Source organism: Theropithecus gelada, chromosome 11 (assembly GCF_003255815.1).
Source record: "Theropithecus gelada isolate Dixy chromosome 11, Tgel_1.0, whole genome shotgun sequence".
Classification (NCBI taxonomy): Eukaryota; Metazoa; Chordata; class Mammalia; order Primates; family Cercopithecidae; genus Theropithecus; species Theropithecus gelada.
Genome location: NC_037679.1, coordinates 12,340,736 through 12,409,662, shown reverse-complemented (window position 1 = coordinate 12,409,662; position 68,927 = coordinate 12,340,736). Strand labels below are relative to the sequence as shown.

Below are 68,927 nucleotides of genomic sequence, written 5' to 3'. Positions count from 1 at the left end.
AGCTTGCAGTGAGCCGAGATCGCGCCACTGCACTCCAGCCTGGGTGACACAGCGCGAGACCCCGTCTCAAAAAAAAAAAAAAAAAAAGAAGGTTAAGCCACTTGCCAAGGCCATACACTAATGAATGAGGGAGCTTGGATTTAAAATAAGACTGGTGATACAGGCCTGTGCTTCATCACTGGCTTTCATGGCTTCTCAGCAGGCTCACAGGCCAAAGAAGGTGAAGGAGCTGTTTCTGGTTTAGTCCTTATTTATATGGGTCCCCCTAAATGCCCCACCTCATTACCTTTGCCACCAGCTGGTAGAGGGCTGCTAGGATCTGCAGTGAGGCTGCTGTCTGCTGGAGACACCGTACAGCTGGGGCCTGCCCCTTTGTAAGCAGCTTCTTCCACAGGGCCAGGGCTTGGTCCAGGCATTTGGACTGAGCTGTTAAGCCAGAAGAAAATGACTGCTGTCTCAGCATGGGCAATCTGGAGAGAACTTGCCTTCCTCCATAACATCCTCTGCCCTTTACATCAACCTCCCACTGCTTCCACAACCTCCTACCCTACAAGGTCAGGCTCTCCCTCACCAGGGGTCCGTGTTCCACTCTTAGGAAACCATGGAGATGCCCATACCATACTCCATTTACCCCTCACCAGCATCTGCAGCCAGGTTGAAGGCAATGTTACTGTATAGGAGACGATCTTCCTGGAGTTTATCTTCATAGTTCAGGTCATTGACTTCAAATTCCTCCAAGTTACCAGGAGCCTGGGCTCTCCGATCCCGCTCAATACCCTGGATGGGAAGATTGGAGTATAAAACAGGGCACAGTGGTGTGGGCCTATAGTCCTGGCTACTCGGCAGGCTGAGGTGGGAGGATTGAGCCCGGTTCAAGACCAGCCTGGGCAACAGAGAGACCCCATCTCTAAAAATAAACAAAAAAAAAGGGCTGATACCAACTTGTTGGGGGCCCAGGGACAATAATTCCTACACCCAGTTCTACTGAGCCCCACAGCAGCCACACTCACTTCCTGCATTTTGGCTTCCAGAGTACAGATGTAAAGCCACAGCAAGGCCTGTGCTTTATCATCCAGAAGCTGATCTCTGGCCTGGGCCTCAGGTCTCACAGACTCCAGAAGCTGCAGGGCTTCCCGGACAGCATCCAGAGCAGAGCTGCAGGGAGAAGATGTACTTAAGCTGGGCCTACTATGAGTACCTGCCACAGTGCCCTGGGAAGGGCTGGCTGCATAACAGCTGGCCTCACCCTTTGCATGTGCTCCCATGGCCACAAGATGAAGGGAGCACTCAGGGATATGGAGAGGGAAACTGGTTCTGAAGAGTGTGAGAGGACCTAGGGCAAGGAGCAAGAGTGGCCTCCGCAGCTACTACTCCTTACCAGTTGGTCTGCTGGGCAAAGTCGTGGTAGCAGAGCACCTGAGCCAGTTCTACCAGGTGGGTGGCTCGTGCCCAGGCCCCGGCTGGTGTCTCCTCGGGGCTCAGCTCCAGGAGGTCACAGATGATGTTGAAGCGTTCCTGTCCAGTGTCAGCCCGCACTGACTTGTAGGCCTGCAGCTCCTCCCTCAGCAGGAAGGCCAGGGTCTCCGGGTCCCAGCCACTTAGGCTGTCTCGCAGAGTCCTGAGAGAGGGCATGCTCAGCACCAGGGTGGAGCCCAGAAGGCATATAGCCTCTGCTCCCATGCTGAGGAGCCCCAGCCTTGGCTTGCTGAAAGCTCAGTAAGTTTCCAGTCATGGCTTTAAAAATCTAAATCAGATTGCATTGCTCCTCTGTTTAACAAACAGCAGTGGGCTCCCACTAGGAATCATTTCCAAAGCCCTGACCATGGCCTATAAGGCCCTGTGTGACCTGGCCTCTTCCCACCTTGACCACCTCCATTCCATATGGCTCTCCATCCTATACCCCTATTCTACTACCCCCAGCATGCTGGCTTTCTCAAGCATGGTCCCAAGTTTGTTCCCACCTTGCAACCTTTGTATTTACTACTCTCTCTGCAAGGAATTCTCTTCCCTGAGTTTTTTTTTTTTTCCAGACAGTCTCACTCTATTGTCCAGGCTGGAGTGCAATAGCGTGATCATGGTTCACTGCAGCCTTGATCTTCCAGGCTTACGTGATCCTCCCACTTCAGTCTCCTAATTAAGTGTAAATAGAATATAGGTTCATGCCACCACATTCGGCTAATTTTTTTTAAGTAGGGACAAGGTCTCGCTATGTTGCCCAGGCTCCCTGAGATCTTTATAGAGTAGATTCCTTCACATCCTCAGGTCTCATCTGTCACTTCTTCAAAAAGGGCTTTCCTAAATAACCTACCTAAAGTTGCTCCCTCTTTTGGCAAATCACTGTTTAGTTGTCTTCATAGAGCATACATGAAGGCTGGGTGCGTTGGCTCATGCCTGTAATCCTAGCACTTTGAGAGGCCAAGGTGGGAGGATCACTTGAGCCTGGGAGTTCAAGACCAGCCTAGACAACATAGTGAGACCCTGTCTCTATTTAAAAAAAAAAAAAAAAAAAAAAGAACAGACACAAAATGTCCTTTTTAAAAATATCTCCCCAACTAGAATATAAGCTCCATGAAAGTAAGACCACTGTCACCACTATACCCGCAAGTACCTAGCACAGTGGCTAGCATATAGTAGGCACTCAATGAATAACTAATGAATGAAGGAATTACTGTCTTTTTCAGACATAAACATGAAAGGACATGACCATGAGTACCAAAAGCCACCCTATCCATGGGAGAAACATGGTTGACCCCCTTCCGAACTCACTTTTTTTTTGAGGCGGAGTCTCCCTCTGTCACCCAGGCTGGAGTGCAGTGGTGCGAGCTCGGCTCACTGCAACCTCCACCTCAGGGGTTTGAGCGATTCTCCTGCGTCAGCCTCCTGAGTAGCTGGGATTACAGGCACCTGCCACCACGCCCAGCTAATTTTTTTTTTTTTTTTTTGAGACAGAGTCTTGCTCTGTCGCCCAGGCCACAGTGCAGTGGCACGATCTCGGCTCACTGCAACCTCCGCCTCCTGCGTTCACGCCATTCTCCTGCCTCAGTCCCCCAAGTAGCTGGGATTATAGGCGCCTGCCACCACACCTGGCTAATTTTTTGTATTTTTAGTAGAGACGGGGTTTCACCGTGTTAGCCAGGATGGTCTCGATCTCCTGACCTCGTGATCTGCCCGCCTCGGCCTCCCAAAGTGCTGGGATTACAAGCATGAGCCACCGCATCTGGCCCCCAACTCACTTTAGCTGTAGCTCCTTGTCTCCAGCCCTGGACGCATCCATCTTGACCCGAACCCAGAAAGTGACTGGCTCAGCCATGTGTTCAGGGCTACAGGGTTGCAGGGCTGCCAGCCATAAAGTCACCATCTTGCAGCCCTGGGCTTGTTTACCCAGTTTCTTCAAACTCTCTACTTGTAGCCGGAAGCACCTGTGCAACTGACCAGAGAAAGGGAACAGACCAAACTGGAGAGGAACCAGTGAGTGTGTATGGTGGAAGGGGACGTACATGCATAGGTATATACACCACATGGTGGGGTGGGGTTGGCAGGTGGGCCTCCTGAGCCACCCCCATCCAAGACAGGAGACACCTAAGAATGAAATACTCTGAGTGCCTTCAACTCAGAGGCTCCAATCCACACCCTTGAAAACCTGCTTCTCCTCCTGTAATCCTTCTCAGCAAATGGCACTGCCTTCTCCTGAGTCAGAAATGTGCGGCCATCTCTGATGTTCCCTTCTCTCACTCTCCCTCCTACCAGTCACCTACTAGGTTAATCCTTGGCTTCTTGCACCCATCCACTGCATTCCATCCCTTGTGCAGCTGTTTCAGTTCAGCCCACCCCTCCCTGCCTAGGTTACTATAGCAGCCTGATTACCCAGTCTTTTCTCCTGCACTCCGTTCATCACAGCGAAGTCAGGGAAATCCAAAATGCCTGTCTGCTGTCATGCCTTCACTTAAATCCTTTAGAGGCTTATCACCTCAGTCAAGATGAAACCCAAGCCCCTCTATGACCTATCTTGCTTGCTAATCCCACCAATGCATCAGTTCACAGGTATTCTTGCTTAAGAACACTGGTTCTTGCCCAGTGTGGTCGCTTGAGCCTGTAATCCCAGCGCTTTGGGAGGCCCAGGCAGGCAGATCACCTGAGGTCAGGAGTTCGAGACCAGCCTGGCCAACCAACATGGTGAAATCCCCATCTCTACAAAAAATACAAAAATTAGCTGGGCGTGGTGGTGGGCACCTGTAATCCCAGATATTCGGGAAGCTAAGGCAAGAGAATTGCTTGAACCCGGGAGGCAAAGGTTGCAGTGAGCCGAGATGGCGCCACTGTACTCCAGCCTGGGCGACAGAGCAAGCAAGACTCATCTCAAAAAAAAAAAAGTGAGTCAATCTAAAGAAAAACACTAAGTTACAGTACAGTGAGGTTTGGGAAACACTGCTCCAAATACTGGTGCCAACATGCTGCTACTAACCCCCTACTCGAAGGGAGGGTGCTGGCTAGGCCCTTTCTTGCTCCCCCCACTCCCCAACCACATAAGCTCCCTTCCTGCACCTCTCATTTCCTTGTACCTTCTCAGGAGGCACCTCAGGATAAGTGCCTGGCTTCACCAAACCCAGGTGCTGACAGAGTGGCTCAGAGATGGCACAGGCCTCGGCATAGAGCTTGTGACTATAGAAGCTGTAGGCCAAGTTACTGGTGTAAGAAGCTGCAGGGGAGAAAAGGCACAATTGACCGCAGGAATGGCTCCCACCACCCTCTCCTCCTGGAGAGGCAGCAGAGATTAGCTCAATCTATGGTCAGCTCAGCAGCTTCCAGATCAGACACGAACCCCTACTGCTAGGAATGAGGAAGGGGTGGCTCTCCCCTTCCTGCTCCAAATAGGCCCATGCCCTTCATTCTAGTACGGTGAACCCACACCACTCAGCCCATCTGCACTTGTTTTACAAACCAGACCCCCTCCTGCCTCAGCACTGGCTGTTTCTTCTGCCAGGGATGTTCTTTTCCAGGAACCCACATGGCTAACTCCCTCACATCACCTTCTCAATGAGGTCTACCCTGACCACCTGATTTAAGGTGGTAACGTGCCCCCGGTCATGCACCTTAGACTCCCAATTCCCTTTCTTATCCTGCTCTACTTTTCCTTTTCCCTCACATTTCTTACCACTTTCTAATATGTTGATAATTCACTTATTTACTGAATCTGTTTATCTTTTCCCCCAAACTAGAATGTGGCTCCATGAGGGAAGGAATCTTTGTTTTGTTTACTGACACATCCAAGTACTCAAAATAGTGCATCACACACAGTGAATACTCAACAAATATTTGCTGAATGAATAAATGATAATAACTTATTTATGCAGCTTCTTGGCCATCAACATAGATGACTGGGAAAAAATAAAGTCAGTCTTCAGTACTCTGTGGGAAGAATTTTCCTTTTTTTTTGAGATGGAGTTTCGCTCTTGTTGCCCAGGCTCGAGTGCCCTGTTGCCCAGGCTGAAGTGTAATGGCGCAATCTCAGCTCACTGCAATCTCCACCTTGCAGGTTCAAGTGACTCTCCTGCCTCAGCCTCCCAAGTAGCTGGGATTACAGGCATGCACCACCCTGCCTGGCTAATTTTGTATTTTTAGTAGAGACAGGGTTTCAGGGAGGCCAAGGCAGGCAGATCACTTGAGTCCAGGAGTTCGAGACCAGTCTGGACAACATGGTGAGACCTCATCTCTACAAAAAATACAGAAATCAGCCAGGCGTAGTGGTGCATGCCTGCAGTCCCAGCTACTTGGGAGGCTGAGGCAGGTGAGTCGCTTGAACTTGCAAGGTGAGCTTGGGGGGCTGAGGTGGGAGGATTGCTTGAGCCCAGGAGGTTGAGACTGTGTTGTGCCAGTGCATTCCAGCCTAGGCGACAGAGCAAGACCTTGTCTAAAAAAAAAAAAAAAAAAAAAAAAAAAACAAAAACAAAAAAAACCAACCACTTAAATATACAGAAAGGTCATTTGTAATGATTTCTGGATTCTGATAAGTGAAGAAAAAGAAAAAAAAGAAAACATCGGCCAGGCACAGTGGCTCACACCTGTAATTCCAGCACTTTGGGAGGCCGAAGTGAGTGGATCACAAGGTCAGGAGACCGAGACCATCCTGGCCAACACAGTGAAACCCCATCTCTACTAAAAATACAAAAATTAGCTGGGTGTGGTGGCACGTGCCTGTAATCCCAGCTACTCAGGAGGCTAAGGCAGGAGAATCGCTTGAACTCAGGAGGTGGAGGTTGCAGTGAGCCGAGATCGCACCACTGTGCTCCAGTCTGGTGACAGAACTAGACTCAAGAAAGAAGGAGAGAAAGAGAAAGGAAGAAAAGAAATAAAGAAAGAAAGGAAGGAAGGAAGGAAGGGAGGAAGGGAAGAAAGAAAGAAAACATTAAAAAAATAGAAATAAAAAATATATTGAAAGGTCATAAGGTTGCATATTAGGTACAACTGTTAATGCCAAGTTAGATTCCAGTCAAGGAAATAGTGTCTGCTGCTATAAGTTAGCCTCATCACTTCTCTACTGGTGTTAAACATAGAGTAGCTGGTACTTATAAACATTTCTTTCACTGCCTCCTTGAACCATGAGGAACCCTCACAGTGGTCAGAACCATGCAGCAAGTACTATTCACCTGCCTGATGGGTGATGACCCTCCCACACTCTGTGCCTGGGACCCAGGGCACTAACCGGTCATCCCCATGTAGTCCGTCAGCTCTTGGCCCGACAGGCCCTCTAAGGCCTCCAGCATCCAGACAACGGTAGATTTGCAACTCTCCACTAGTTGGGCCAGGTCAGTCAAATCAACTATCTGAAGGGACAAGAAGGGTTTGAGGGTGAGGAGTCATGCTGGGTCCAAGATGACCTCCACTCCACTCCACACCCAAAGCCAAGCAATCCCAAAGCTGTTTGAGGGCAGTGGAGCAACCCCAAACCCTATGAGCCTAGTCCAGGTTCCCTGATTCCCAGACAGTACCTGACAGCCTTGGGCAAAGTCATAAACCACCACAGTGTAGAGGTGAAGTCCCTGAAAGTACATCTGAAGAAAAGACTGCTGTTGCTTGGAGGAGCCCCCACACACCTGAGGAACAAAGCAGAAGGTTGGTATGAGGAGCAGAGATAAAGAGGGCTCCAAGCTGAAGACTGACCCAGTGTCCTGGAGAGCTGACAGAGCCCAGGGAGCACGAGGAAGGATATCCAGAAGGGCCACTGCCCTCTGAGGATACACTAGGCTGCTTCCTAGCTCACTAGGCACAGTCCAGAGAGCAGCTTAACAAGGAGGGAGCCAGGACTTCCAGATCTTGCCAAATACCCTAGGCTGGTAGTGAGTCCACAGACCATGTCCCCACCCTACCTCCAGGTCCTTAACTCACACCATCATCCCGCAGCTGCTGCAGAAGAGAGCAGTACCCTCCAAGAAAAGCAAAGAGGCTCAGAATGGCATCAAGTCTATAGCACCTCTTGGTGCCTCGTTCCAGGCCTGAAAGGAAGAACTGGCAGCTCTCATACAATGCCCGAAGCGGGGGTGATGGTGCCTCCATACTCTTGCTCAGGACAGCTGATGCCTTGATCAGAAGCTTGGCCACTGCCTGAGGTCCTTCCCCCTCAGCCTGCAGCAGCTTAACCCCCAGCTGACAGAGCTGAAGGCTAGGGGCTAGATTGGTGTTCCTTAGGTAACTATGAGCCTTTGCCACTGCGCTGATGGCTTTGTCATGGTGGCAGCTCCAGCATAAGCGACGGCAGTGTTCCAAGGTGAGCTCCAAGAGGCAGAGGGCCCTCTGGGGAGAAAGCAGCCCAGAAGAGCTCCCTCTCTCACCCACCAAGGCTCTGATCACGTGCCTGGAAAGCAGGTCATCTAGGAAATCAGCATCTGCTTCATTTAGACCAATGCCACTGGCATCGAATAGCTGATGCGCAGCTACCACTCGACAGGCTGTTGGAGAGGCAAAGTGAGGAACCTCACAAGGGGTACTTTCATCCTCCAAAAGTACTAGGAAGCTCAAGGCCTTCAGCCGAGCTGTGAATGCAGCTCGCCGTTCCAACAGGGCTTCCGCCCCCTTCCAAAGCAGAGAAAAGCTGCCCCGAGCCACGGCCTCATAGTCCTGGGGAGCAGCCTGGCGACAGCACTGCACCAAGCAGGCATGGAGGGGCTGAGCAAGGCGGAGTGTGGCCTCTGGGCTTCCTTGTGCAGCAGCATTCCGCAATAAGACGAAGAGAATTCGTTCCAGGTAGAGGGGAGGACGCTGGGGGGTAGACACCAAGTAGCCATCACAGGCCAGCTCTGCCAGCTCCAGCAGGCTCCCCAGATGCCTAGGGCAAGCTAGCTTAGCAGTCAGCTGCTGGTTGCAAGCCCTCAGGATGGCATCACAAGCTTGTCTCCTCTCAGCATCAGATCGGCTGCTGGGAAAACCAGCTGGAGGGTTGGACAGGAACTCCTAGAAGAAGAGAAAGATATGAATGGGGCTAGCAAAGGCAGGAAAGAGGTAGAGAAAGAAATAGGGTTGCTCAGAGAGGGTCCCCAACTTATCCATCTCTTCAAAAGGCAAACACAAAACAGCTCAGTTTGGAAAGCCAGGTGTACCCCGGGCCAGGCAGCACCCCCACCTTCAAGTCAGGCAGCAACTCTTCAGCCTCCTTCTGGCTGCTTAGCAGAGTCCCAAAGTTGACTCCTTTGAAGTTCCTCATGACACCGGAGAGCTAGGGAAAAAGAGACCAATTAGAGAAGATCGTTAATGAAGCTAACTGGAGGAAGGGAAGAGGGCTGAAGGTCGTGGAAGGAGGCAAAGAATCACACCAGAAATTTCATCGGGGAGAAAACCCACGCCAGGACGCCGTGCTCCCGTTATAAACGGACGATTCCGCTCTTCCTTCCTCCGGGCAGATCCCCGACCGCACTACCACACCACTCGCCGCGCTACGCCAGAGGCCTCGGCCCAGCCCTTCAGCGCCCCGGGGCCGTCCCAAGGCCTCCCGACACTCCCTCCAGGAGCCACCCCCGCCTCTCCTCGCGTCAGCGCTGGGGATCCCCTTCACTTCGGCACGTACCCACGCTCACGAGTCCCTTCCGGCCTTACCGCTCCAGAGGTCGCCCTCTTTCCTAAGTACAGGACTTACCCGCCTGACCAGTACTCCGCGAGGATCCAAAATGTAACCTTCGTTTTCCGCGCCAGCCCCTCCTTTCAAATATCCGCGACTGCCAATCAGCGGGCGCGGCGTAACGCCGGGCGCGCGGCACGCTGGGAGTTGTAGTTTACCCGCCGCGCTGCGCGCTCCCGCGGCGCCCCGGAGTGTCTTGCTGCTTTGTGCGTAAAGGCTGCTTGGGAGTGCGGGTTTCCCCGTTTTTTCCAGTCAGGGCTCAGTTTCTCAGCTACCCGTCGCTTTGTCGCTATCGACTTTTCCTCCTTTATCTTCAGAGCTCAGGCAAGAGTTTAAGTTTCAAGAGAAGAGAAATAACAAAAAGAACTTAGTTGGGAACTCACGCGGTTTGGGTTACTAGAAGAAAAGGGCTTAGACTTCTATGCTTTTTTCTATGCTTTTTTTTTTTTTGACAGGGTCTTGCTCTGACACACAGGCTGGAGTGCAGTGGCGCGATCACAGCTCACTGCAGCCTCGAACTCCTGGGCTTAAGTGATCCTCCCGCCTTGGCCTGCCAAAGTGCTGAGTCTACGGGCGTGCACCGCCACGCCCAACTTCCTACGAAATTATTTTAAAGATGGTTTTCTAGGGGAACTAAAATTAGTACCCGTAGCGACCTCCAGCTCTCTCTCTGCCTTCCAGCCTTACTCCTTCTATCGGTTGTATGAGAAAGACAAGATCTGGTGCTCTTTGACTGGGGAGAGAGGGTAGTGGGGTGGGGTGGGAGTTGTGAGTGGCAGGAAGAACTCTGGAAATTCATTTCCTGGGATATTTCACAGTCTTTAATGGCTTATGTTTCGTAAGTACTAACCACTTCCCCAAACACAGATTCAGCTGTCTCTTTCCTTCCTCTACAAAGGATTAAGCTCAAAAGTGGTTATCAGCTTGTCGCTGATGAACTCTACTGGATAATTCATCTTTCTGCATCATCATAGAGCTCTTTTATGAGTTGAGAATATAGCAGGGAAGATTATTTTTGTAAAAAGAAAGAAAAGAAGGCCGGGCGCGGTGGCTCACGCCTGTAATCCCAACACTTTGGGAGGCCGAGGCGGGTGGATCACGTCAGGTCAGGAGTTCGAGACCAGCCTGGCCAACATGGCGAAACCCTGTCTCTACTGAAAATACAAAAATTAGCCAGTGTAGTGTTGGGGGCCTGTAGTCCCAGCTACTTGAGAGGATCTCTTGAACCTGGGAAGCGAAGGTTACAGTGAGCTGAGATCCTGCCACTGCACTGCAGCCTGGTTGACAGAGCAAGACTCTGTCTCAAAAAAAAAAAAAAAAAAAAAAAAAATTATTCGTCACAGTACTCAATTCCTCTTACTTACACCTTAGCTATCAGTGTTCATTTACCTGTTGTTTAGCAAGCATTCTAGGACTTTTTCCCAATGTATTTTATTATACCTACAATTTTTTTTTTTTTTTTTAAGATAGAAACGAGGTCTCACTATGATGCCCAGGTTGGTCTCGAACTCCTGAGCTCAAGTGATCCTCCCTGGCCTTAGCCCCCCAATGTGCTACAATTACAGGCATGAGCCACTATACCCAGCATGTTTTTTTTTTTTTTTTTTGAGACGGAATTTCGCTGTTGTCACCCAGGCTAGAGTACAATGGCATGATCTCAGCTCACTGCAACCTCTCCCTCCTGGGTTCAAGTGATTCTCCTGCCTCAGCCTCCCAAGTAGCTGGGATTACAGGGGCCCACCACCACGCCCAGCTAATGTTTTGTGTTTTTAGTAGGGATGGGGTTTCACCATGTTGGCCAGGCTGGTCTTGAACTCCTGACCTCAAGTGATCCACCTGCCTCAGCCTCCCAAAGTGCTGGGATTACAGGCATGAGCCACCATGCCTGGCTATGCCCAGCCTATTATACCTACTTAATTCTAAACTCTTCAAGGGCAGAGAGCTTATTCTTTTTTACTTATTTATTTATTTATTTATTTTTGGTTGTTTTTTGTTTTTCTTATTTCTTTTTTCTTCTTCTGTTTTCTTTTTTATTTCTTTTCTACTTCTTACAAGAAATACTTTAAGTATCAACAGATCAATAAAGGCTGACTAATATGAACTTGAGTCACATTATTTCCTCATGTGAATCACAAACTTATAGAGGCAGCACAGGATGGTTGAAAGAGCTTTGAAAATGAGACAGGACAGAAGAGCCAGATTCTAGTGCCAGTTCTAATTTGTTCCTTCTCAGTGAAATGGGAACAGTAATATCAAGCCTCACTACCTCCAGGAGTTCTGTTAGCCTCAAATAGGAGAAGGCTCAGATAGCCTTGAAGACCCTAACGATGCATGGCAGTCATTAAAAAACATGTTTTGGGCCAGGCGCAGTGGCTAACGTCTTTAATCCTAGCACTTTGAGAGGCCGAGGCAGGTGGATCATGAGGTCAGGAGATGGAGACCATCTCCTAACTAACACGGTGAAACCCCGTCTCTACTAAAAATACAAAAAATTAGCCGGGCGCAGTGGTGGGCACCTGTAGTCCCAGCTACTCGGGAGGCTGAGGCAGGAGAATGGCATGAACCCGAGAGGCAGAGGTTGCAGTGAACCGAGATTGCACCACTGCACTCCAGCCTGGGCGATAGAGTGAGACTCCGTCTAAAAAAACAAAACAAAACATGTTTTGGCCAGGAGCAGTGGCTTACACCTATAATCCCAACACTTTGGGAGGCCGAGGTGAGAGATCCCTTGAGCCCAGAGTTTGAGACCAGCCTGGGCAACATAGTGAGACTCTGTCTCTACCCCAAAAAATAAATAAATAAATAATGGCCGGGTGTGATGGTGCATGCCTAACATCCCAGCTACTCAGGAGGCTGAGGCTGGGAGGAGGCTGAGGCAGGAGGATTGCTTTAGCCCAGGACTTCAAGGATATGGTGAGCTATGATCTCACTTGAGAATAGCCACTGCACTCCAGGCTGGCCAACATAGCAAGAGCCCGGCTCAAAAAAAAAATAAAGCATGAGGCTGGGCGCGGTGGCTCACGCCTGTAATCCCAGCACTTTGGAAGGTCGAGGTGGGCACATCACCTGAGGTCAGAAGTTTGAGACCAACCTGGTCAACATGGTGAAACCCCGTCTCTACTAAAAATACAAAAATTAGCCAGGCGTGGTGGTGGGCGCCCGTAATCCCAGCTACTTGGGAGGTTGAGGCAGGAGAATGGCTTGAACCCAGAGGTGGAGGTTGCAGTGAGCTGAGATTGCACCATTGCACTCTAGCCTGTGTGACAAGAGCGAGACTCCATCTCAAAAAAAAAAAAAAAAAAATTGGCTGGGCACAGTGGCTCACACCTGTAATCCCAGCACTTTAGGAGGCCAAGGTGGGTGGACGGATCATGAGGTCAGGAGATTGAGACCATCCTGGCTAACATGGTGAAACCCCATCTCTACTGAAAATACAAAAAATTAGCCGGGCATAGTGGTGGGTAGCTGTAGTCCCAGCTACTCGGGAGGCTGAGGCAGGAGAATGGCGTGAACCCGGGAGGCGGAACTTGCAGTGAGCCAAGATTGCGCCACTGCACTCCAGCCTGGGCAACAGAGCAAGACTCCATCTCAAAAAAAATATATATATAGACTAATGATAATAGCACATATACACCATGGACTACCATGCAGCCATAAAAAAGGGTGAGTCCTTTGTAGGGACATTGATGAAACTGGAAATGATCATTCTCAGCAAACTATCACAAGAACAGAAAACCAAACACTGCATGTTCTCACTCATAGTGGGAGTTGAACAATGAACACATGGACACAGGGAGGAGAGCATCACACACGGGGTCCTATTGAGGGGTGGGGGGCTAGGGGAGGGATAGCATTAGGAGAAATACCTAATGCAGATGACGGGTTGATGGGTGCAGCAAACCACCGTGTTATGTGTATACCTATGTAACCTGCACATTCTGCACATGTATCCCAGAACTTAAAGTATAATAAAATAATAATAATAAAATAAAAAAGCATGTCCTATATCAAGCATATTATCATATAAAGATGTCAGAGATGCATGAATGACTGTTACAGTCTTCCTGTGGACTTTTAAGGAAAGAAAAAAAAGATATATAGAAACAAGTTGCAGAAAAGTATGAATGGTATGATCCAATTTTTGTTAAAAAAAAAAAAAAAAGAAAGAAAGAAAAGAAAAAAGACTGGCCAGGCGTAGTGGCTCACGCCTGTAATCTCAGGACTTTGGGAGGCCAAGGCAGGGGGATCACTTGAAGACAGGAGTTCAAGACCAGCCTGCTCATCATGGCAAAACCCTGTCTCTACTAAAAATACAAAAATGAACTGGGTGTGGTGGCTTATGCCTGTAATCCCAGCTACTTGGGAGGCCGAGGCGCAAGAATTGCTTCAATCCGCGAGGCAGAGGGTGCAGTGAGCTAAGAACACACCACTACACTCCAGCCTGAGTGACAGAGTGAGCAGAGTGAGACTGTCTAAAAAAAAAATTTGATATTAAATCTGCTGCTGGTCTAGACCCAAAACATTTAACAGTAGTAATCTCTGATGAGCAGGATTTTTTATTTTTTTTATTTTTATTTTTTGAGACGGAGTCTGGCTCTGTCGCCTAGGCTGGAGTGCAGTGGCCGGATCTCAGCTCACTGCAAGCTCGCCTCCTGGGTTTACGCCATTCTCCTGCCTCAGCCTCCCGAGTAGCTGGGACTACAGGCGCCCGCCACCTCGCCCGGCTAGTTTTTTGTATTTAGTAGAGACGGAGTTTCACTGGGTTAGCCAGGATGGTCTTGATCTCCTGACCTCGTGATCTGCCTGTCTAGGCCTCCCAAAGTGCTGGGATTACAGGCTTGAGCCACCGCGCCCGGCCTGATGAGCAGGATTAAGGGAGCCTGTCATTTTTTACCTTTTATATTTCTACATGCATATATGTATATTTATAGTACAGTTGACTCTTGAACAATATGGGCTTGAACTGCACAGGTGAACTTATGTGAGGATTTTCTTCCACTTCTGCCACTGCTGAGATATTAAGACCAACCCTTCCTCTTCCTCCTACTCATTCTACTCAATATGAAGACAATGAAGATGATGATCTGCTTCCACTTAATGAGTAATAAATATATTTTCCTTATGATAAGAGTCCTTATGATTTTCTTTTTCTTTTTTGAGACAGAGTCTCACTCTTTTTTCCAGGCTTGAGGGCAGTGGCACACTATAACTTTGCCTCCTGGGATCAAGCAATTCGGCTGCCTCAGCCTCCCAAGTAGTTGGGATTACAGGCATCAGCCACCATGCCCAGCTAATTTTTTTGGTATTTTTTGTAGAGACACAGTTTTGTCATGTTGGCCAGTCGCGAACTCCTGGCCTTGAGTGATCCACTCACCTTGGCCTCCCAAAGAGCTGGGATTACAGGCGTGAGCCACCTTGCCTGGCATATGATTTTCTTTTTTTTTTCTTTTTTTTTGAGATGGAATCTCACTCTGTCGCCCAGGCTGGAGTGCAGTGGCGGGATCTTGGCTCACTGCAAGCTCCGCCTCCCAGGTTCACACCATTCTCCTGCCTCAGCCTCCTGAGTAGCTGGGACTACAGGCGCCTGCCACCACGCCCCGCTAATTTTTTTGTATTTTTAGTAGAGACGGGGTTTCACCGTGTTAGCTAGGATGATCTCGATCTCCTGACCTTGTGATCCGCCTGCCTTGGCCTCCCAAAGTGCTGGGATTACAGGCGTGAGCCACCGCACCTGGCCATGATTTTCTTTTTTTTTTTTTTTTTTTTTTTTTTTTTTTTGAGACGGAGTCTCGCTCTGTCACCCAGGCTGGAGTGCAGTGGCCGGATCTCAGCTCACTGCAAGCTCCGCCTCCCGGGTTCACGCCATTCTCCAGCCTCAGCCTCCCGAGTAGCTGGGACTACAGGCGCCCGCCACCTCGCCCGGCTAGTTTTTTGTATTTCTTAATAGAGACGGGGTTTCACCGTGTTAGCCAGGATGGTCTCGATCTCCTGACCTCGTGATCCGCCCGTCTCGGCCTCCCAAAGTGCTGGGATTACAGGCTTGAGCCACCGCGCCCGGCCCATGATTTTCTTAATAACATGTTCTTGACCAGGCATAGTGGCTCACGCCTGTAATCCCAGCACTTTGGGAGGCCGAGGTGGATGGATCACGAGGTCAGGAGTTCGAGACCAGCCTAGCCAACATGGTGAAACCCATCTCTACTAAAAATACAAAAATTAGCCGGGTGTGGTGGTGGGTGCCTGTAATCCCAGCTACTTGGGAGGCTGAGGCAGGAGAATTGCTTGAACCTGGGAGTTGGAGGTTACAGTGAGCTGAGATCATGCTACCGCACTCCAGCCTGGGTGACAGAGCAAGACTCCGTCCTGAAAAAATATATATATATGCGTATATATGTTCTTTTCTCTAGTTTACTTTATTGTAAGGATATAGAATATCATACATATTATGGAATATGTATTAATTGGCTGTTTATATTATTCATTGGTAAGGCTTCAGGTCAACAGTAGGCTATTAGTAGCTAGGTTTTTGCGGAGTCAAAAGTTATACGTGGTCAGGCGCATGGTGGCTCACGCCTGTAATCCCAGCACTTTGGAGGCCAAGGTGGGCAGATCACCTGAGGTCAGGAGTTCATGACTAGCCTGGCCAACATGCTGAAACCCTGTCTCTACTAAAAATACAAAAATAGCCAGGTGTGGTGGCGCATGCCTATAATCCCAGCTACTCAGTAGGCTGAGGCAGGAGAATCACTTGAACCCAGGAGGCAGAGGTTGTGGTGAGCCAAGATTGTGCCACTGCGCTACAGCCTGGATGACAGAGCGAAATTCCCTCTCAAAAAAAAAAGGTCAGACATGGTGGCTCACGCCTGTAATCCCAGCTCTTTGGGAGACTGAGGCAGGTAGATCACTTGGCCAACTTGCCAAAACCCCATCTCTACTAAAAATACAAAAATTAGCTGGGCATGGTGGTGCACACCTGTAATCCCAGCTACTCGGGAGGCTGAGGCAGGAGAATTGCTTGAACCTGGGAGGCAGAGGCTGCAGTGAGTCAGGATCACCACCGTTGCACTTCAGCCTGGGCAACAGAGAGAGACTCTGTCTCAGAAAAAAAAAAAGTTATACACAATCACTGGGCATGGCAGCTCATATCTATAATCCCCGCTACTTGGGAGGCAGAGGCAGGAGGATCACTTGAGGCCAGGAGTTTGAGACCAACCTAGGCATCATAGCAAGACTCCATCTCTATAAAAAATTGAAAAATTAGCCAGGCATGGTTGCTCCAATGCCTGTAGTCATAGCTACTCAAGAGGCTGAGGTGGGAGGATTGCTTGAGCCCAGGAGTTTAAGACTCCCATGAGCTATGATCTTGCCACTGCACTCCAGTCTGGGCAACAAAATGAGATTCCATGTCTAAAAAAATTAAAGTGGCTGGGCGTGGTGGCTCACACCTGTAATCCCAGCACTTTGAGAGGCCAAGGCAGGTAGATCACCTGAGGTCAGGAGCTCAAGACCAGCCTGACCAACATGGTGAAACCCCATCTCTACTAAAAATACAAAAATGGCCGGGCGCCGTGGCTCACGCCTGTAATCCCAGCACTTTGGGAGGCCGAGACGGGCGGATCACGAGGTCAGGAGATCGAGACCATCCTGGCTAACACGATGAAACCCCGTCTCTACTAAAAAAATACAAAAATTAGCCGGGCGAGGTGGCGGGCGCCTGTAGTCCCAGCTATACTGAAGGCTGAGGCAGGAGAATGGCTTGAACCCGGGAGGCGGAGCTTGCAGTGAGTGGAGATCGCGCCACTGCACTCCAGCCTGGGCGACAGGGCGAGACTCCATCTCAAAAAAAAAAAAAAAAACAAAAATTTTGCTGGGCATGGTGGCATGTACCTGTAGTCCCAACTACTCAGGAGGATGAGACAGAAGAATTGCTGAACCCAGGAGGCGAAGGTTACAGTGAGCTGAGATCATGCCATTGCACTCCAGCCAGGGTGACAGGGTGAGACTCTGTCTCAAAAAATAAATAAATAAAAATTTTTTTTAAATGTAAAAATTAGCCTGTAATCCCAGCACTTTGGGAGGCTGAGGCGGGCGAATCACGAGGTCAGGAGATCGAGACCATCCTGGCTAACACGATGAAAGCCCGTCTCTACTAAAAATATAAAAAATTGGCCGGGCATGGTGGCGGGCGCATGTAGTCCCAGCCACTCTACTCAGGAGGCTGAGGCAGGAGAATGGCATGAACCCGGGAGGCGGAGATTGCAGTGAGCCGAGATCGTGCCACTGTACTGCAGCCTGGGTGACAGAGCGAGACTCCCTCTCAAAAAAAAAAAAAAAAAAAAAAAAGTAAAAATTAAAGTAACTTTAAAGAATTATCTTCAGGCCAGTCACAGTGGCTCACACCTGTAATCCCAACACTTCGGGAGGCTGAGGTGGGAGGACTGCTCGAGCTTAAGGGTTTGAGACTAACCTGGGCCACATAGTGAGACCGTCTTCTCTACAAAAAATTAAACAAAATTAGCTGAGTGTGGTGGTGTGCACCTGTAGTCCCAACTACTCAGAGGTGGGAGGACTGCTTGAGCCCAGGAGGTCGAGGCTGCAGTGAACTGTTATCATGCCACTGCACTCTAGCTTGGGCGACATAAGACCTTGTCTTAAAAAGAAAAAGAAAAAAAATGAATTATTTTCAGAGGCAGCAACAGAAGGCAAAATTTTAAAAAAAAGCCAAGCATGGTGGTGTTCGAGTAGTTCGAGTAGTCCCAGCTAGTCTGGAGGCTGAGGTGGAGGTGGGAGGATCACTTGAGCTCAGGAGCTGGAGACCAGCCTGGGTGACACAGCAAGATTCAGTCTCAAGAAAAAGCCGGGCATGGTGGCTCACTCCTGTAACTGCAGCACTTTGGGAGGCCAAGGTGGATGGATCACTTGAGGTCAGGAGTTTGAGACAGCCTGGCCAGCATGATGAAACCCCATCTCTACTAAAAATGCAAAAATTAGTCAGGCATGGCGGCACACACCTTGCAGTCCCAGCTACTGGGGAGGCACACGTAGGAGAATTGCTTGAATCCAGGAGGCTAAGGCTGCAGTGAGTCAAAATCGTGCCACTGCACTCCAGCCTGGGTGAAAGAGGGAGGCCCTGTCTCAAAAAAAAAAAAGGAAAGAAAGGAAGGAAGGAAAGAAGGAAGGAAGGAAGGAAGGAAGGGCCATACGCAGGTTTTGAACTGCGCCATGGGTCAGTGGCTTGCTGTTGTTCAAATGTTAACTGTATATTTCTATAGCAATACAAATATATGTATTTTAATATACTACTATAACATAATTAGCACATACTGATATTCACATATGTGTATTAAATATGCATTTCTGTTTTTGCATTTGACCATTTTACAATGAGACCCTATAACTTTATGGAAAAAACAGTTAAAGTAAATGTGAGGTATTTTTATAACTTCAGATCTGATTCCAAGCATGACATTCGTTTGTGTTACATTTCCAATCTGTGGTTCTATGGGGAGGCAGAAAATAATAAAAAGGACAGGGAAAACCACAGGATCGGGGTTAGGGGAATAGCAATGAGGAGAGTACCTAGACTCAGCTGACCATTAGCTGGGAACAGCCCCTCCCCTCCCAGGGCAGGGACTGAATTTCCAGGAAGAGGTCATCCTCCAGGCCTTAGAATCCTGTACTGTCTTCCTGCCCCAGTCCTCCTGCCTCCTCATCCATTGGCTCCTGGGTCCTTGGGATGTTTCTCTTCTCTCCTCAGGATCGCTTAAAAGCTCCAGATCAAATAATCATGTTTCCAGCTGGATGGAAATTCAGAAAATCAGGAGCCTCTTAGTGAAAGATGGTGGTTGTATCCAGTCTAACCCCAAGCTGACCTTCCCACTAGAGGAAGAGGAAATGGGTTCAAGTGGAACACACTGACACCCAGCTCAGATGCTCACATACCCCAGAGTAGAAGCCTTTTCAAATAGCTCGATAATTCCATCTGGACCAGTACTGAGGATAAACGCTGCTGGGAATCCCCCAATCACTGAGACGCATTGGAAAGTTCTGCACCCCATTACAGTCCTGTCCACTCATTCCTACACTTAAATCCAGATAGGCTCAACTGGATTGGAGAAGTTAAGAAATAAAATATAAAAGCAAACACTTATGTAGTGCTTATACTGTGGGCCAAATACTGTTCTAAGCACTTAAGTACAATGATGCATTTAATCCTCACAGGAACCCTTAGGGGTTGAAACTATGCTATCCTCCCCATTTCACAGATGAGGAAACTGAGGCACAGAGTTGTTGAGCCAGATTCAAATCAGGCAGTTGGGCTCTTTTTTTTTTTTGAGATGGAGTTTCACTCTTGTTGCTTGTTGCCCAGGCTGGAGTGCAATGTCATGATGGCATGATTTCAGCTCACTGCAACCTCTGCCTCCCAGGTTCAAGTGATTCTCCTGCCTCAGCCTCCTGAGTAGCTGGGATTACAGGCGCCCACCACTATGCCTGGCTAATTTTTGTATTATCATAGAGATGGGGTTTCACCATGTTGGCCAGGCTGGTATCGACTCCTGACCTCTGGTGATCCACCTGCCTTGGCCTCCCAAAGTGCTGGGATTACAGGAGTGAGCCACTGTGCCGGGCCAGATCCACATTGTTTTCTGTTTTTTCAGACGGAGTCTCCCACTGTTGCCAAGTCTGGGCTCCGCCTCCTGGGTTCATGCCATTCTTCTGCCTCAGCCTCCCAAGTAGCTGGGACTACAGGCGCCTGCCACCACACCCGGCTAATTTTTTGTATTTTTAATAGAGACAGGGTTTCACCATCTTAGCCAGGATGGTCTTGATCTCCTGACGTTGTGATCCACCTGCCTCGGCCTCCCAAAGTGCTGGGATTACAGGCATGAGCTACCGCACCCGGCCCTCAGATCCAAATTTTTTTTTTTTTTTTTTTTTGAGACGGAGTCTCACTCTGTTGCCCAGGCTGGAGTGCAGTGGCGCATCTCAGCTCACTGCAAGCTCTGCCTCCCGGGTTCACGCAATTCTCCTGCCTCAGCCTACCGAGTAGCTGGGACTACAGGCTCCCGCCACCTCGCTCCGCTAATTTTTTTTGTATTTTTAGTAGAGATGGGGTTTCACCATGTTAGCCAGGATGGTCTCGATCTCCTGACCTCGTGATCCGCCCACCTCGGCCTCCCAAAGTGCTGGGATTACAGGCATGAGCTGCCACACCCAGCCTCAGATCCACATTTTTAATCACTTCCCTTATGGGGCCTCTTAGTGGAGCATCATGAGCAGCATTTTGCAGGGAATATGCACCTGGTGAACCAATCCCTCATTTGAATAATCTGGACAGATACCCCTAAGTGGATCAGATAGCCAAATGCTCCTACTCTCTTGCTGTTCTCCAGGGACAGAGCTTCAGATGGGGAAGCAGGGATGGAGGCTAAAAGACAGGTAAGTGAAGGCCCATGGGACAGAGGCAGCATGTGTCATAGAGGGGGCACTGGGTTGGCAACCTGAGGCAAGGTTTAGTCTTAGTTTCATCACTCACTTACTACATGCCCTTAGGCAAGTTATTTGCTTTCTTTAAGTGGATTTTCCTCTTGGGTAAATAAATAAATAAGTCCAGGTGCGGTGGCTCACGAGTGTAATCCCCGTAATCCCAGCACCTTGGGAGGCTGAGGTGGGCGGATCACGAAGTCAAGAGATTGAGACCATTCTGGCCAACATGGTGAAATCTGGTCTCTACTAAAAATACAAAAATTAGCTGGGTGTGGTGGGGCACGCCTGTAGTCCCAGCTACTCGGGAGGCTGAGGCAGGAGAATCACTTGAACATGGGAGCCAAGATCATGCCACTGCACTCCAGCCTGGCAACAGAGTGAGACTCCATCTCAAAAAAAAAAAAAAAAAAAATATATATATATATATATATCTATATATATATCTCACCGGTATCTAGCAGTAAAACACATGGCATAGTAGGTGCTCAATAAAAAATGTTTAAGGCCAAATGGATAATCTCTAAGATGCCTTCCAGCTCTTAACACGCTGTGAGTCTGACAGGAAAGAACCCTCTCCACTCTATTTGCCACCAGCCCCTTTGAAGCAAGCTCAGCAGGGACAAAGCTAAAGGAATCTCATTAATCTCCCCTAGCTCTCTGTTTCCATATCACTTAGGAAGGTGAGGGCCCCTAAATAATTACCGTCAGGCCAGGTGTGGTGGCTCACACCTGTAATCCTAGCACTTTGGGAGCCTGAGAAGGGAGGATGGCTTGAACCCAGAAGTTTCAGATGAGCCTGGGCAACATAGTGAGACCTTTGTCTCTACACAAAAATTTTAAAAATTAGCTAGGTGTGGTGGTGCTGCCTGTAGTCCCTACTACTCGGGAGGCTAAGGTGGGAAGATCGCTTGAGCCCAAGAGGTCGAGGCTGTAGTAAGCCGTGATCCTGCCATTACACTCTGGCCTAGGCGACAGAGCAAGACCCTGTCTCAAAAACAAAATAAAACAAAAAACAATAATAATGATAATTATTGTCATCCAAAACAACAAATTATCAAGTGTCTCCTGAAAAGCCAGGTGTGAGCTAGCCTGTCTCCTCTCCGGATATGTACTGAGCACAGCCATGAGGAAAGCATCCACTTGTGTGTATATATGCAGGAGATAAAGGTAGTAAGACTGTTTCCTCGTCCCCTCAAGATCATAGCATGATAGAAAGAGACGCAATGTCTACAAATAACTAACTATAAAGTATATCCAGGTCTAGCCCAACAGGGCAGAAAGAGGAAGTGGAGTTATTGCAAGACTCTGTCTTTAGTCTTGAGATGATGAGTGGCAGGAGTAGGGGTGTAGTAGAAAAGATACCTTTTCTTTTTTTTGTTTGTTGAGACAGAGTCTCACTCTGTTGCCCAGGCTGGAGTGCAGTGGCATGGCTCAATCATCACTCACTGCAGCCTCGATCTCCCAGGTTCAATTGATCCTCCCACCTCAGCCTCCCAAGTAGCTCAGACTATGGGCACATGCCACTATGCACAACTAATTTGTCTATTTTTTGTAGAGATGGGGTTTTGCCACGTTGCCCAGGCTGGTCTCAAACTCCTGGGCTCAAACTCCTGCCTGCCTTGGTCTCCCAAAGTGCTGGGATTACAGGTGTAAGTCACCACACCTGGCTGATACATTTTTTCTTACTTAATCTCAACCTCTATTCCCCGAAGCTTGGGTGGGGCAACATGTTTTTTTCTGGTCTGAGAAGGGAACTGAGACCACCACCCATTCCTCCCCTTGGCCTCACTCTGCAGAAGCCCTTCCACCCTGCATTCCACCAGCACCTGCTGATGCTACCTTTCCACACAGGTTGGGACCTGCAGTTCTTGGAACATCCTGCATCTTTCTGTCTGAGAAGTAGTCTGGGACCCAAGGAAAGGTCATCAACCCCTTTCCAGAAGGGATAGGTGTCCCCCATGCCCATCCCAAGCACATTCCAGGACACATCCTTGAGCCTACCCTCCTTCCCTTCCTACCCTTCTTAAAGCTGGCTGTGCTTCCCCTGAGAAGCCCAGGTTTTGGTGGGAGGAGGAAAGGCAGATACAATCAGAGGTGAGGCAGGGAGGGACCCACAGAACTGGCTCACTAGTACTGTTTCCTGCCCTGATGGCTCCCTCACCCTCATTCAGGCTGGGTGGGGGAGAGTCAGGTATAGACAAGATATCCTAGTCCCTCAGCAATGCACCACTCTCTCCCCTTGGCAGCCTTTCACTTCAGTTTCATGCAGGGATAAAGGATCTGGTAGACCCTGATAATGCTGGACAAATGGTGCTTTCATAGCCACAGAGGCAAAAGGCAGGCAGCAGGCCTGTGCTGAGCTGCAAGCTTACTTTGGTAGGAAGGGCCCTGGCTTTGCTGAAGAGGTGGTCACAGCAGCAGCCCAAGCCCCTGGAATCTTTGCTCAGTGGCCTGGCATACTGGGCATCTACCCCATGTGCTACAGAGATCATCTTACCCTGGATGTAAGCAAGGGTTCTGCTTGACAACTGGGGGCAGTGCCTGTCCAGCAACAGAGGCATGTGGAGGACCTAGGAGCCTCAGGCCCTTCCCACACAGCTCTGCTGAGAACAGTTCCATAGTTCTCAGTCTGAACTGGAGACAGCCTTGGAGAGGTTAGAAATAGAAAACTTCTGCTGATAATCCCACCTCAAAACCTCTAGCTGGGCCTGGCGTGGTGGTTCATGCCTGTAATCCCAACATTTTGGGATGCCGAGGTGGGTGGATCACCTGAAGTCAGGAGTTCAAGATCAGCCTGGTCAACACGGTGAAACCCCATCTCTACTAAAAAAAAAAAAAAAAAAAAATTAGCTGGGCATGGTAGCAGGCACATGTAATCCCAGCTACTTGGGAGGCTGAAGCAGGAAAATCACTTGAACCTGGGAGGCGGAGGTTGCAGTGAGCCAAGATTGCACCACTGCACTCCAGCCTGGGCGACAGAGCAAGACTCCGTCTCAAAAAATAAAAAAATGAAAAAACAAAAAACATAAAACCTCTAGCTGCCCACTCGCCAGAAACTACTGAGAAGGCTACAGGTAAGGATGAGTAAATCAAATCAATGATCATTTAAAAGTGTTTATTTTCTAAATGGGAGTAACACAGAGGGAACTTTTGGCACCTTCTTTCCAGTCCATCACCCCCATCATGTCCTCCCAAACACAAAGCAGTGGCAGGAGAAACCACAGGACAGAGTCACGAAGTCAGTCACAGAGAGATCTGTACAATCCTGGATAGCTGGAATTCAAGAGTCTGTCCCAGCTATCCTGTCCTGGCATGGGGTTACAGCTCAGGGGCATAGGGCTCCTCAGTAGGTGAGGGTACCCGCAGCTCAGCATCATGCCTTACCACGGTGAAGAGTCCCACCACCGCCAGCAGAGCCATCACCATGACAGCAGAGCAAATGCTGAACATGTTCCGAGTACCTGTTTTTCGATCACTGTCATGGAGGACAAGGAGCCCTAGGCAAGCCAGTAAGTGCAGAGGTACCCGGAACCAGTTGAGTACACCAGCCTGCTCTGTCTCAGGGATCACCTTTCTCCGTAGGAAGCTCATGCTGGGAAAGTATAGTCCACAAGCCAACTCAATAAGTAGAAAGGCTATGAAGGACTCCACTGGACTCTCCTGGCCTGGACTGGTAGAGAAAGTCAACATGAAGAGAGAGAAGACGACGATGAGCACAGCAAGGGAGAGCAGGTGCATGGGCTGAAGGTGGTACCTCTTGGAGGTGGCAATACGGTACAGGGAAGAGCCAAGCAGGCTGGCTGCCATGAAGCTGGAGAAGACAATGCCCAGAGGGGCGCCATGTGGGTCCAGCACAGGTGTCCAGAGGAAGACAAAGATGAAGATGACACTCTCAAATAGAGCTTGTATGGTGCCCAACAGCAGCACACGGCGGTCCGAAAGGAGGCAGCGCAGGCCTCCAGCACAGGTCCTTGAGAAGGCACGCTGCCGGTCATAGTTCTCCCCCCAGTTTCGAAGGGCCAAGGCCCCTGCCAGAGCCAGGAGAGGGATGGCAGCCACAAAGGGCGCTACAGGCCCCAGCCCTATCCAGCTTGCTACAGCCTCAGCTGTCACACCTGCCACTACAGCCAGCACATGGTTCCAGAAGGCAGCTCGAGCAAAGGTAGCTGGGATCCACTCGGCAGGGAAGTCATGCCGTTCCACGTGCTCATGGATGTACCAGGCCTCGAAGGCTGAGAAGAGCAGGGCTGTAGACAGCCCACCAAGTGCTCGGCCCACTAGCAGCACAAAGTAGTCTTGAGAGAGTTTGGTTAAGCAGCATAGTGAGTAAGTGAGAGAGAAGAGCACACAAGAATTCTTGCGACCCAGCCAATCCACAAGGGAGGAGGCCACCAGGCCAAAGAGGACTGTAGAGGCAAGGCCACAGACATAGAGGATGGCAATTTGACCTTCCAGGAAGTAGTAATGCTGGTAGAGTTTATAGAGGTAGGGGGCCTGGAGCCAGTCAGCTGCCAGGGCCAGGAAGTAGACTTGATAGAAGTCCAGTTGAAACCGAAGGAAGGAGGGATTGCTGCAGGCCCTTCCAGGGGGCTTAGCCCGGCATCTTGACAGTTCCAGCCCCAGGCAGGAGGCCAGGAGGCCTACAAAAGCAAGGTAGGCAGTCACCAGCATGGTGGGCCCCCGATGACCTGGGAAGAGAGGTGGGGGTCAGAGTCATATCCATCCTTCGGGCAGCACAGTCAAGGGGCCAACTGTCTTAAGCAGAAGGCAGCTCCACCCAACCCCGTCAACTCCACTCCCCAAGATCTCAGACCTGAGGGACCAGTTGGGTGGGTGGGAGGAGTGGCCCCGCCAGAGCTGTCTCCTAGGACACTGTGGGGCAGGGAGGGGTAAGAGGACAGGGGAGAGGACTGAGCACTCACCCCATCCTTGCCTGTAAAGAGGGAGTCCCTTCCAATAATCCCGGTCCCCCAAATTCTACTGCCCTTTCCCACAGCACCTCCCGCACACGTCCTTCTATTACTTCCCATCCTCGCTGGGGAGCCCCTTTTTGCCCTCAGTGTCTCATCCTCTGTCCTGGGCATCCCTCCCACCCGCGCAGGCCTCTCGAGTTGCTTCAGGGTCATGCGTGTGCATCTCAGATGCCCACTCCTCCAGGTCACTGGCGCCCCACTGCGCCCCCTAGCCCCTGCCCAGCGATGCCACATCCGCTTGCACCTCGCCCAGACTCCGTCTCACCTGCTGTCCCGGTCTGCGGGGACACCCCGGACACGTCGGGCTCCAGGCCGCCCGGCCACCCTCCCCGCTGTGGCTCCGGCTCCAGCTCGGGTTCCAGCAGCGCTCCCGCCCCTCACAGCCTGCTTCCGGGAGCCGGGCAGGCCTCTGGCCGCCGCCATGATGGCTTCGTCACGTGACGGGGGCGCGGCGCCAAAACCCCGCCCCGTCCGCCCTCCTTCCCCTACCCGGGCGCGGAACTCCGGACACCGGTGGGGGGGGGGGTCAGGAAGGGGCAACCGTGGGCGGCTGCGGTTGCTCCTCCTGGCCTGGCCTTGCTCGCGGCTCTCCCGTGACACCTGCTCCTCTGGCTCTTGGATGCCTGCTGGGCCACCCCGAAATAAAGGCCAATTTTCTTTTCTTCCGTGCCTTGCTCGGGAAAGATGCCCGCAGTCCGGTAGAGCCAAGGGCTGGAGCTTCCTAAGGAACAGCACCGCCGCCCGAAGCCGAGACGGTCTCCTCGGTTTGCCTCCTCTCCCACTTCAGTGACCTCCATGCAAGAGAAGCCAGTATGGTCCAGACACCTGAGGGAGGCGGTGTGGTGTAAAGAACTTGGAGTCGGGCTGCAGACAGACTAAGGCGCAATCCTGCCCCTCTCACTTACCAGCTGTGTGGCCTTAGGCAAGCCGCATAACTTCCCAGTGTCCCAGTTTCTTTGAAGTCACAGGAGAGCAATGCCCAAATGCAGCATAGGGTTAAGAACTTCAGCCTTGGCGCTTAACTCCCTACCTTCTGCCACTCAAGCTGTTTTACCTTGGAAAAAGCTATTTAACCTCTCTACAGCTTCCGTATTATCTTCTCAAGAGCCTCCAATGACTTCCCATCTCACTAAGGGTAAAAGCCGAAATCTTTATAATGGTCTACAAGACCCTCTGTCCTCTGACCTTCTGCCACTCCTCTGACTTCATCCCCTGCTACTCTCCCTCCTACTCCATCTATATTGGTTACCACCAGGGCCTTTGCACACTGTTCCCTGTACAATTCTTCTCCAAGATATCCACGTGGTTCCCCCATCACCTCCTCCAGTTCTCTGTTCAAATGTCACCTGATCTTGGCTGGGCCTGGTGGCTCATACCTGTAATCCCAGCAGTTTAGGAGGCCGAGGCAGGTCGATCACTTGAGGTCAGGAGTTCAAGATCAGCCTGGCCAATGTGGTGAAACCCTGTCTTTACTAAAAAAATAGAAAAATTAGCCAGGCATGGTGGTGGACACCTGTAATCCCACCTACTCAGGAGGCTGAAGCAGGAGAATCGCTTGAACCGGGGAGGCAAAGGTTGCAGTGAGCCAAGTTCACGACACTGCACACCAGCCTGGGTGACAGAGCGAGACTCTGTCTCACAAAAAAACATAAAATAAAACAAATTTTTAAAAAATGTCACCTGATCAGAGAGGCCTTCCGTGGCCCTCCTGTTTAAAATAGCAACAACACCACCTCCAGCACAGTAATCTACCTATTTTCCTTTCAATTCTCTATTCTCTCTGCTGCTTTTACTCCACAGTACACTATGTATTTTCCTTGTTTATTTATTTACTATCTCGGCCAGGTGTGGTGGCTCACACCTGTAATCTCAGCACTTTGAGAGGCCAAGATGGGTGAATCACTTGAGGCCAGGAATTTAAGACCAGCCTGGCCAACATGGCGAAACCCCATCTCTACTAAAAATACAAAAATTTGCTGGGTGCGGTGGCTCACACCTGTAATTCCAGCACTTTGAGAGGCCGAGTGGGGCGGATCATGAGGTCAGGAGTTCAAGATCAGTCTGGCCAACATGGTGAAACCCCATCTCTACTAAAAATACAAAAAAATTTGCTGGGTGTGGTGGTGTGCACCTGTAATCCCAGCGACTTGGGAGGCTGAAGCAGGAGAATCGCTTGAACCTGGGAGGCAGAGGTTTCGGTAAGCTGAGATTGCACCACTGCACTCCAGCCCAGGGCAACAGAGCAAGACTCTGTCTCAAACAAACAAACAAAAAGATTAGATGGGCCTGGTGGTGCGCGCTTGTAATCCCACCTACTCAGGAGGCTGAGGGACGAGAGGAGGCGGAGGTTGCAGTGAGCCAAGATTGCACCACTGCACTCCAGCCTGGGTGACAGAGCAAGACTTTGTCTCTAAGTAAATAAATAAGTAAATATTTACTATCTCTTCTCCCTACAGATTTTTATCTGTTTTGTTCACCTGTATTCCTAATACTTAAAACAGTCATTGATATGTATTAATCATAAATATTTCATAAATATTCTATGACTAAATGAGTAACTTATGTAAATTAATATCGAAAGTACTGGCCCATATTAACTGTTAACACGTATCAGTTATGATGTACCTAAGGAGTTTTAAGAAGGTTTAGTCCAGGCCGGGCACGGTGGCTCATGCCTGTAATCCCAGCACTTTGGGAGGCCGAGGCGGGGGGATCACGAGGTCAGGAGATCAAGACCATCCTGGCTAACACGGTGAAATGCTGTCTTTACTAAAAAAAAATACAAAAAATTAGCTGGGTGTGGTGACGGGTGCCTGTAGTCCCAGCTACTCGGGAGGCTGAGGCAGGAGAATGGTGTGAACCTGGGAGGCAGAGCTTGCAGTGAGCCGAGATCGCACCACTGCACTCCAGCCTGGGTGACACAGTGAGACTCCATCTCAAAAAATAAAAATAAGGCTGGGTGCGGTGGCTCACGCCTGTAATCCCAGCACTTTGGGAGGCCGAGGCGGGCGGATCACGAGGTCAGGAGATCGAGACCATCCTGGCTAACATGGTGAAACCCCGTCTCTACTAAAAATACAAAAAATTAGCCAGGCGTGGTGGTGCGTGCCTGTAGTCCCAGCTACTCAGAGGCTGAGACAGGAGAATGGCGTGAACCCGGGAGGCGGAGCTTGCAGTGAGCTGAGATCGCGCCATTGCACTCCAGCCTGGGCAACAAAGCGAGACTCCGTCTCTAAATAAATAAATAAATAAATAAATAAATAAAGAAGGTTTAGTCCAACTGCTGTAGGTGACTTATCTCATCTTATTGTCACAACAATCCATATAGTAGGTACTAACCAGAGTTGGAAAGGTTAAGTAACATGTTTAGAGTTACATAGTAAAAGACAGAGTCAGAACTGGGACCCCAATCTTTCCAGTTCCAAGCTCACATAGTTTCTGCAGTTACACTAGTTCACCTACCTGCACAGCAGATCAGTACATGTTTTTCTTTTTTTCTTTTTTTTTTTTTTTTTGAGACAGAATTTCGCTCTTGCTTCTGGTTGCCTAGGCTGGAGTGCAATGGCATGATCTCAGTTCACTGCAACCTCTGGCTCCCGGGTTCAAGTGATTCTCCTGCCTCAGTCTCCCAAGTAGCTGGGATTACAGGCATGCTCCACCACCCCTGGCTAATATTGAATTTTTGTGGAGACAGGATTTCTCCATGTTGGTCAGGTTAGTCTCGAACTCACGACCTCAGGTGATCCGCGCCCAGCCTGTTGGTTTTTTTTTTTATATATATACTAAAGTTTAGAGATAGGGTAGGAGGGTTTGGGATTACATCTGGAGAAATATTTTCTTTTGGCCAGGCATGGTGGCTCACGCCCGTAATCCCAGCACTTTGGGAGATCAAGGTGGGTGGATTATTTGAAGTCAGGAGTTCCAGACCACCCTGGCCAACATGGTGGAACCCCATCTCTACTAAAAATACAAAAATTAGCTGGGCGGTAGCGGCACACACCTGTAATCCCAGCTACTTGGGAGGCTGAGGCAGGAGAATGGCTTGAACTCGGGAGGTAGAGGTTGTGGTGAGCCGAGATCACGCCACTGCATTACACCCTGGGCAGCAGAATGAGACCCTGTTCCAAAACAGTCTTGAACTTCTGGACACAAGGGATCCACCCACCTTGGCCTCCCAAAGTGCTGGGATTACAGGTGTGAGCCACCACGTCCAGCCTGAGAAATACTTTCTTATGATAAAACAGCTGGTTTATATCCTACAAGTTCCAAAGCGCTTTCATCCCTAGCTGGCAAACTAGTGAAGAGTAGAAAGGGGTGATGGTTCCCATGCTTTCATCTAGAAACACTAAGACAGAAAATCGTGATTTCTGACTGGGCGTGGTGGCTTGCGCCTGTAATCCCAGCACTTTGGGAGGCCAAGGTGGGCGGATCTCTTGAAGCCAGGAGTTCAAGACCAGCCTGGCCAACATGGCGAAACCCCATCCTACGAAAAATACAAAAAAAATAGCTGGGTCCTGGTGGTGCATGCCTATAATCCCAGCTACTCAGGTGGCTGAAGCAGGAGAATCATTTGAACTCTGGAGGTGGAGGTTGCAGTGAGCCAAGATTGCACAACTGCACTCCAACTTGGGCAACAGAGTGAGACTCTGTCTCAAAAATAAATAAATAAATAAATAAAAATTTAAAAAATCATGCTTTCTGCCAGGCTTGGTGGTTCATACCTGTAATCCTAGCACTTTAAGAAGTTGAGGTGGGAGGATCTCTTGAGGCCAGGAGTTTGAGGCCAGCCTGGGCAACTAGGGAAACCCCTGTCTGGGCATGGTGGTGGGTGCCTGTAACCCCAGCTGTTCCTGAGGCTTAGGCAGGAGGATTGCTTGAGCCCAGGAGTTGGAGACTGCAGTGAGCTCTGATGGTATCGCTGCACTCCAGCCTGGGTGACAGAACAAGCCCTGTCTTTAAAAAAGGAAAAAGCCGTGTGCGGTGGCTTACACCTGTAATCCCAACACTTTGGGAGGCCCATGTGGGTGGATCACCTGAGGTCGGGAGTTCAAGATCAGCCTGACTAACACGGAGAAACCCCATCTCTACTAAAAATACAAAATTAGCTGGGCATGATGGCGCATGCCTGTGGTCTCAGCTACTCGGGAGACTGAGGCAGGAGAATCGCTTGAACCTAGGAGGCAGAGGTTGTGGTGAGCTGAGATTGCGCCATTGCACTCCAGCCTGGGCAACAAAAGCGAAACTCTGTCTCAAAAACAACAACAACAGCCGGGCGCGGTGGCTCAAGCCTGTAATCCCAGCACTTTGGGAGGCCGAGACGGGCGGATCACGAGGTCAGGAGATCGAGACCATCCTGGCTAACACGGTGAAACCCCGTCTCTACTAAAAAATACAAAAAACTAGCTGGGCGAGGTGGCGGGCGCCTGTAGTCCCAGCTACTCGGGAGGCTGAGGCAGGAGAATGGCGGGAACCCGGGAGGCGGAGCTTGCAGTGAGCTGAGATCCGGCCACTGCACTCCAGCCTGGGCGACAGAGCGAGACTCCGTCTCAAAAAAAAAAAAAAAAAAAAAAAAAACAACAACCAAAAAAAAAAAAAAAGGAAAAGAAAAAGAAAAAAAAATCATGATTTTCCCAGGGTTACTCAGTAAGTGCCCTCCATCCCAGTCCTGGGCTTCAGCCTCTTGAACTCATGACAGTGAGTCTCTGAATTCTTTTTCTTGAGACGGAGTCTTGCTCTGTTGCCCAGGCTGGAGTGCAATGATGCGATCTCAACTCATTGCAACCTCCGCCTCCCAGGTTCAAGCGATTCTCCTGCCTCAGCCTCCCGAGTAGCTGAGACTACAGGTGCATGCCACCACGCCTGGCTAATTTTTGTATTTTAGTAGAGACGGGGTTTCACTGTGTTAGCCAGGATGGTCTTGATCTCCTGACCTTGTGATCCTCCTGCCTTGGTGTCCCAAATTGCCGGGATTACAGGTGTGAGCCACTGCACCCGGCCTGAGTCTCTGAATTCTTAGTGGTATTTCCTTTGGGGTGCAGATCATCCTGGATGAAGGCAGTGGATGAGACAGGATGACTTTACATCCCTTGCCTTCTATTTCACAGGATGGAGGCCAGTTTTCTACCATTATTGCATTGTATTTTGCTCAGAAGCACCTAATAGGGACCAAAAGCAATATTATATTATTTTGGTTTATTTTTGTTTATTGTAGGACCTATTCAAAATATGTATACTCCTTAAGGTCTCTCTGGCCCCTCAGACCTGTGAAGCACAGCTGGGAAAGGTCCTAAATGTGGGGACTGTGCTAGCAGAGAACTACTAGCTCTCTGGGGATAAAGGGTGGCCTGGGTGGAGGGGAGAAAGGGCTGGGATCTGTGCATGGGGAGCCAAAGGGTAAGTCCTGGCTTTCAGAGCAAGTGGGAAGGATGCTCTGGGAGTTACTGGAAACCATGCTTACCAGAGGAACATCATTTAAAACTCTTTTATTATGGAAATGTTCAAACATACACAAAGGTAGAGAGCATAGTTCTATGAACTTCCATTTTTTTTTTTTTTTGAGATGGAGTCTTGCTCTGTCACCCAGGCTGGAGTGCAGTGGCCAGATCTCAGCTCACTGCAACCTCCACCTCCCAGGTTCAAGCGATTTTCCTACCTCAGCCTCCCGAGTAGCTGGGATTACAGGCGCCTGCCACCACACCTGGCTAATTTTTTGTAATTTTTGTAGAGATGGGGTTTTACCATGTTGGCCAGGCTGGTCTCAATCTCCTGTACTCAGGTGATCCACCCATCTCGGACTCCCAAAGTGTTGGGATTATAGGTGTGAGCCTCCGAACCAGGCCAGAACTTACATATTCTTTTTTTTTTTTTTTTTTTGAGACAGTCTCACCCTGTTGTCCAGGCTGGAGTGCAATAGCGCGATCTCGGCTCACTGCAACCTCCGCCTCCCGGGTTCAAGCGATTCTTTTGCCTTAGCCTCCTAAGTAGCTGAGATTACAGGCGTGCGCCTCCACGCCCAGCTAATTTTTGTATTTTTAGTAGAGACGGGATTTCACCATGTTGGCCAGGCTGGTCTCGATCTCCTGACCTTGTGATCCTCTTGCATCGGCCTCTCAAAGTGCTGGGATTACAGATGTGAGCCACCACGCCCAGCCCCTTTCTGTCCTTTTTTCTCTGCTGAAATATTTAAAATTAAATAGGTCACTTCACTCCATACTTCAGCATACATCTCTAGGAAATAACAACCTTCTCTTCTATAACCCAAGAGCCATTTTTATATCTAACAAAATTAGCACTGCTTCCTTGTTATCATAAATACCCAGTCCATAATTACATGTCCCCAACTGTCTTTACAGTTGAGTTGTCCAAATTAGGAACCAAACAAGGTCCTTGTGTTCCATGTAATGGTTGTCTTCTTAAGTCCCTTCTCATTTTTTTTGCCCAGCCATTCACTAGTTGAAGAAATGGGGTCAGATTTCCTTTAGAATGTCACACATTCTAGGGGCGTTTACCTACTTCCTTATTGTGTCATTTTATTTGTTCCTTCATTCCCTGTATTTCCTGTTAAATGGAAGTCAGCACTAGAGGTTTGATTAGGTTTATGTTCAATTTTGTTTGTTTGTTTGTTTCTTTGGCAAGATTCCTTCATAGGTGGTGGTAAGTGCTTCAGATTATGTCACATCAGGAGGTACACAGTGCCTGGTTGTGTCACTTTTAGTGAAGCTAAGATTCATCCGTGGGGTTAGGTTGTGGCAGCTCAATTTCCATTGTAAAGTTCTCCATCACCCATCATCTTTGGTTTCATCCATTAGGTGAGTCTTGCTTTGATCGGTTACTTCATTAGGAGTTACAAAATGGTGATTTTTCTAATTCCATATTCCTTCCACATTAGCTGGAAGTATTCTGTAAATAAGAAGTTGTCTTCACCAATTAGAGCTATTTGGCTATCCTGAAATATAGTTTATACATGCAGGCAGCATAAGTGCTTAATTCTTTTTTTTTTTTTTTTGAGACAGAGTCTCGCTCTGTCACCCAGGCTGGAGTGCAGTGGCATGATCTCAGCTCACTGCAAGCTCCGCCTCCTGGGTTCACGCCATTCTCCTGCCTCAGCCTCCCGAGTAGCTGGGACCACAGGTGCCTGCCACCACGTCCGGCTAATAACTGCTTAATTCTTTTGCTTAATTCTTTTTTTTTTTCTTGATACGGAGTCTCACTCTGTTGCTCAGGCTGGAGTGCAGTGGCGTGATCTCAGCTCACTGCAGCTTCTGTCTCCTGGGTTCAAGTGATTCTCCTGCCTCAGCCTCCCAAGTAGCTGGAATTACAGCCACATGCCACAACGCCCCACTAATTTGTGTATTTTTAATAGAGATGGGGTTTCACCATGTTGGCCAGGCTGGTCTCGAACTCCTGACCTCAAGTGATCCACCCACCTCAGTTTCCCAAAGTGCTGGGATTATAGGCATGAGCCATTGCACCCAGCCATTTCTTTTTATTTTTTAATTGCCAACTTCCAGAATAAGAATTTGGGAGAAGTATCATTAAAAAAGAAAGACAAAAAAGAAAGAAAAGAGGCTTGGGCTTAAAGCTGAGCAGGAATGAATGGCCTGGATAGTGAGTGGGGAAAGGAAGGGCTATTCTGGTAGACATGTCTACCCCTGGCTCACTCCAGGGCATGGACTGTGTGTCCATGACAGACACTGGTGGAGAGCTCAGTGCTCTGGCCCTTGGGCAGCAATGACAAAGACATGAGACAGGCATGGTGTGCTCTGTTGTGTAGGACCCAGGGAGATAGGGAGATGGGGGGATGGGGCAGTACAAGAGCAAACTAGATATGGGGAGACAGAAAGAGAGATAGGAAGTGAAAAAGCAGCTAGATGGAGAAGACATAAAGAGAGACAAAGAAAGGGAAATAGAAATAGAAGGGATCAAGAATGAAATGTGGCCAGGTGCAGTGGCTCACACCTGTGGTCCTACCACTTTGGGAGGCTGAGGTGGGAGGTTTGCTTGAGGCCAGAGGTTTGAGACCAGCCTGGGCAACATAGTGAGAACCTGTCTCCAAAATAATTTTAAAAAATTGTCCAGGAGTGGTGGTGCATGCCTGTAGTCCCAGCTGCTTGGGAGGCTGAGATGGATCACTTGAGCCCGGGAGTTAGAAACTGCAATGAGTTCTGATTGCACCACTGCATTCCAGCCTAGGTGATAGAGCCAGCCCTGTCTCAAAAAAACAAACAAACAACAACAAAAAACTAACAACAAAAAACAAAAAGAATGAAATGCACCCAGAAGCAGAACAGGACAGAAAAGCAGAGAGATATGAGGGAAAAGGAAAGACCAAGGAAGAAAATAAGCATGAAGACAAGGATTGAGACAGACAAGGGGGAAGAAAAACACATATGCTAATTTTTTTAACCTTTCCTAGAGTGCTGAAGACATATGTTAAATTGATTTCAAATTAGATAGAGCAATAGAGGGATACAGAGTGGGGAAAACAGATGTAGTGATACAATTAGGTGAAGGCAAAATGTCCCAGTGACAGAGAGTGAGGAGGAAACAGAAATGGAGACAGTGAAGTAGAAAGACAGAAGGAAAAATAAACAGCTAGAAAGACAAGAATGAAAGGAGTCCTAGAGAAGGCAGCTAAGAAAAAGAAGCTTGAGGCCGGGCGCGGTGGCTCAAGCTTGTAATCCCAGCACTTTGGGAGGCCGAGACGGGCGGATCACGAGGTCGGGAGATCGAGACCATCCTGGCTAACACGGTGAAACCCCGTCTCTACTAAAAAATACAAAAACTAGCCGGGCGAGGTGGCGGGCTCCTGTAGTCCCAGCTACTCCGGAGGCTGAGGCAGGAGAATGGCGTAAACCTGGGAGGCGGAGCTTGCAGTGAGCTGAGATCCGGCCACAGCACTCCAGCCTGGGCGACAGAGCCAGACTCCGCCTCAAAAAAAAAAAAAAAAAAAAAAAAAAGAAAAAGAAGCTTGAAACAGATTAGTGCAGGAGCCAGAAAACTGGAGAGACATGGAGTGGTGCTGAGGGGCTCTCAGCCTAGGAGCTCGTCCCAGGCAGGTACCAGAGTCTCCCACTTCCACTTCCAGCTATCTCTCTTTTTTTTTTTTTTGAGACAAAGTTTCACTCTTGTTGCCCAAGCTGGAGTGCAATGGCGTGGTCTTGGCTCACTGCAACCTCCGCCTCCCGGGCTCAAGCGATTTTCCCGCCTCAGCCTCCCTAGTAGCTGGAATTACAGATGCGCGCCACCATGCCCAGTTAATTGTTTTGTATTTTTAGTAGAGATGGGGTTTCACTATGTTGGCCAGGCTGGTCTCGAATTCCTGACCTCAGGTGATCCACTCGCCTCAGCCTCCCAAAGTGCTGGGATTACAGGCATGACCCACCGAGCCTGGTTCTCAGCTATCTCTGGGTGGCTTGTCTCATCTCCCAGTCCCACCCCTGGGGACAGGAGACTTACAGCTAGCTATGTGTGGATGCCATCCTTAGGAGCCTGAGTCAAGGGTTCCCAGCTTCCCTCATCCCCGTGCCAGATGAGCCTGTATGTCACAGATGTCCCATCACTGCTGCAAGATTGAGGTCATGAGGCTGAGTGAACTCTCAGAGATTTGAAAGACAAGACATCCAGGCAGAGGGTTCCTGGCTAGAAACAAAAGACCACAAAGGATGCCAAGGATTTCCAAGTGGAGGGAGGAACCAAATATCTTCCACTCAGCCTCTTCTTCTGGTCCAAAAGCCACTGACCCTTTCTGCCTGACTCAAGGTGAGAGGCCAGGGATTCAGAGATTCTTGGGTCAATCTTGGGTGTAGGTCAGAGGGAGAAGAAGTGGCCTCTGGACCAGGATCCTCCAGCTCCTCTAGAGGAAGAGTCCATTTATTCATGTGAACTGCAGAGGAGACTCCAATGGAGGCTCAATGGAGGGGAAGAAATGACGAACTTGCTCACCTTCAGGGGCCGTGGGGGAGGCCCTGAGAAGAACACTTTCCATTCCAGAGGTTGCAGAGGAAGAGGTTCTGGAACCAGCAGGAGCACACCCAGAAACTAACTTCAAAGCAGATTCCCACTGCCACCTCCCCAGGACTGGGGGAAGCCAGCTGCCTCTACCTGCTTGAGGGAGGGGTCCAGCTGATCCTTCTCCCACTTCACCCAGCTCCTGCCTCCTTGCCAGGGCAGCAGTGCGGAAGTGCTCCAGGAGACTGGCAGTCTCCTGGTGGGCAACAGTCCACCTAAATTATCAGACAGCGCCCCTGAGAACTGCGTTGTTGTCCCCTGAAGCAGCAGCTACAGCAGCCAAGGGAGCCTGGAGGCCCCCAGGCAGCCCCTCGGCCACAGCTACAGCTGTCACCGCAGCCTAGATGGGAGCTCAAACAGGCAGCTCGGCTCACGGAGCAAGGGTAAACCGGGCAGGGTGAGGGGTGGCAGCAGGTCAAGGGTGGACCGGAGCATGAGACACAGGAGTTATGGGGACAAGTCAAGGGAGGACAGGCAGGGCAGCGGGGGCAAGAGCAGGTGCAGGATGGGCCCAGGAGGCTAGGACAAGTTGGGCAGGGAGTTGCACTAGAGGGACAGGCAGTACAGGAACAGGGGGGTGGGGGACAGCCAGGGCAGGGGAAGGCACAGGCAGAGGGGGGACAGGAGAGACAAGGAGAGGCAGCAGGTGGACCATGCCTGGAGCGGGCAGGAGGCTCTTGGTGGGCAGGCTTCTTATTCCGAGGCCCCAAGCGTAGGCCCAGAGAGAAGTCCATTCAGCTGCAGTTGTGGTCAGGCTGGGGGCTGGGTGAAGGGGAGGACAGGGTTGGAGTAGGAGGGGTGGACGGTTGGGGGGAGGATTAAACCTAAGACATGCTGAGCCTTGCTGATCCTGCAGGGAGCTCAGCCCTCCACATCCAGCCCTCCTCTTCCAGCCCTCCCCTTCCAGGCCGGCAAAGTTCTCCTACAACCCCCCTCCCCTGAAAATCCTCCAACAGCACCAGATCAGAACACGTTCTTCAAATATGACGTGTACTCCCAGGCCTCCAGTCCTTTGTTCACACTGGTCCTTCTGCTCTGAGTACCCCTGCTCTCTTCTTCACCTGGCGAGGCCCTGTCATCTCTGAAGTCTTCTCTTTTACTCAATCAAAAAGCATTTCTTGGCCAGGCATGGTGGTTCATGTTTGTAATCCCAGCACTTTGGGAGGCTAAGGTGGGCAGATCACCCGAGGTCAGGAGATCGAGATCAGCCTGACCAACATGGAGAAACCCCGTCTCTACTAAAACTACAAAATTGGCTGGGCGTGGTGGCACGTGCCTGTAATTCCAGCTACTCGGGAGGCTGAGGCAGGAGAATCACTTGAACCCAGGAGGTGGAGGTTGTGGTGAGCTGAGATCACGCCATTGCACTCCAGCCTAGGCAACAAGAGCGAAACTTGGTCTCAAAAGACCCCAAAAAAACAAAAAAACAAAAAAATTTATTGAGCTCTAGGCTCCTGATGCCTGAGTCTCTCCAACACCAACCTCCAGAGCTGCTGTTTCAGGGCCCCCAAACAGCTCCCATAAGGGACAGGGAAGCAGCAGCAGGCAATAGCAGTGGCCACAGGAGGGCTCTAAGAGACGGAGTCTGGGATGTAGTTGGGAGCTGGCAGAGGAGGTGGGATGCCTGGGTTCTAGGAACTTCCAGGGAGACCAAGTCCCAGATGTGAGTGTAGGGGGTGCCCAGCTTTCTCTGGGAGACTGACAACCAGCCTGGTCAACTATTACTTGAGACCTAGTATGCATCAGGCACTGGCCTTGGTAATGGACAAGAATGCTAAGTTTCTTCTCTTACGGAGTTCCCATAAAAGTGAGGGGTGGAGTGGGGTGGGGACAAAAAGCAAACAGGTAAACATATAACTAAGCTTATTTCAGAGCATGAGAAAGGCTATTCTTATCCCAGGGTGATGTGATAAAAAGTGACTCTATCAGAAGTGACAGTTAGACCAGCCCCCAATCAGGTATGACCACCCTTAAGGGCTTTGGGGGAGATGCAGTCTATCAAAACCTGGCAGAGGAGGCAGAGCGGACCCGGACCGAGGCTGAATGGAACCCGAGTGGCTGGGTTATGGAGAAAAATAAAGCTGAGAAAGAAATAAGGAAGGCTGGAGGTGGCAATCTAAAATTCGGTGGTTAGGGAAGGCGTCACTGAGGCAAAGACCTGAAAGAAGTGAGAGAGCAAGCCATGGAAATATCTAGTGGAAGAACATTCCAGAGAGTGGGGATGGCAAGTGCCAGGAGCAAAGAGGAGAGTCATAGTGGCACAGGTCAGAGAGTAAGGCAGAGGTCCTACCACGCAGGGTCTTGTGAACCATGGCAGGGACTTGGATCTTATTCCAAGTAAAAAGGGAAAAACAGCTGGGCGAGGTGGCTCCTGCCTGTAATCTCAGCACTTTGGGAGGCCTAGGGGAAGATCGCCTGAACCCAGAAGCTCAAAACTAGCGTGGGCAATATAGTGAGACCACATTCTCTACAAAAAATTTAAAAAATTATCCACCTTGGTGACATGAGCCTGTAATCCCAGCTACTCGGCAGGCTGAGGCAAGAGGCAGAGGCTGCAGTGAGCCAAGATCACATCACTGCGCTCCAGCCGGGAGCACAGAGCAAGACCCTGTCTCAAAAAATAATAAAACTAAAACTAGAAATAAAGGCCGGCATGGTGGCTCACGCCTGTAATCCTAGTGCTTTGGGAGGCTAAGGTGAACAGATAGGTTGAGCTCAGAAGTTCAAAACCAGCCTGGACAACATGGCAAAATCCCCGTCTCTACAAAAAAAATACAAAAAATTAGTTGGGCGTGAGGGTGCACGCTTGTAGTCCTGGCTATTTGGGGGACTGAAGCAGAAGGATCACTTGAGTCTGGGAGGTCAAGGTTGCAGTGAGCTGTGTTTGGACCTCTGCATTCCTGCCTGGGTGAGAAAGTGAGACTCTGTCTCGAAAATAAATAAATAAAATAATTTAAAAATATAAGATAAATAGAAAACCTCTGAGGATTTTAGGCAAGAAATTGTGTGGGTCTTCTTGGCCCTATGCCTGCTCCTGGTTAGAATGTTCTGCTTCGGCCGGGCGTGGTGGCTCATGCCTGTAATCCCAGTGCTTTGGGAGGCTGAGGTGGGCGGATCACCTGAGGTCAGGAGTTCGAGACCAGCCTGGCCAACATGGCAAAACCCCATCTCTACTAAAAGTACAAAAACAAATTTGCCAGGTGTGGTGGTGGGCGCCTGTAATCCCAGTTACTCAGGAGGCTGAGGCAGGAGAATCACCTGAATTTGGGAGGCAGAGGTTGCAGTGAGCTGAGATTGCACCACTGCACTCTAGCCTGGGCCACAAGAGTGAGACTCTGTCTCAAAAATAAATAAATAAATAAATAATGTTCTGCTTCCTGGCCGGATGCGGTGGCTCACGCCTGTAATCCCAGCACTTTGGGAGGCCAAGGCGGTTATGGTTAGATCACCTGAGGTCAGGAGTTCAAGACTAGCCTGGCCAACATGGTGAAACCCCCGTCTCTACTAAAAATACAAAAATTAGCTGGGTGTGGTGGTGGGCACCTGTAATCCTAGCTACTCAGGAGGCTGAGGCCGAATCACTTGAACCCAGGAGGCAGAGGTTGCAGTGAGCCGAGATGGCACCATTACACTCCAGCCTGGGCGACAAGAGCGAGACTCTGTCTCACAAATAAGTAAAAGAAAAAAGGCGGCCGGGCGAGGTGGCTCAAGCCTGTAATCCCAGCACTTTGGGAGGCCGAGACGGGCGGATCACGAGGTCAGGAGATCGAGACCATCCTGGCTAACACGGTGAAACCCCGTCTCTATTAAGAAATACAAAAAACTAGCCGGGCGAGGTGGCGGGCGCCTGTAGTCCCAGCTACTCGGGAGGCTGAGGCTGGAGAATGGCGTGAACCCGGGAGGCGGAGCTTGCAGTGAGCTGAGATCCGGCCACTGCACTCCAGCCTGGGCGACAGAGCGAGACTCCGTCTCAAAAAAAAAAAAAAAAAAAAAAAGAAAAAAGGCTGGGCACGGTGGTTCATGCCTGTAATCCCAGCACTTTGGGAGGCCAAGGTGGGCAAATCACGAGGTCAGGAGTTCAAGACCAGTCTGGCCAACATGGTGAAACCCCATCTCTACTAAAAATACAAAAAAGAGCTGGGCGTAGTGGTGGGCACCTGTAATCCCAGCTGCTTGGGAGGCTGAGGCAGAAGAATCGCTTGAAACCGGGAGGCGGTGGTTGCAGTAAGCTGAGATCGCACCACTGCACTCCAGCCCTGGCGACAGAGTAAGACTCCGTCTCAAAAAAAAAAAGAAAGAAAAAAAAGAAAAAAGGGAAAAAAAAGGAATGTTTCTTGTATAATTGATACAGCCACTTTGGAAATCAATTTGGTGCTATCTAATAAAATTGAACCTGTATATACAGTTTGACTCTTAATTCTATATCCTAGAAAAACTCCTGCATCTGTGACTGGGAAACATGTACAAGAATGTTCATGGCAGCTGGGCGCAGTGGCTCACACCTGTAATCCCAGCACTTTGGGAGGCTGAGGCGGGGGGATCACGAGGTCAGGAGATCGAGACCATCCTGGCTAACGCGGTGAAACCCCGTCTCTACTAAAAATACAAAAAACTAGCCGGGCGTGGTGGCGGGCGCCTGTAGTCCCAGCTACTTGGGAGGCTGGACAGGAGAATGGCGTGAACCCAGGAGGCAGAGCTTGTGGTGAGCTGAGATGGTGCCACTGCACTCCAGCCTGGGCGACAGAGTGAGACTCCCTCTCAAAAAAATAGTAATAATAATGTTCATGGCTACATTGTTTATAACAGTCCAAACTGAAAACAACTCAAACATTCACCAACAGTAGAATGAAAAAAATAACTTGTGGCATATCCATGCAATAAGTACTATGCAATAATAGGAAGACAGCTATGTGTAACAACTTGGATATATCTCACAAGTTGAACAAAATAAGTAGGAAGCAAAAAGTAATAGAGTATCATTCCATTTATAGAAAGTTCACAAACAGGCAAAGTTGAGCAGTATTGTTCATGAAGGCATACACAGGTGCTAAAACTATACAGAAAAACAAGTAATTTCTGTGTTTACGATTATTACAAACGTCAGGATGGTGGTTTCTTTTTAGGGGACTGAGGGAATTGTGAAAAGGATGCATGGGGAATTTCTAAAAGTATAGGAAATACTCAATTTTTTGACCTGGATGGCAATGAAGTAGGTATTGACTTTATTCCATTTATTCTGTATACTGTTTATAATGTATTTATATGCTCTGTACAGAAGGAGGAAATAAAAGTACCACTTGTTTCTCAGCTCCATGCCACCTTGTTCAGGTCATTATGCTGACATTAGAGGACTTCCAAATGCTCGTCTTTCCCACCAGACCTCGAGGACAGTGATCTCTTTATTTCTGGTACCTGTCAGTACCTGGCACATAACAGATACTCAATGTTTGCTGAATTGGATTAAACTGAATTTCTTAAGTCTCTCATCCCATAGAGAGGTGGGCAGCTGCAGGGGAAGTGGAGGAACACTGCTATAGTGAAGAGAGCTCACGACCACCAAGATTTGGGTTCCCATCTTAGCTCTGCCAGTTCCTAGCTGTGTGATATTGAGCAAGTCACTTAACCTCTCCAGTTCTTACTCCCTGCTCTGTTAAGTGGGGATGATAATTGCTGGCTCTCTGGACTTCCCTGACTTGTGGATTAAATGAGATAATGTACATGTCTAGCACAATACCTGGCACACAGTAGGTGCTCAATAAAAGATGGCTTCTCCACAACCCCCTCCCCCAGCTCCACATCTTTTCTTCAAAGGAGTCCACCAGAAGGGGCAGCCAGACATCAAAGGGTGGGCTGGTGCAGAGATGTAGTTTGGTCAAAGGCTGGCAGACAGGGAGATCTAACTGAAGCTGAATAGAACCCAGGCAGTTGGTGGGAGTTGGCAGGGGAAGCAGGATGCCTGGGTTCTGGGAGTTTCCATCCAGGGGAAGTCCCAGGTGTGGGTGTGGGGGTGCCAGGCTGGCCCCACCCAACACCCTGGCCCCAGGGGATGTGGGCACAGGGAGGAAAGTGGGTCAGAGCAGGGCTGGGATTTAACCCCATTGGTTCCATGACCTCTTTGCTGGCTCTAGAGGAGGCACAGCCACAAAGAAGCCTGCTCCCTCTTTCAAAGGGCCCCCAATTCCTTTTCAGAAAGGAAGAAACTTGAAACTTTGGTGTCTGGGTAGGAGGAATTGGAAGCTCTCCAGTGGACAGAGGAGAGAGAACCCTGTATCCCCTGGATGGAGATTCTGTGCAAAACAGACAGCTACATCCACCCACACATTGGCTGGCAGACACCTGTAGCACTCACCTCACACATACTCCAGGCAACTGTGGAGGCAGACATGCTAGCTCCAGGGAGTGGGACAGGTCAGGGCTGGATCGGGGAGGGGGGGCTGGGGCATGGTAAAGCAGGCTCAGAGGAGAAGGCTTTCTGTCTGGTGAGGCTCCAGCTGGGCAAATGCAGGAATCCCTCACCCTGGAGGATTTGCCAGCATGGGGCCTTGTTTTCTGTAGTATAATCTCAAGTCTCAGTCTGTGAGTCGTCTTCCCTCTCTGTGTCTGTTTCCCTTTCTGGAGGAAATGAATGCATTGTGGTATCTCAGCGTCCTGCTATGACCACGAGGAGGTGCTTACCATCCCTCCCTTATGGCATATTGAAATCCAAGCAGGTCACAGGAATGAAAGGACCCTCTTCTTTTTGGGGGAGCAGACTGGCTGAGGGCCAGGACCTCAATTCCAGGACCTTTGTACATACTCTTGAGCAGCGCATATATTTCGCTGCCCTTCCTTCTCTCTAATCTCCCCTCATTTTTTCTCCGAAGACTTTCCTGATCTTGGCAGGGGGGGGAATGCTCCTCTGCTCCATTCTCATGGTACCTCTTGCCTCTCCACACTGATTATTCCAGTTGCAGTTTTGTGGATTATTTGGTTAACATCTGACTCCATCAGACTGTGAACCTGCCAGGGACCATACCTGGGTATTCCCAGAACCTAGCACAGTGCTTATCACATAGTGGATGCCTAATAAAGATTTGTTGAATTAATGCATGGTGCCTGTTCAGGGAAGAAATTCCCAGAGCTGTTTAGGTTAATCCTAAAATCCTGAGCTTCAAAATTAAGTCCTTATTCTATGTGGGGTTCTGGGCAGCACTGGGGCTGGTAAGGACCTTCCACACACAAACTCACTCACCAGGAGAGTCAACGAGCTGGCAAGCAGCAGAACAGGCCTGGTACAAGGGATGGAGTGGAGCAAGCACCAGAGGCAGGGCTGGCATCAGCACTGGCACAGAGCCTGCCTAGGGGGAGGAGGTGGGAGAGGAGAGGAAGAAGGGAAAAGAGAGGACACATGTTGTACAAAACATGTTTTCATCACGCTCTCCCTGGGTGCCCTGGTCTCCAAGCCCTGAGAGCACTTCCATGCCTTAATGATGTCCTTGGGGGTTGCAATACAGCTCCCCCACCACCCCCCATAGACATCTGCCAGACACCTCTGAGTATGGCATAGGACATCCCCCACACCACCAGATTTGGGCATGGGGAAATGACCTATTCAGTGTCCTGATGCTGGAGGGTTGGGAGGGGGTGAGGGTGAAAATTAGGGTGGGGCAATTTTCATCCTCACCACTGTCCACCCCCTCCAGCATCAGGACACTGAATAGGTCATTTCCCCATGACTTTCAGGACAGGTGGGACAGATATCTGCATCCTTTTCCTCTCCTCATAATCTCTCCTTTTGGTCTTTGCTCTGGGATGAGGGGAGCAAGCAAAGCCTGGTCTTAGGGCCCCCAAGATATAATTTCTCCAAGTTGCCAGGGTGACAGAGTGGAGCAGCGACAAACCGAGTAAAGCCTAGAAATAGGGATGACCCAAGGGAAAGAGGAATAAGGGGAGCCCCCTTCACCAGTTTCCAGAGTGGGTAGCCCTCTTCCCAAGCCTCCTCCTGGAATCTCTGGACAGAAAGCTGGCTCTGTTGCAAGCTGGGGAGAAGAATCTGAAGCCCTCACAATGCCCCTCTTCCCTGTCCCCCAATCTGCTGCTGCTGCTTGGTTTGACTTCCAAACTGCTGCAGTGAACAGACCCCAGTCACTGGGTCCTGGGGAGGGGCGGCAGAGGGGCCGGGGGTGGAGGCAGTGGCAATCCCAAGGGGAGGGGCCGGCATAGGGCGGGTCTTCCTGGGCATCGCTGCTTGGCTGCTGTCGTCGGCTGGGGACGAGGAGGCCGCCAGAAGGGAGGAGCTACAGTTACCAAGACGGATGGATAGACAAACGCCCACCAGAGACAAAGACCCAGGCAGACAGACAGACAAACCAAGACAAAGGGAGGGCAGAGACAGTTGGAATTCTGACTCCCTCTGTCTTCAGAGGCTACCCCAAGTGTTTTGTCCCCCGATTGAAGCTTCCCTGGCCCCATTTGCTACCTAGACGCACTGTGTCAGAGCTCCAGCTGTTGATCTTTGGGACCAACCCGAAGCCCCTCCACAGGAGGAGAAGGGAAGAGTTCAGAGAGATGATAACTCAGCAGGGAGAGGAGAGTGTCACGGGTGGTGCCTGGTTCTGTGTCAGAATGCCCAGCCAGGGAGGGAGTGGTGCCCTCGCCTGGTTCATGAGGACAGGAGGCTCATTCACTGTAAACCAAGTACAGATGTGCTGGAAGGGGGAGGGGAAAATTAGGGCCACATTCCCAAACCACAACTGGGCCCGCCCTCCTCCCGCCAGCCACCACTAGGGCAGGGCAGGAGGGGTTAACTTTGCAGCCTCTTGGCAGGATCCCTGCCACACAGGCGGGGCGCCATCCCACCCCAGCCTGGATGCCTGGGTCCAACTCCCTGACACCCGCCTCTCCCACACTGCTGAGAGCTGCTCCCAGGGTAACCAAGCAAAGTCAACAGCTGCTAGGCCACCTGGGGACGGGACCCTGGAGTACCTATTCCCAGCTCTTCCTATCCCTGGAGTGAAAGGGAGGGCTTTTCTGCACCCCCATTGCCGTCTTGCATTCTCCTGAGATAGCCACAGCATGCCTCTTCTTTCCCCCTCTCCTTCACCTGACTTTGGCTACCAAAAGCAGCCTTTCCCAGGAGGGAGGACACCTGGCCCCCAGAGGGGAGCAAGGAGAGAGCCAAGTAATTCCAGTACGGAAAATGTGACTTGACCCAGAAGTCTGTGTCCCGGGTCCTGGCCACCCTGCGAGCGTTGCTGGGGAAAGTACTTTGGCTATGTCTGTCCAGCCTACCAGCCTAGCTCAGATCCTCCCCTCCTCCTCTTTCTCCCTCCCAACTCCAGTCCCCATGGGAATGTTTGGGATCCATGCACACAGCTTGGACTACAGACCCCTTCTTTTCTCTACCTCTGTCCTCAGTGGAATGGAGAGTGAAACCACTGGGTTCGCACTCTAGGGTTGAGAGTCTGTCTATGTTGAAGCAGAGAATGCCCCCATCAGACGCAGACACTGACTCTCGGCACTGGCACGCGCACGCGCGTGCACACACACACGCACGCGCACACACACACACCCAGAGTCAAAAGCATTCATGGCACATCTACCAGGCAGGCAGGCAGGCAGGCAGGCCGGTGCTGGTTAGGGCAGACACACACCCTCTGCCTGTGCTTTCTCTCTCACACCCAGCCCAAGGCTCCTCCCACTCCCAGTCACAGTTCCTCCTGCCCTCCTCTCCAGCCTCTCCCCCTCCAAATCCAGGCCTAAAGGTGGGGACAACATTGGCAGCCAGGGACCCAGGCGCCCTAACTCCACAGGGAAGATGTCTGTGAACCCTGGCCTCAGCACCCCCAACAACAGCCACTAGTCAACCAGTTTGCTCCTGGGACCAAGGGACTGAGGTGGGCTAGGGGAAGGGAGAGGCTACTTGGACCTGCAGGTGAAGGCTGAGCAAAGAATAAGGGCAGGAGCATCTATTCTAGATCTGGCATACTTCTGCCCGGCCACTCCAGCGCCCCGTTGCCTACCCTGGGGAGGCACCAGAGACTGGCCTCGGAAGAGTCACAGCCTGGCCACAGACAACTAGTCCCCCCAAAACGCAGAAAGGAGAAAAGTGTCAGAGAGAAAGGGTTGGCATCACGGGGCCAGGACACTGACCTCCTCTGCCAGTCGTGCCCGGCCTCCCAGGGGATGGAGTCACGGAAGCCTAGCAAATGGGAGGGGCAGAGACCCAGGCGTCCCGGGCCGCCCCGCCCTGTCCCCCTCCCGCCCACCCATCCCTCCGCCCCCCAGCCCCAGGGCACAGAGGAGGGAGCCGGGCAGGGGCAGGCAGGGGAGGGAGGAGCGAGGGCGGGAGGGGGAGGAGGGAGCTGGGCAGGGAGGGAGGTGGGGGGGGGTGGGGAGGGAGAAAAAGAAAGAAAATATTTTCCGTGTCCCCGCCTGCAGAGTCAGTGTGCGGTTTGGGAGAAAATGTGTCGGATATTTTGGGGCGGTCACGTGGGCGGGCGGGCTCCGAGAGGCCCCGGGACAGTCCCAGCCTAAAGCCGTGCCCCCCCCAGGAGCCCCCCAGTACCACGAGCCCCGGACATTGCGACGCTCCATCCCAGAGACCGCCTGACGCCGGGACCTCGGGGCTCCGCCGCCTCCCTTCCCCCTCCCACTCCAGGTGAGTCAGGCGGGGAAGGAGGCTCGCCCGCTCCGTCGCCTGGGTCCTCCGACGAGGCGGCTGGGGGAGGGGGCGCGGAGGAGCCGCACGGGCGAATGTCCTCTCGAGGCTGGCCAGGCTGGCCGCCGGGCTTGAGGGGGCTTCTTGCCCCGACCCGGGCCAGCCCTGCTGTGGGAAGGGAATGGGGAAGATTTTAACAGGCTGAGGATGGGCTGGGTCATCTGCCCTGCATTTTGGTGCATAGCAGAGGAGAGCATTTGGGGAAGTCTTCAGCCGGGGGCATTCCTCCTTATATTTTTGTGCTGGGAATGTGAGAGAAGACAGGGATTCTCTCGCGGGGAAAGACTACCACCCCTTACCCCCGGGCTCTGATGGGTAGATTTGATGTTCCATGCTGGTCCAAGTTCCTCCCTCTCCAGTGGAATGGCACACCTTGGACATCAGAAGGCAAGGAAAACGTTCAGAGGCAAGTGAGCCTGGCCCTCCGCGTCCAGCAGTTCCGAGGGACTAGTGCATAGGATAGGGATCTGTGAACTTTCCTTGAAGCTCTGGATTACCTCCGACACGTTCCCAGCCCAGGTGCGAGCCTTGGCTCCCTCCAGCCAAGGTGCGGGGGGCACCTCTGGAGTATTCTTGAGGGAAGCCCAAATGGAACAAAGAAAGAGCAGGAAGACCGGGACAGGGACCCAGGAGTGCTGGTCCCAGAGTTCCACTGACGCTGCCTCTCTGTCTTTAGCAGCTACGGCCCAGTTCCCTCAACCTGACCCAGTATGTAGGAGCCAGTCTCCGCAGGCAGCCAGCCGGTAAGAAGATGCTTGGTTGTTAGTGGTGGTGGTGGGGCGGCAGGGGAGCCTGAGTAGGAGGTCTTCAGGGCAAAAAACTGAGATGACTGTCCTGCTTTAGGGCTCTGGTCCTGGGCAGCTGGAATCCCAGTCCTCAAGTCTGAGGCTTCTGCCCTTAGTGTCAGATGTTGAGTTGGGGTCAAGGACCACAGCCAGCGTCTCATATCCTTGAGGCAAGTAGAGAGAAGACAGGGGAGTGGGGATAGTGTGTGCAGGGTGCCTGGAGCTTGGGTATCCCATATAGACAGACACACAAACACACACATACACACACACACGCACTGTGGCCTACAGCCTAGTAGGCAGCATGGGGCACGCCCCCCCCCCACATCCCGGCACACCCCCACCCCTGGCTCAGAAAGCCACCTAACTGGCACCTCCAGTTCCCCCCTCTGCCCCACCCTGCCCATGCCCTCTGATGCCCACACACATTCCACTGGCATTGCCTGCCTGCCTCCTGGGCACTGCCCCTCCCTGGGGCTAGTAGGGTGGAGAGAGGGCACCTGGGGATGAGAGGTGGAGACTCAAGGGTCTGGACTCCCCCAGGGATGGCACGAGGCCAAGGAAGCCTGGCCCACTGCTGCCTCCTGGGGAGCAGGCTGGGGGCCCAGGCTAGAGCAGAGGATGCCTGGGTTCTCTGCCCAGGCTGGAGATGGGGTCATGGAAAAAGGTGGTCGTGTTTATACAGAGGGGAGGGGGGGCAGCGGGTGGAGAGTGGCCGACAAGAGCAGCTTTGTTCCAGGCTCTGGAGCGGGCAGGGCGGCAGGGAAACGCACCCCCCTCCATCCGGCAGCCCCCTTCATCCATGCCCTCCCCTCAACTCCACCTCAGCTCTAAGAGAAGCAGCTTTGTAAAAGCCCCTCTCCCCTAGTCTGTCATCCCCCCTGCCCCACCATCTGAGATGGCATCTTAGTAGAGGAAGAATGTTCTCTACTTTCCACGAGTCCCCCAAAGAACCAAGGCATCTGGGGCCTCAGTTTAGGATTTCCTTTTACTCTGCACTGCCTTCAATTCCTTAGTCCATTCCTCTACCCTAGATTTAAGACCCTCCCCTTCTCTTCCCAGCCAAGAGAGAATCAAGGCTCAGAAGTGGGAGGAATCTCTGTCCCCTTCCTCTCTTCACTCAACTCCCAAGTCCCTTCTCTGAGGCAAAATAAGAGGAAGGCCAGGGACAACTCTCCTTGGCTCACATGCAGCATCATTCCTTGGTGAGGATCAGGAGCTGAGCATCCCTCTGTGGGAACCCCCCACTGCCCTCCCCGCAGGCCTGTGTTTCCCATTGGTAGGTGAGAAGCAAAGACAAGGAGGGCTAAGGCAGAGAGCCTTGTTCCCAGTCTAAGCCAAGTCTGGGGAACATGGGGATGGGGGAGTCCTCTAGTAGCTTCTCACCCTTGTCATTGGAGGGGTTAATCCACTTGGAATGTGGCCTGGCCAGTTGAGCTGTGGCCCAGGGGCCTCAGGGGCCCCGAACTCCTGGCTCCATCTGGGCTTAACTAGGGATGAGAACTTCGGAGGGGAATAGGAGAAGGAAAAGGAGAGGGACCCTGGAGGCTTGGAGCTCAGACTTTTAGAGCCTGTGAAAACACTGGGTTAAAGAGTTTGAGGGTGCTGGGTGTATGGGTGGTGCCATGGTGAGGGGCAGGGGATGCTTCATTCATAAGGGCTGAGTGAAGTGTGATGGCATTGGGGTCTGGGTTCTTGTAACCTCCATGACAGTTTACCCTCAAGGGCTTGAAGGCCAAGGTAGAAGAGAGAAAGAAAAACAAGCAAAAACAAAAATAAAAACCAGAGGTATAAAGACTGAGAGCTATCGATCCTAGAAGCAAATACTGATGGAAAGAAAGGCAGATATACCCATCCCCTTCCTCTGGGCCTGCCCACCCCGTGGTCTCTCTGCGTTTTAGTCTCTTGGCCCTTCTCTGCCCTTCACAGCAGTCTGTTATGGTTCTGGCTGGTGGAGATACCCAGGCTGGGGTGACTCTTCCTCCCTAGCCCACTAACTGCCTAGAGAGGCGAGAAGTTCTGGGGCTCCTGGGAAAGCCAACCTTTTCCTTTGTCAGAGGATCAGGATAGGAACCACCTACTTAGCACTAGGATTCCCATCTCCTGTCTACCTCCTTCTCCTCCCCTTCCCCGGGGCTCAGGTTTAAACTCTTAGAGGGAAGCCTACTTTGGGGGAGGAGAGGATGCAGGGAGAACGTCCCAGAAATAGGGAGCCCAGGGATAAGAAAGAAAAAGAGGCAGAATGCCTGGGCATGTGGCTCACGCCTGTAATCCCAGCACTTTGAGAGGTCAAGTCAGGCGGATCACCTGAGTTCGAGACTAGCCTGACCAACACGAAGAAACCCCATCTCTACTAAAAATACAAACATTAGCCGTCGAGAGAGAGAGAGAGAGAGAGAGAGAGAGAAAAGGAGGCAGAGAAGTAAAGTCAGCTGACCAAGAAGCAGCTCCTTGGCATCATACACTTGGCACAAGTGTGGGTTCCATCAACATCCTTAGATTTGAAGCAGTGGGTACAAGAGGGCTTAGAGGGTGAGGAAAAATTAGAGACAGGAAGAATTGGGAGGGGAAACTGGAAGAGGGAGTGTTAAATAGAGAGGGAAGTGCTTACTAAAGCAGAGCTATGGAGGAAAATCAGGTACAAAGAGAACTAATATGAGACATTTACATAGCATTCCCTATGTGCCCTACATCATGCCAAACACTTGACATTGGTTAATTTATTTAGTCCTCACAACAACCATATGAGGTAGGCCCTATTATTAGTCCCAAGTGATGCATGAGGAAACTGAGGCACAGAGAGATTAACATGCCTGAAGTTCCACAGCTAGCAAGTGGTAGGGTACAGTCCAGGTAGTCTGGCTCTAGAGTCTGTCCCCCAACCTTTGCCTTGTACTCCTCTCCAGAGAGCTGTAGGGCTCCCAGGTAATAACAGAGTTATGTTTGTTTTCTCCAGGATGGTAAAGAGTTTGAATCTGGGCTCCCCCACTTGCAGCCATGTGACCTTAAGCCAGTCACTTCATCTCAGTTTCCTCATATGTGAAATGGGAATCCTAACTCCCAGTTCACAGGACTGATGTGAGGGGTAGGTCAAACGCTTAGCCCAGTTGTGGTGATTCATGATCACTTCCCAGTCTAGGAGTTCTCTCCACCAGAAGTCTTCAGACCATCATTCACCTTGGGACCTCCGTTTACCCTTTCCTGGAGCTCCTCTGGAGTTTCTCAGAGCCTGCATAACCCCCTGCCCTGCCCTCTCTGCCACACTGCGAGGGCCCTGAGCCAGGGCAGGATAAACCATAGCAGCACAGAGGGAGAAGACTGCAACTGAGAGAGGGTCATGGGGCTTGGAACCTCAGAGTGGTCATTCTCTCATCTCTCCTTTCCCTCTCTTTCTCCCTAGGACTCTTGGAGGCCCAGTGGGCAGGCCAGGCAGGGCGGGCACGGAGCCTCCCAGGCTGGGGCAGTGGGCATGGGCAGGGGCTGTGGCTGAAGACCTCCCCTGCCCACTGCAGACCCCAGGGGACTCCCACACCGCAGCTGCCATGGCCACCAATAAGGAGCGACTCTTTGCGGCTGGTGCCCTGGGGCCTGGATCTGGCTACCCAGGGGCAGGCTTCCCCTTCGCCTTCCCAGGGGCACTCAGGGGGTCTCCGCCTTTCGAGATGCTGAGCCCTAGCTTCCGGGGCCTGGGCCAGCCTGACCTCCCCAAGGAGATGGCCTCTCTGTGTGAGTCTCAGGGATCTTGGGGAATGAGGGCAAATGGAAACAGGAGGGCATCTGGAGGGTGGATAGTAAAAGAGTTGGCACCCCAGCTAGGAAGACAGGCAGGGGACAGGGGTTTGGCCTAATGGAGTAGTAGTGAGTAACAGAGGGTGGCAGTGGTGGTAAGGAAGGAGTTTGGATGTGGACTCAATGGAAGTGTTTGCAAATGATAGTTCTCCTGTTCAAATAGGATAGGGAGGTAGCAGGCCTAAAACTTGGAGGGCGGGTATCTAAAACTGCCTCCTGGGTCAGTCAACTAGTAGAGGGGCACACCTTTGTGTGGGCAAGCTGGGGGTGGGTCTGGTGCAGGGTGAAGCTGCTGCCTGCATGCAGTTGGGAGTTGTGGGGAGCCAGAATGGGAAGCAGAAGAGTCTGGGAGGATAGTCACCTGGCTCTGTGATCAAGAGGTGAAACTGGGCCGGGTGCAGTGGCTTACGCCTGCAATCCCAGCACTTTGGGAGGCCGAGGTGGGTGGGTCACTTGAGGCTAGGAGTTCAAGACCAGCCTGGTCAACATGGTGAAACCCGTCTCTACTAAAAATACAAAAATTAGCCGGGTGTGGTGGTGTGTGCCTGTAATCCCAGCTACTTGGGAGGCTGAGGCAGGAGAATCGCTTGAACTTGGGAGGCAGAGGTTGCGGTGAGCTGAGATCATGCTACTGCACTCCAGCCTGGGCGACAGAGTGAGACTCCATCTCAAAAAAATAAATAAAAAAAAAAAAGAAACCCTGTCTCTACTAAAAATACAAAAATTAGTGGGCGTGGTGGCACATACCTGTAATCCCAGCTACTCAGGAGGCTGAGGGAATCGCTTGAACCCAGAGGCAAAGGTTGTAGTGAGCCAAGATCGTGCCACTGCACTCTAGCCTGAGCAACAGAGCAAAACTCTGTCTCAAAGAGGGAAAAAAAAATGGTGAAATTGCTTTGAATTACGTGGAGGCTGCAGAAAGGGGAAAGAAATCCTGTGCCAGGTCCCCAAAGATGTGTGGGGTCAGGAGACTGTGCTTCTTGGTTCCGGGGAGGATAGAAATGACTGCAAAGAAGGTAGCTTTTGTACCATAAGTAATCCAGAGGCAGAGGGGGGTGTTCCAGAAGCATCCTCTCCTCCATCGGTGTGGGTCTGGGCTCCTCCCCTCCCTGCAGGTCTGGCATAGAGCCTGCATGCTGTGCAGATCCCTACTTGTTCCCCAGGCCTGCCCTCTTTGGGTTAAGCCTTTGAGTGCTGACAGCAGGCAAGGCTTGGGCCTCTCCTCTCCTCCTCCCTCTGGGACCCCTCTCCTCCCAGTTGGTAGTCATTCCTCCTGGCTAGGCCATTACATTACAGGTGGGGGTGCCAAGCTGGTTAAGAGAAGGCTTCAACTGGGGACAAGAGAAGGTGATTGAAGCGGGGGGGGGAAAGGGCAATTTCTGAGACAGAGTTGGAGAGAAAAAGACAAAAAGATAAAGGCACATCCTTCATGGCTTCACAAGTGCAGAGACAGAGGTAGAAGAGAAGGCGCCCTGCTTCCAGGAGGGGCATGCAGAGGGTTGTGTGTCTGTATGTGAAAGGGGCGACTAGGCTGGGCTGGCAGCTCCACTGGAAAGAGTGTGTTCATCTGGAGAAGGGGTGAGTGTGTGGTGCCTCCAGACTTGATGCAGTTGTGTGTGCACAGCATCTCCCTGAGCCTCAGCTCATGTAAAGAATTCCAGTGTGTGCAACAAAGAGTCAGTGTGAGGAGTGAGGAGGGATTTCGTAGTGCTGCTGACGCTGTGGCTGGCGTTTGGTGAAGCCTGCTGGTGGCATGTCTGTAGTCCAACAGGGGTTATTTGAGTGGCATGTAGGTGAACAAGAGAGCACAAAGTGCCCTTTTTGGAAACTTCAGCTGGGCTTCCCCAGACTTCATTTTCACCCCACGAATCTGTCCTAGGGACCTGGGGAAGTGGGAAGGAACCACCCTCCCCACATGAATGTACTTCTGGCAGCGAATCCTACAACTCAGCCTCTTGGGACTTGATTTTCCCAGGTCCTGGGAGAGGCAAGTAAAGGAGATGGAGTGGAGAGGGAGAGGAGAGAGAATGGTAGTGGGGACAACGCTAGAGCTAGTAGCCAGTCCCCAGTGACGTCCCCCTTGTGCCCCTGTGCCGTGGACACACTGAGATCAAGGTCAGGGTTCAAAGTGAGGTCAAGGTAGGGAAGTGGTCAGGCTGGGCTCCATCTTCAAAGGCCATGCTGAAGGAGGGGGCTGAAAGGAGAAATCCAAGGGAGGAGCCTGAGCCAGGGCAGGTAGCTGGGGAGGGTGCGGCTAGCGTGGAGGGACAGGCCTGGGCAGGGAGGTGGCAGGAGGAGGGAGGAGGGGAAGGCTTGGGGGTGGGTCCCTACGTGGCTTAACTGGGGGTGGGGCATGCAGCACCTAGTGGTAGTGGAGAGGAAGACATAGGGGAGAGGAAGAGACCCAGGAGTCTGGGAAATCTTCCAGAGTGGGAGAGTAGCAGAAGGGTGACAGAGTGTCCTCTCTCATTTCTCTGACCTGCTGTCCCTTTTTGGCTGGGCGCATCTAGTGGAGAGGGTTTAGAGGCCTAAATCTGATGCCAAAGGCATACTCACCTTGAGTTTGTGCGTCTCATCACCCTCTCCCTTATTCTGTGGATGACACATACACACTCCCTCTCACACACAGACTAAGAGAGGTGGCCCTTGAAGAGGTCTGGCACTTCTCCCTGGGGCTGGCTCTTGGATCTTATTGCTGGGTCCCTGGCACCTTGGGGACATCCTTGTTGAGAATTGAAGTCTTGCTGTACTTCCTGGGGCTGTCTCGGGGTCTGAAGGGGGTGAGGCAGGCGTCTCGGAACTGCATGGTGGTGGACGGGAGGCTCAGGGGAGCACATGTTGCTGAGGCAAGCACAGGCCTGTGCTCATGGAAAGCAGAGGGGTGTGTGTATGTGTGTGTGCGTGCGTGTGTGTTCATGCATGTGCATGAAACCCCTGGTGTCTGTGTCCCTATGTATCTCTATGTTTGTGAATCCTAGTGTGTTCTAGATTTGCTTTCTACAGGGAACAGAGTCTGATGAGAGAGAACAGAAGCCTTGCCCTCCTCCCACTCCTGAGCAGATAGCTGTGGTCCTGACGACCTAGCCCAGTTTGTCCTCTGAACCTAGCGATGTTGCCCTGGCCATGGGGCCACTGTCCCTGGGGCAAGAACCCCAGACTTCACCACACTAAGTTACCACACATGGGGAAACTGAGGACAGGCTGGCACAGAGAGAGAGTGAGTCTTGCTTAAAAGACACTGAAAAAGAGACTCACAGACAAGATAAGGGACAGCTACCCAGGCGCAAAGGTGCAGACACAGAGAAGCCAGGCACTGAGAGAAGCAAGGAGAACAAGCAGGCGGGTAAGGGCAGTGAGCAGTGAGGCCTCCTCCAGGAAAAAACCCCAGTCGACTGCCTCCTTTCCCCTCCCCTCCCCGGTCTCTCCTCCTTCGGCACAGGCTCCAGCTCCAGGCCGACACAAACGGGGCTTTGATTGCAACAGGAAACCTCTTTGGCGGGGGGAGCCGGGCAAGCCGCCGCCAGGGCCCAGGCTGCACCCCCCTCTCCTGGCCCCCTACCCGGTCCCAGCCCCCATCCTGCCCAGCGCGCCTCACATCCCTGCTTTGGGCCCCACTCTCATTCACACCTCCCTATTCTTCTGCTCTTCTGCTGCCCCTTCCTCCAGAGACCCCCTCCCATTTCCCTTCAGGTGGGACTCCTACCTCAGGACTCACCCTTCTGGCAGGGCCTGCTTTACTTTGAAATGCCCCCTTTTCAGCCTTTCGAGGGAGGGTTTTAGAAAAAAGGGAGAATTTAGCGTGAAGAATTCAGAGCCAGTTATCCTCAAACCCCATCCAGAAGGTGGCAAGAAGGGAAAGGCGGGGTGCATAAGGAGTTAGCTGTCCCTGCTCTGCCTCTTCCTGGCCAAACTCATCCTTGCCAGGGTGGCAGGGGCTCTGAGGGGTGACCCTGAAAGAATCTGAGTGCTAATGGCCTTATTAGTTGGGGAGGGGTACACTCCTCTTTGCCTCTAGGACTATGCCTTTGTGGGGCTCTAGCTGTGAGGGGGGTGTGCCCTGGTGGTGGGGATCATAGGGAAGAGGGTGAGTCAGGCAGCAGCCCCCCTTCATACTCCCACCAGGATGGCGGAGAACATCTGGTTCCCATGAAATGCTAGAAGGCTAATGGGTCTAATTGCTGCAATAAGGTCTGGAGAAACTTTGGGGAAAAGAGGGGGCACTAGATCCCCCACCCTCTTACCTTCTCCCCAAGGCTGTACTAAGTCTGTCTAGAATGGGGGGGTCAGGGTTGATGGGGAGGGAGGGCCTGACGCCCTAATGCCTGGTCCTAAGGACCCCCTCCATGCAATGCCTGGGATGCACACACAGATGGGGTGATGAGGAGTGGGGTGCATCTGGTGAAGAGAAATGGGGGCTATTGAGGACTCATGGCTTCCTGGAGCCCTCCCCCAACTCCTCCTGTGCCCTCCTCCCAACCCCCTCCCTGTGGCCTGGCCACTTCTGGTTCTAATTACCAACCAGGCAGGCCTGACTTAATTGGGACCTTTCAGATTTCTGAGGGGGAAGGGGGGTACTGACAGCTTGAAGTTGACTAATCAAGGCTCTTTCCCTCATGTTTTCAGGGGTACTCCCTATTTTGCACTTAACTGATTGTTTTTGTTGTTTGTCGCTGGACAGATTCTGATTCAGAAAGTTTTCTTTCTTTCTTTCTTTCTTTCTTTCTTTCTTTCTTTCTTTCTTTCCTTCCTTTCTTTCTCTCTCTCTCTCTCTCTCTCTCTCTGTCTCTGTCTCTTTATTTTCTTTGTTTCTTCTTTTTGTGGGGTGGGGGTGACTGGATTCAGAAATGGGTATTTGGGGTTGGGGGAGCAGGAGGGAGCTTACACTGCGTTGGAAGAGCAGTGCATTCCCTCCCCATTCCTGCTTCAAGCCCACCAGTCACTCTTGCCACCCCGAGGTTCCCCGCCATCCACAAGTCAGGCCTATTCCCAGCCCCGGCAGCCCCTACCCCTCCCCCGCGCCCGCCATCCCTCGCCTACTCTGGCACCCCTTCCTGCCCTTTATTCTTCCAACAGGCGCCCCACTCCTGCAGCACCCCCAGTGCGCCCCCCACCCGGTACAACAGATTCTTAGAAAAGCGCGCCCCGCCCTGGCCCAGCCATAGCCGCCTGGCGGGGGAAGGGCTGGGCCGGGCGCCGCTCCCGCTCCGCGGCGCTGCCCGTGTGAGCGGCGCTGACAGAGCCGGCTGGGCAGGCAGGCCGGGCGACCCGGCGGCTGAAGGCGGGGCGCGGGGGAGGGGGCGGTTTCCGGGAGTCGCCGCCGCTGGCGCTGTCCGGGGCCAGGGTCCCCCATTCGGCCTTGCCGGGCCAGGGCAAACTTCTGACGTGGCCAAACCCCCGCCCACCTCACCCCCTTCTCCGCCGGGCGAGGGCGCTCAGTGCCGGAAGGGGCAACCCAGGGAACAGTGTGGCGGCCCTTGGAGAGCTGAGGGGCACTAGCGTGGGACCGAAGGGAGGGCACTTATGCCTAGGCTGGGGGTATTTAAAGACCCTGAGAACAGTCAGTGACCGGAAGCGCCCCTATTGCCGAGGGAGCCCTTGGCATTCAGACACTGGAGGAGGGGAGTTGGCTATCAGGGGCAGATTCATCGAGGCGCAGTTGGCACGGCAGGCACAGCTTAAGGGGTAGTTTTGTGCTCTAAAAGTGAAGTTATGTTCGAGGAAGGAGCATCGAGAGAGACGGTCGAGGCGCTTAGGGAGCGTCAGTTGCAGGATAGGGCTTCGGGGACTCGGAGGGAGGCGGCCCGGGCCGCGGTGGAGGGCGGACTGCTCGGGCTAGGAGGGGTAGACTCTGGCTGCGCTGGAGGGGGCGGGGGACTCCGCGGCCGCGGTGGAGACGGCCTGGGCGGGGTGGGGCGGGGCCGGGTCAGGAGGAGGTGAGCGCGCTCGGCCACCCGCCCCGAGGGGGGTTCCCGGAGAGTTCACGGCGGGAGCGCGCTCCGGCCCTCGAACCGGGGGTGGGGAGACGGGAAGGAAGGAGGAGGCAGCGCGCGCCGAGCCGCAGGAATGCACTGTTCGGCCCTGAAGCGGGCGCGCGGAGGGGGAGGGCGGAGCCAGGCCTGGGAATGAGAGGGGTGGAGGTAGTGCAGGTCCCGAGCCTCAGGAGAGCAGCAGCGCGCGGGGACCTCCACTTTCCCCTCTTCCCAATCATCCTTAACACCCCTGTATTGACTAGCGTGAAAAAGGGAGAGTCTGAGGAGGGGAAAAACTCTGAAAGGAAATGCTTATGCTTGGTTCCTCCACTCCTTTCTCCAACCCCGACCTGGGCACGCGCCTCAGTGCAAATGCGTGCAAAGCCTATAAGCTGTGAAGAGTATGCTTGCAAACATTCTCCCGAGCAAGGTGTCTGCACAAACGTGTGTGCACCCATGATTTTATATGCATGCTCACATGTATGTGCACTCTTGCATATTTGCAAATTCTTGGTGCCTGATAAGATAAATGCATGCACGGATGTGTGTCTAAGCAAGCGCGCGCGCCGCGGAGCGAGTGTACGTATGTGTATGTGTGCGCTCCACTCTCAGCTCTGCTCATCTTGGTGCCCGGCCCCCTTCGCTCTCCAAGCCCCACCCCCCACCCCTCCGGGCTTCGCTTTTTAAAAAGGTCTCCCCATTGCTAGCTGCCGAGGCACCCAGATAGAGCTGGACAGAGGCTAAAGCGGCAGCCCCAGCTTCGCGCCCCGCCCAGTCCCTTTCCCCTGCTGGGGATCCCCCTCTTCCCCGCCCACCCCTTACCCCGCATGCAGCCCAGCGCCCTATGCTAGCCCTCCCCCTCCCCCCCTGCTGGAGCGGGGCGCCGCCGGGGGAGGAGGGGGAATCGGCTGCGGGTCCTTGGTGTTTCTAGCGCCCAGCTTCCCTCCAAGCCGGGTCGCGATGTACGACTGTATGGAAACGTTTTCCCCGGGGCCGCGACGGCTGTACGGGGCGGCCGGGCCCGGGACCGGCTTGCTGCGCAGAGCCACCGGCGGCTCCTGTTTCGCCGGACTTGAGTCTTTTGCCTGGCCGCAACCCACCAGCCTGCAATGTAGGTACCCGAGTCCGGGGCTGGGGTGTAGGGTGCAGGAGAGGCTGGGATTTACTCTTTCCGTGTGTAAAGAGTGGAACTGGGGTGCAAGGAGGAGCTTCTGGTCCTTTCTATGTAAGGTACTGGCCCTTTAAACGTGGGGGCCTCAGCGTCTCCTTTGCGTGTGTGCAGTAGTGTTTGGAGTGTGTGTGGTTTTTATGGTGGGTGTTTAGCTCGAACCTGTGGTTGATGCCACTCCAGAGTTCCTGGGGATAGGGGGAGACCGAGGTGTGTGGGTAGTTTGCGCCTTCAGGTCCGTGGCCCTGGAAGGATATGACACTCAGGACAGTGGGTGGCGTTTGTAAAGCCCATGTGGGAAGCTGGCAGTGTTAAAAATATTGTTTGCAGAGCGTGTGAATCCCTGGAGTGTGCAGCGCCTTGCCTAGGTGGTGTGGGTGTGGGAGCAAGGGTCTTTCCACCAGTGTCGCCTGCGACAGCTGCCAGGTCCACATGGCCTGTGAGGGGATGTTTGTGGCGTGAGGCCGGGAGGGCGTGTGCCCCTGCGTGGCTGCGGGGGCGGTTTTGGAAAGTGCTGTGTTCGAGAGTGCATCCTGTGTGTTCTCATGCCGGGTGGAAAAGGTTGTGCACACAAGAGGGAGAAGGCTGAGTTCTGTACGCCACCCTCCATATAAAAAAAGAAATGTTTGGAAACGTGTATGCGGTTATATGCAGAGAGATGATTTTTTCCTATGGCTCCAACACACACAACTTCAGCAGGAAGCGAAAAGTTTAAAGCAAAGTCTGTGTGTGTGGTGGGGGGCGGCCTGAAGTTGACAGCGGCAGGGCGAGTACCATTGCTGGGTCCCCAAATATCTATCTTCCCCCTCCGTGAAATGGGAGATGCCAGGCCGGGGGCCCTGGAACCCCTTTCCAGAGCAGTAATAAAAAGCTGGGGACTGAGAAGCAGTAAAAATGAAGTCCAGATGAGAGGCGGCTTTGAAGCTTGGGCCACAGTGCCTGGAGGGGGTGGGGTGTGGGGAGGGGCCAGGAGCAGAGCCTGGAACACCCCCCAAATTTACCCTGGGCTGGGATGTGCTCGCAGCCCGGGTGCGGACGGCCGGGGACGAGGGGTTTGGGGGCACGCTGGGAAGGGTGGGAAGGGGCGGGCAGCGGGCGGGGCGGCGGGCGCTGGGGGAGTGCGCACGCCAGGTCACCAAGCCCCCGCCAACGCGCCTCGCTCCTTGGCACCAGGCAGCGCTGTTTACAAGTTCGGAATTTTTTTTTTTTTTTGGTTCCAGAGCAGAGCTGCTCAAATTTAACAACTGGGAAGCTGGAAGAGGGAGATGGCAAACAAGGAGACCGGACTTTATTTTACTTTACTTTTGGGTGGGGTGGGGGAGGAATTAAAAGCGTGTCATTTAAAGAACCGAGAAAACATGGAACTATTGCTTTGCAGCAAATCCCTGTGAATTCTTAACTTTCTTCTCATTGCTCAATAGAATGGGGAGTTGGGGTATGTTGTATGTTGTAGGGGTGCTGAGATGGAAAGAATCTTCCAGGTAGGGCTTCTGGGGGCTGGGCGGAGACCCTGTCTTTTCTCAGGCCTATGGAAGAAGCCCTTTGGGCTTGACTGGCAGTAGGTTTTTGCGTTTTAATTTGGACCAATAATTTTGGCCTCTGGGATCCTGGTGGACACACAAAGCCAGCTTCAGGCCTGCCCCCACACACTTTCAGAGGGAAGGCTGCTTGGGAGGTGGGGGTGGGCTGGATGTGTGTGTGTGTGCCTGTTTGGAGACTTTGGTGTCCTGGTGCTGCGTGCACAGGCAGGGGTGTTTGTCTGGCAGTAGAGCTGTTCCCTTGTGTGGCCCAGTGCTGGGTGTTGTGTGTCAGCCTTGTGACTGGTACATCTACCTCCACGGTGTGGCTGGAGTGAGTGTGTCTCTATTCTGACTTTGCGTCTGTGCCAGAATCTAGTGAGGGTTCTAGAAGCCCATTGTAATATGCCTGCTTTGGTGCCCTGTGTGTTGTTAACCTGTGAGTATGTGTGTCTCCAAGGAGGTGTGTGCTAGATTGTGAGTCCGGGCTGCTCAGCTCTGGGCCTCGCAGCTGGGAGCGTTTACAGCCGGTTATAAAGAGTTTGTTTGAAGCTCCGCGCAGCCTGGTCAGGAATTTCCTCAATTTCAGCAATTTGGGCTTTAAAAGGAGAAAACCCCAGAGCCCACCCCCATCCTCCCCAGCAGGGGCCCCTGCCTAACCCAGGAGCAGCATCCCTACGGTGGGGTCCAAGCCCCAGGCTGGGGAGGGGATCTGATTGGAGTAGACCCAGTTAGCTTTCTGGGGCCTTGACCTCGCAGATTGACCTCGGAGCCACTAGGCTGCACTTTAGGGTTCAGGGGGTGGGGATGTGACAGTATCACTTAGACGGAAAAAGTTGCCCCCAGGCCTGTCTCCCTAAGGCCCCCAGTCGTATAATTGGCTGGCATTGCCCCATGCCAGTCTGACCGCACCCAGGCCCTTGCGCAAGAGAGGAAATGAGGCAGCGCTCTGCGGGCAGGGAGGGCGTCAGCGCCAGAGTGAGCACCACCCCACGCACAGGCCTTGGGCAGAACATGTGCCCTCGAAGGACACAGTGGTGGGTCTGAGGAGTGAGAGGTTGGGAAAGGCATTCCAGCCCTCCCCACATCTCTCAGCACTAGCCCCTCCTGGAGCCCCCGTCCCTAGTCTTGAATAGACTTCAGGCACCCTTTTTTCCCCCTCTCCTCTCTCCTTTTCCTTTGGGGAATCTCACTCTGGCAGGATTCTTATGCTAATTGAATGTATGTGTGTTGGGGGTGGGGAGGGCTTCCCTCCTGTGGGGTGGGTGGAGCTAGCCTGGAACCCTGGCATCCTGGGCATTCCTTCCGCCCTTCTGGCTGCATTGGGGTGGACTTCTGACTAGGTGGGCTGCAGAGGGTTAGAGGGGAGAAGGTGTTCATGAGGTGGGTGCATGGGACACACCTTAGGGAGGGTCTTAGGAATTTTTTTGCATTAACTTGGGTCCTCCAGGTTTGGGCAACAGGTCGTACAGGTGAATAATTTACAAATTTTTGGAACCTCTGAAGACCAACCACACACGCGCCCACACACACACACTTAACCGGCAGCCTTTGAACAGAGCAGAGCATGTCCTCCCCATACTGTGGGGCTGAGAGCCCTTTTGAGCTGCAATTGGGTATTTTCAGAGTGAAGACAGAAGCTCAGAGAGGGTCCAGAAACAGGTCCCCTCCCCCATCAGTCCCGTTTACCTACTGTTACCTGACTTCTCCAGTTTGCTACACCTCCAATGGCTTCCAGACCTGAGAAACTGAGCAAACACCTCAGTCTCCGCTTCCCCAGCTTCTCTGACTCAACAGCCACTTGGATCCGCTGGTGGTGTGGCACTGAGCTGGTCACTTCCCCTCTTGTGGCCTCAGTTTCTTCAAGCGTGAACCAAGGCTGTGGTGCGTCTTCCCCTGAGACCTGTGCCCCGTTTGCTCCGCTGTCAGTTATTCAGGGGTGGTGTGAGAGAGAAGCCTGAGGAGTTATCCCCCCTGAACTACTGGAGAGGAAATGAGGTCCTGGTCTACCTGCTAAGCATCCCAGCAGGTCATCTGGCCAGTGCCAGCTACAGGAAGCCTGTCATTGCCTACCTGCCCCCAGAGTTATTGCCCCACAGGGAGGACAGTGGGAGGTAGACTACCCGACAAAGATCTACCAAAGAGACAGAGAGTGACTAGAGAGCTCAGAGCTGCAGGGCTTTAACCCTTCTATCTACCTCCTGTAGTTAGGGAAACAGACCCAGAGAAGTCAATTTCCAGAATGGCCTTGGTCTGGAATTTGGAGGATTAAACATGTCATACAGGGTGAGTGCTGGCATTCTTGTGAACAAGTTGGTTAGACTGTGGAGGGCGGACTAGGGGTCACAGCAAGCTGTGGTAACAGTGGTCGTTTAGAGGATTCTGACAGTGCTTACTGCTGGGACTAGTGCACTGTGGTAGTGATGGCTTTCACCCATGGGCCAAGGAACAAATGCACATGGGGTGTGTGTGATGAGGAAGCCTGGATATCTGTGGGGTCCTTCTCCCCTGACCCTCACATCACTGCTTCCCTCCCAGCGGTGGAGACACAGAGCACCAGCTCAGAGGAGATGGTGCCCAGCTCGCCCTCGCCCCCTCCGCCTCCTCGGGTCTACAAGCCATGCTTCGTGTGCAATGACAAGTCCTCTGGCTACCACTATGGGGTCAGCTCTTGTGAAGGCTGCAAGGTGTGTACGTGGTGGGGGTGGGCAGACGGGGGATCCAGTTACCCGAATAAGATGAGAGACCAGGCACACAGATGCTATGTGTGAGCAGCACTGCTTTGCACATAGGTGGTTAATAGATTAGGTCAGGCCTGGGGCAACCTGCAAGGCCAGTGAGAGGATGGTACTCCCAGCATTGTGCTTCAGAGACCCTGTCTTTTTCCCTCAACTCCAGGGCTTCTTTCGCCGAAGCATCCAGAAGAACATGGTGTACACGTGTCATCGAGACAAAAACTGTATCATCAACAAGGTGACCAGGAATCGCTGCCAGTACTGCCGGCTACAGAAGTGCTTCGAAGTGGGCATGTCCAAGGAAGGTAGGCTCCCATCCTTGGCCTGGGCAGGAGCACTCCATTCCTACCCTATGGCTGTGGCCCTCTTTCCTCTGGCCACTCCCACTTCCCTGACCTCTGAGACTTGGCTTGCCCTGGGGTGCTGCCTTCTCCCAGGCCAGTCTTGTTTGATTAGCTCCATTCACCCAGGAGGCCCCACTGTTTCCCATTCTCCTTCTCAGGGAGCTTGACCCTTCCTCTGAATGGGTGAATAAGTAGGGTCTCACATTCCCCCTGTTTCATGGGGGAAATGAAGCCGGTGGGCTTGCCAGTCCCTTCCCCTCCCCTGGACTGAGCCAGAGATGGATATGGGGTGGCTCCTCCTCTCCACCCCCCCCCACCATTGTGCTGCCAAGGCTATAAGTGGATATCCTGCCGCCTGCATATCCTGCCCCCCCTCCCCCAGCTCCTGCAGGGTGACAGGAAGGGCAGGATGGAGCCGAATGGCCTGGGGAGGGAGCAGGGGCCGCAGGCCCTGGGTGGGGCTGGGGAGAACCAGCCTGGGAATAGGAGCTAATATAGGCAATAGGGAAACTGAGGCACTAATTACAGTGCCAGAGAATAGATATTCATGATAAGGACTGAGCACATTAAATTAGGGTGAGAGAAGACACCCAAAGGGAGGCTCTGAGGGTCCTGACTCTCTCCTTGTGCCTCCACCCACAAGCTGTGCGAAATGACCGGAACAAGAAGAAGAAAGAGGTGAAGGAAGAAGGGTCACCTGACAGCTATGAGCTGAGCCCCCAATTAGAAGAGCTCATCACCAAGGTCAGCAAAGCCCATCAGGAGACCTTCCCCTCGCTCTGCCAGCTGGGCAAGTATACCACGGTAAGGAATGGGCAGAGCCCAGTGAGGGCAGGGCACTCTTCACTTCGGGGAATGGGGCTGGGTTATGTTGGAGGTTATCATCGACTGGTGCTGAGGACAAGGAGGGCATCAGAATGCAGAGGAGAGAGCTTGGGATATTGGTAGGGAGAAGACAGTCTCCAGAGGTGGACCTTAGCTTGCCTTCCAACCTCCTACCCCTCCCCTCTATAGAACTCCAGTGCAGACCACCGCGTGCAGCTAGATCTGGGGCTGTGGGACAAGTTCAGTGAGCTGGCCACCAAGTGCATCATCAAGATCGTGGAGTTTGCCAAGCGGTTGCCTGGCTTTACAGGGCTCAGCATTGCTGATCAGATAACTCTGCTCAAGGCTGCCTGCCTAGATATCCTGGTAAGTTAGGCCCTGTGGGTCCTGCCACAGCCCGACCCTCATAGGGGACCCTCAACAATTCCTTGATCCATGCAAAGATTTCCTTACCTTGCACTCCCTGCCACACATGGGGGACTTCTCTGCTCTCTTTTTGTCTTAGCCCCTCCCTCTATGACCTGATCCTAGACTTTTGGATGCCCTGTCTCCTCCTGACTTCCCAGGACTACCCCTGCCAAGCCTCAGATCCTCCACTTCTGCCTTCTCCATGCCTGCTTCAGGTTGCATTCACTGGGGACCTAACCTCCTCACTTTCCACTCATTCCCTCTTTTCCCCATCCCTCAGAAACAGCACTAACCCTCCTCCACCTCCCACCTTCAGATGCTGCGGATCTGCACAAGGTACACCCCAGAGCAGGACACTATGACCTTCTCCGACGGGCTGACCCTGAACCGGACCCAGATGCACAATGCCGGCTTCGGGCCCCTCACAGACCTTGTCTTTGCCTTTGCTGGGCAGCTCCTGCCCCTGGAGATGGATGACACCGAGACAGGGCTGCTCAGCGCCATCTGCCTCATCTGCGGAGGTGCGGGGGCGACCCCTGGCGTCTGCTCAGTGCTCAGTCTCCTTTTCCACCACTCCATGCGGGATCTCTGACTGGGAGGGGGCGTGGAGGACCCAGCGGTCTCTTCCCCTGGTAATTCTTGCACCAGGCCCCATCCACAGAGTTCTCAAACCCTGTACAGGCTTCCCAAAAGGCCAGTTGGGGATCAGCCATCTGTCACTGTATCTTCCCCATCTCTTCCTTCCCCTCTCACTCCACTATACTTGTCCCCATAGACCGCATGGACCTGGAGGAGCCCGAAAAAGTGGACAAGCTGCAGGAGCCACTGCTGGAAGCCCTGAGGCTATATGCCCGGCGCCGGCGGCCCAGCCAGCCCTACATGTTCCCAAGGATGCTCATGAAAATTACCGACCTCCGGGGCATCAGCACTAAGGGTGAGTCATGAGTGGGTGTCCCCTCTCTGTCTTCCCAGGGCTGTTGGTCTCCCAGGTCAGACAGGTGGACACGCAGAGACTAGAACAGAGTAGTCGAGATCCAGGCAATCTACACTGGAATCCTAGCTCTGCCACATAGTAGTGGGACACTTTGGGCAAATTGCTTCTAAACCAGTACTGTCCAATAGAACTTTCTGCAATGATGGGGATACAATAGTCATTAGCCACATGTGGCTTTTAAGCATCTGAAATGTGACTGCTGCAACTGCAGAACTGAATTTTTAATTCAGCACAATTCCAGGTACATATACATACATATATCTATATATCTAGACACACAAAGTCTTCAGCAAATTGCTTTACTTTTTTTTATCTTGTTTGTAAACTGTGCTATTCTTCACGCACCTTGTAAGGCTGTCTTGAGGACTAAATAAGTTAATATACAATGTAAAGCTAGGCACCATGGTGCGCTTCTGTAGTTCCAGCTACTCAGGAGGCTGAGGCAGAAAGATCAGTTGAGGCCAGAAGTTGGAGGCTTCTGTGAGCTATGATTGCACCTGTGAATAGCCACTGCAGTCCAGCCTGGGTAACCCAGCAAGACTGCCTCTAAAACAACAACAACAACAACACAACAACAAAAAAACCCCATAACACATACAGTGTACTTAGAATTGTGCTGAATTAAAAATTCCATTCTGCAGTTGCAGTAGTCACATTTCAGATTGCCACATGTGGCCAGTGACTACTGTATTCCCATCATTGCAAAGTTCTATTGGACAGTCCAGGCTTAGAAGGATGTCTGGAACATTGTGTTTGATAAATATTAGCTGTTGTAATAAATGTTATTAAGAGAACAGGACTAGGAACAACTGGCAAGCTCTGGACATTCGAGAGTGGGGTACTTGGGGAGTGGGGTTGGAAGTTGTGTGCATTGTGCTCTCTGAAGAGACAGCCTGAAAGAATGGGATGAATAGGCAGCAGGCCTGGTAGAGAAGGCCAGGTAGAGGTTCCAGGCAGAGGAGTGGCACCCAGGAAGCCTAGTGAGAAGAGGATGAGCTGGGGACAGAGAGGTGGTGGGCCTGTGCTGGGCGCCCCCTAGGGGAGTCAGAGGCAGTTGAGAAAGGTTAGGGAGATGGCCTGAAGGGCCATGTGCCTCTGTCCTCCTGAGCCTCTCTCTTTGCCTCTCCATTGTAGGAGCTGAAAGGGCTATTACCCTGAAGATGGAGATTCCAGGCCCGATGCCTCCCCTAATCCGAGAGATGCTGGAGAACCCTGAAATGTTTGAGGATGACTCCTCGCAGCCTGGTCCCCATCCCAATGCCTCTAGCGAGGATGAGGTTCCCGGCGGCCAGGGCAAAGGGGGCCTGAAGTCCCCAGCCTGACCAGGGCCCCTGACCTCTCCGCTGTGGGGGTTGGGGCTCCAGGCAGCAGACTGACCATCTCCCAGACTGCCAGTGACTGGGGGAGGACCTGCTCTGCCCTCTCCCCACCCCTTCCAATGAGCTCCTTGTTTTTGCCAAAGTTTCCAGGGGTGCCTCTGTGTTCATCCCCTTCCCGATCTAACCGGCTCCCTCGCCAGTCCTGGGGGCCTGCCCTGCTCCCACCAGGAGAGAGGGCAGAGGGATGAGCCTGAGTTTGGACTCTAAAATCTCAGCACTGCCCCTCAGGTGCCAGGGTCCTAGGCTCCCCAGGGCAAGAGGAAGACCCTGCCATTCCACAGCCCCTTCCTCTGCCAGGTGCTTGGCTCTCTGGGAGCAAATAGGAACACTAGAGACCAAAAAGGGGGCAAAGGAGAAGGGCTGAGCCCACCTTTTTGCCCCTACCCTTGGTGCCTAATGCTGTGTGATGCACCTGCAGGGTGTGTGCTAGCCTCTGTGCCCCGTCCTTGTGCCAGGTCAAGGTGGGGGCAGGCTGGGCCCTGCATTTCTGGGGCAGGAACAGAGGGTGAAAGGGACAGATAGATGCAGGTCCATTCTGCACCTCTTGGCTCGGGTGCAGAGTTCACCCTGTGCCCTCCGTTACAAGTCCCTCCCCCAGCCCTGTCATGTGCCTTGGGCTCCTCCTGCCCTCCATCTCAGCCATCGGGGCAGGGACCCTCCTACACTACAGAGGGGCCAGGGGATCCCTCTCTCCCTAGTGCCTTCCACCCTTTACCCCCCAGAGCAGCTTGGCCCAGGGAGGGGGGATGCTGCTTAGCTGATCCTGCCCTGACCCAGAGGAAGCCTCTATTTATTTATTAGCTTTTGTTTACACCCTGGAATTGACCCCTTCCTCCAGGGGTCTTGGGTGGGGGAGCCCAGGGCCCCTGTGACCCCTCCCTTCTTCCTCCAATCCCCAGTTTGTATTTAGCTGCCAAATAAGATTCCCATTGGCTCCCTGTGTTCTCTTGGGGGGTCAGGGTACTGTCCCCTCCCCTCTGTTTACATCTCCCCTCTACCCCGCTGTATTGCATATTGCTGAGTTTTCTATTTTTGCAAAATAAAGTGATGGAAACTCATGGGATGTGGCTCCCTTTAGGAGGTGGTAGGGAAATGACCAGCTGACCTGGTGAGGAAGCTGAGTGAGTAGGGAAAGCTTGTAATTGATTGGACTTTGCAGCTTTCTTGGTAGAAGAAAACAGGATGAAATGTGCCTGGATTGCGGTGGGGACAGGATGGGGGAAAGGGAGCCATGGGGACTCACCCTGAGTGACCGGGTTTCCCACAACCACCAGGTGTGGGTTCAGAATCTCACTCTGTCGCCCATGCTGGAGTGCAGTGGCGCGATCTCGGCTCACTGCAACCTCCACTTCCCAGGTTCAAGCAATTCTCTTGCCTCAGCCTCCCGAGTAGCTGGAATTACAGGGGTGCACCACCACACCCAGCTAATTTGTTTAATTTTTAGTAGAGACAGAGTTTCACCATGTTGGCCAGGCTGGTCTCAAACTCCTGACCTCAGGTGATCCGCCTGCCTTGGCCTCCCAAAGTACTGGGATTACAGGCGTGAGCCACTGCATCTGGCCTGGTGTGGGTTCTTTTTTTTTTTTTTTTTGAGACGGAGTCTCGCTCTGTCACCCAGGCTGGAGTGCAGTGGCCGGATCTCAGCTCACTGCAAGCTCCGCCTCCCGGGTTCACGCCATTCTCCTGCCTCAGCCTCCCAAGTAGCTGGGACTACAGGCGCCCGCCGCCACGCCCGGCTA

General features: G+C 52.2%; 3 protein-coding genes across 11 annotated transcripts in view; 1 reads left to right on the top strand and 2 right to left on the bottom strand.

The window, feature by feature from the left end:
• ESPL1 (extra spindle pole bodies like 1, separase) overlaps positions 1-9,163 on the bottom strand; it is a 26,588-nt gene extending 17,425 nt beyond the window's left edge. The window contains exons 1-11 of the mRNA XM_025401299.1: positions 9,085-9,163; positions 8,615-8,707; positions 7,384-8,445; positions 6,987-7,091; positions 6,701-6,821; positions 4,560-4,696; positions 3,234-3,427; positions 1,379-1,618; positions 1,011-1,155; positions 639-777; positions 287-426 (exon numbers count right to left, since the gene is read on the bottom strand). Coding sequence (XP_025257084.1) covers positions 287-426; positions 639-777; positions 1,011-1,155; positions 1,379-1,618; positions 3,234-3,427; positions 4,560-4,696; positions 6,701-6,821; positions 6,987-7,091; positions 7,384-8,445; positions 8,615-8,695 — 2,364 coding nt within the window. The 5' untranslated portion in view covers positions 8,696-8,707; positions 9,085-9,163. The remainder of the gene's footprint in view (positions 1-286; positions 427-638; positions 778-1,010; positions 1,156-1,378; positions 1,619-3,233; positions 3,428-4,559; positions 4,697-6,700; positions 6,822-6,986; positions 7,092-7,383; positions 8,446-8,614; positions 8,708-9,084) is intronic.
• A 14,528-nt stretch (positions 9,164-23,691) lies between these two features.
• On the bottom strand, positions 23,692-26,510 carry MFSD5 (major facilitator superfamily domain containing 5). Of its 3 annotated transcripts, none has more exons than XM_025403635.1 (2): positions 26,056-26,510; positions 23,692-25,281 (listed from the first exon to the last, which is right to left on the bottom strand). In XM_025403635.1, the coding sequence occupies exon 2, from the start codon at positions 25,262-25,264 to the stop codon at positions 23,912-23,914; it is 1,353 nt and encodes a 450-aa protein (XP_025259420.1). In that variant the 5' UTR covers positions 25,265-25,281; positions 26,056-26,510; the 3' UTR covers positions 23,692-23,911. The 3 variants fall into 3 exon arrangements, with proteins under 3 accessions (XP_025259420.1, XP_025259419.1, XP_025259418.1); XM_025403634.1 differs by lacking the exon at positions 26,056-26,510 and adding an exon at positions 25,832-26,015; XM_025403633.1 differs by lacking the exon at positions 26,056-26,510 and adding an exon at positions 25,617-25,645 and having other exon boundaries at positions 23,694-25,281.
• Positions 26,511-46,931: 20,421 nt separating this feature from the next.
• On the top strand, positions 46,932-68,247 carry RARG (retinoic acid receptor gamma). 7 transcript variants are annotated; one of them, XM_025402347.1, is made up of 10 exons: positions 46,932-47,215; positions 47,952-48,018; positions 51,461-51,786; positions 63,042-63,190; positions 63,402-63,543; positions 64,226-64,386; positions 64,597-64,773; positions 65,132-65,336; positions 65,591-65,749; positions 66,944-68,246. In XM_025402347.1, exons 3-10 carry the CDS (start codon positions 51,603-51,605, stop codon positions 67,129-67,131), a joined length of 1,365 nt encoding a protein of 454 aa, XP_025258132.1. In that variant the 5' UTR covers positions 46,932-47,215; positions 47,952-48,018; positions 51,461-51,602; the 3' UTR covers positions 67,132-68,246. The 7 variants fall into 7 exon arrangements, with proteins under 7 accessions (XP_025258132.1, XP_025258133.1, XP_025258136.1 ...); XM_025402348.1 differs by having other exon boundaries at positions 46,934-47,215; positions 47,955-48,018; XM_025402351.1 differs by lacking the exon at positions 51,461-51,786 and having other exon boundaries at positions 46,934-47,215; positions 66,944-68,247.
• Positions 68,248-68,927: the final 680 nt, after the last annotated feature.

Excerpts from the sequence above, each read along its gene's own strand:
- RARG (XM_025402347.1), top strand. The coding sequence starts at position 51,603 with ATGGCCACCAATAAGGAGCGACTCTTTGCGGCTGGTGCCCTGGGGCCT. Across the intron at positions 51,787-63,041 it reads CAAGGAGATGGCCTCTCTGT|CGGTGGAGACACAGAGCACC; the intron begins GTGAGTCTCAGG and ends CTTCCCTCCCAG. Across the intron at positions 64,387-64,596 it reads AGCTGGGCAAGTATACCACG|AACTCCAGTGCAGACCACCG; the intron begins GTAAGGAATGGG and ends TCCCCTCTATAG.